The sequence below is a fragment of the Zonotrichia leucophrys genome, chromosome 1, assembly GCF_028769735.1.
Source record: "Zonotrichia leucophrys gambelii isolate GWCS_2022_RI chromosome 1, RI_Zleu_2.0, whole genome shotgun sequence".
Classification (NCBI taxonomy): Eukaryota; Metazoa; Chordata; class Aves; order Passeriformes; family Passerellidae; genus Zonotrichia; species Zonotrichia leucophrys.
The window spans coordinates 45,792,243-45,864,331 of NC_088169.1; the positions used below are offsets into that span (position 1 = coordinate 45,792,243).

The following is a 72,089-nucleotide window of genomic DNA, read 5'->3' on the forward strand; positions in this document are numbered from 1 at the left end:
TATATGCTGAAATACTTCTGTCTTTAGCTGACTGAAAAAAACCCAAACAAACCCAGCATTCCCAGCATTCACATATACTTCATTATTCTGAATGTCAGTTCTTCTGGGTATGGATTATCAAGGTTTAAATAAAATTTTCTGTGTTGTATTGAAATCTTAGTCTTAAAGATTTTTCTTTTACTTCTGTGCTTTTGCAGAAATTCTTGAAATATTGTGCCCAAAACACAAAAAGGAACCTAGGTCCTGAGGATCAATAGAGGTATTTCTGTCCATTTTAACAGCCTTTGAAACCCTCCTAAATTAAAATTTCTACACCGGTACAAAGGTACATAGATGATAAAATCATTGAAAAAAAAACAAAACACAAATTTAAAAAATTAGTTTTTTTTGAAAGAAGATTTCTGGTATTGAAACAATATCAGCAATTCAGTCTCTGATCCTTTTCACCCCAAAAAAATCTTTTGCATGATATGACCTTTGCTACTATTTTATACAAAGAATTTCAGCCTGTATTAGATTTAATAATTGGTTTTGAAAAAATGGTTCATCTAACATATTATGCTTATCTGTGATGACATTCATAGGCCTGGAATCTCTAGCCTCCAGATAAGTATAAGGATTTGAAGCTGATCTGAGACTGTATAAAATGTAAGTATTAAAGAGATAGGGTAAGAGGTAACATGAAGAAATGTGTTTCTGCATATCAAGTCAGTAAAAATACAAAATTATTTTTAAAAATGCCCTTGACATCTTATCTTTCAGGAAGCTAGTGCTTGGGAATTTCTACTTTGCTGCAGAATGACATGTATTTTCAGATTTATCAAAAGAAGAGAAACAACAGGGAACCCAGTTACTGATTATTAGTAAAGATAATGAGATTATTTCATTTGATTTGCTGAGAATGTTAATGATCAGATCAGCAAAATATACTGGCAGCTAGATGCAAGAGCAAGATTTTCTTCTCTGAATATAGAGAGCTATTTTGCCATAGTAATATTCTAACGAATGAGAATCATCATCTAATATATAAAAAATAATCCCCTCTCTAATCAAATGGTACATATTCTAGTAATATTCAGAAACACAAGACTTAGGATCCTCTTCCAAGAGAAGATATATGTATTTGAGTTTCTTCATATATTCTGAAATATTTGAATCATGTTTCTCAAGTTTGCTTGAATAAGAAATTCTTCTAGGAGAAAATAAGTATAAATTTATGCTAATAACAATTCAATGAGTAAATTCTTATGACTTCTGTTATTTAAAAGCTTTGAAAGGCTAGAAGAGAAAAATCATTTTGAATTTCTGCCATTTAATAAGTCTACTTCTAGTAAGCAAGTTACCTACCAAATAGAAACCTTGCAATTTATAGAAGTGTTGTTTTTTTAAACTTAGGCATCACAATGAAATCATAAAATGAAAAAGGAAAATAACTGTTATATTCTGTCTTTTGTATGGCAGAAAATATATTTATTCACTATTTAATGAAATAAAAATTAAAAAATAACATTGCAGCAAATTAAATGTTATGGCTTTTAGGTGAGTCTTTGTAGGCTCAAGAAGTAAAAGGCAACCTGATAGAAATTTGAAAAAAAAAATGTTGTTCTTGTAATAAAATTTTGCTCCTTTCTGTTGGGAATGGTTATATCGAGTGTGAGATTTAAATTAAAACTGCACTGGGGTGTGACTTATATCACAATAAGGTATTGTTAGATTTGTATGTCTCTTGTATGGGTTCTGAGTGGAAGCCAAGAACTGTGCCACTGGCTGTATGACCAGAAAAAGGAACTTGTAGGCCTCATTCCATGATGATGAATAGAGAATGAATTTCAGGGTTTGCCTTGAACCAAGATTGAACAACCTCCTTTCAATGAAAGAAGGGGGAGGGGCAAGACAGACAGACCAGGAAAGTGAAATTAAGTAATTTCTGGCTCTAATGCTGTTGAGTCAATGGAAATTTCCATCTGACTTAGTTAATTCATGGTTCAGCCTTTAACAGGAGACCCAAAGAATTCTCAAGCTCATTCATCCAAGCTGCCTATATATAAACTAATGGTTTTTTGTACGTGTAATCGAACTTGAGTATTTTCTATTGCTCCATTGTTACTGTTTCCACCTAAAGGCACAATGCCAAGGTAGACTGCACTGTCTTTTACTGACCCACAAAAATAAGAATAAAATGTTTTTAATGTAGCAAAATTGGTTTGATTTGTAAAGTCTTTGAGTTTGTTTTTTTCCAAAAATATTTCCTTGAACATATTAGGAAAGGGGGGAAGCTCACAAACGACATCAGGAAACAGATGGGAAGGGAAGAACACAACATATTGCTATTGTTCTGTTATATGAATCGGGCTAGGAGGGATTATGTCAGCTGTTAGTTCATTTAAGGAAATTGTAAAGAATTTAATTCTCGAGTGCTTCTGAGAAAAACAGCAGTTTGGGGAATCAGCCACCTACAGCATGTGCTTAACACAGTGGTAAGCATGGATTATGTACAGCTCCTTTGTACCCAATGGCAGAGGATATGAGTCTTTTCTAGCCCTTAGCTGTAGACCCAGCCCTTTCACTGAAATGGTGGAGAATTATGACATCAGGAGCAGTGGAAGTCCCTAGATCACATTAAGAGAGTAGCTTTGCACATATGCTCACATAAAAAGAAAGAGCAATGCACAACAAAAACAGCTATCCAGTTCCAAAGCAGAAATAATATCAGACATTGGGCTTTGAAAAAATGAAAACAGTAAGAAAAATTCCTTCCTTAGTCCTCAAGCCATTTGCCATGTGTTTTAAACGACCCTAGACAATGAGACAGTATGAAAAATACTGTCAGGTGTGCAGCAAACCTATAAGAACTTTTGACATGTGGGACCACTGCCAGAAAGGTATAGCCTTTTTAAATTGTACAAGGCACGATTTGCAAAATGAAGATATTTCAGTGTGAAAGGCAATTGAAATTAGCTTCCTAAAAGATTAGGTCTGTTATTGAACAAGACATTAACCATCATTCATGTGGAATGTGCAGAATTACCTTGAGAAAAGCAAATCACAGACAACTTGCTGTCAAACTCCAGTTTCTGACTTGAAGCTTCCATGGGAAGGCTCCTGCAACAAGACAGAAGAGAGGAGGGAGCTGGTACTCAGTAATGTCTCACTCTCAGAATGAAAGCAGAGTTCTGAATTCCCACTAAGGTGCTTCAGCTTCCAAACTTCAGAGTCATGTTTCATGCAGTGGTGTTTAACATGCCAGCACTCAGCAAGCTGGTTGTTTTGAATACTAATTTGAGTTCCTGTATTTGGTGCAGAGTTATATCTAGGCACCTAGATCAGCACTGTATATTGAGTTTTGAATACCTACATTTTGGATGTTGCAGCCCTAAACATCACGATGTGGTCTGTTGAATCTCCCACTGAACCATTTTTCTCTAGGGAATAGAGAGAAATAGGAGATTAGGTATTTAAAAGAGTACTAGAGTATGTAAGTCACATATTGGTAAATCTGTGCTTAAGTAATGCCAATCTTTGGTATATATAAAATATATTAGGATCAAACATCAGAATGCCTTATATATATTACAGTTCTTCTACGCATACTTTGATCTTGTTTAAACATTCAGGATCTGCTTCATAAAAAGCCATCTTCAAATTGTGTTACCATGCTTAAAACACCATCAAAAGCAGGCCTGTTATATTTTTACATGGCTTGTTTCACAGCAGAAACACATTTGAAAATATTGCCATTGTCATAACTTATATATAACATATCCTAAAAAAAGCTCCACCAACCCTGTTATTATTATTTCCAGATGAAAAGTAAGCATAAGTACATAATTATCTCTTCCATAGTATTTTAAAGGATTTTAAAGGACAGGTAATTGTAACTCCTGTTAGAGTGTTACAGATACTTCTATTAAGGTCTTTAAATATATATAGTTTTATCCATAAGCATTATTTTGGTCAAAAGAATTTTTGTAGTTTCAAACTACATAACTATATACAATGAGGTATAATGACTATAAAAATATTTTATGATGTTTAGTATTGTATTTGCTAATGAAAATCTTAACTGTAATTTTAGTTATTTTCTGTCTATCACTTAGGTAAAAAACAATCAGCACCAAACATGGTGAGTTACTGTAAGATTAACCTCCCAAGCTCATCTGTACAGTTGCACTTCCTGTTCTCAGCTATGGCAGACTCTAGTGTTTAACTTAGCATTAAAATAAAAACCTACTTCTTTCATCCTACTTGACATATTATCATGATTTAATCTGACAGGTAGCTAAACACCACATTGTTAGTCATTTACTCTCCTCCCCAGTGGGATGGGGGACAGAATTATGGAGAAAAAAGGAAAGATTTGGGGGAAGAGATAAAGGTGTTTTAAAAGGACTGAATCTGAAGGGGAAAGAATAACATTAATATTGATAGATAAAATAAAATATCCAGAACGATGCACAGCGCAATTGCTCACCACACACCTAATGGTGCTCAGTCAGTTCTCAAGCAGCAACCCCTAGTCAGCTTTCTCCCCCGGTTATGTACTAAGCACAACACCTCTTAATATAGAATATCCCTTTGGTCAGTGGGGATCAGCTGTTCTGGCTCTGTCTCCTTCCAGCTTCTGGTAGTCCCAAGGCTGTTCTCTGGTGGAGTGGTGTGCAGAGAAGAAAAGGTCTTGGTTTAATGTAAGCACCACTTAACAAAAACTAAAACATTAGTGTGTTATCAACACTCTACTCATCTTCAGTCTAAAACTCAGCATCTTGCTTTACTAGGAAGAAAACTAACTCTATTCCAGCTTAAACCAGAATACATCTAATTTTCCATAAGAAAAACCTCAAAACTGCACTGTTCCCATATGTTCTCAGTGAACAATATAGATGATGTGACTGCAAAACACTGCAGTGTTAGGGGTAACTCAAAATACTGGTAGTTGAAATCCAGAGTAAGATTTCCATGGGTTTGCTCATGGAAAAATTAGTGCTTGCACTAATTTGGTGATTGTGCATCCTTAAATAGAAAGTTTTTTCTTTTTTTTTTTTTTTTTTTTTATTAAAAGAACAAGTCAGGAGGAGAATCTCAATCTTTTTTTTTTTTTGTATAAACAGCTTAACACATGATCTGGAGCTTACAGAAACACTTTCATGAACTTTTTATACAAAATGGACAAAAACCACTATATCAAGCTATTTCTCCTTGACTTGTTGGTTTTACAATGTTTTCAGTATGACATTGCAAAATACAGTTTTTCAGCTGTCATGTTAGACACTTTTTCCTGCAGAATCTAGGTATATATACATTACTATTGCAGACAGTAACAAGTGCATGCAGAGCAATTGAGCAGGAAACATCTATTATGCAGAGTGTAGGCACTGTATTTTCAGTAGCCAACTGCTGCTTATCTACTTAGCAATAACACTTTGATGCTACTAAATAATAGATTTTCATGCACCAAAGTGTTGCCTGATAAACCAGATTGTTTAATTGTCAGGTCACTCTCTGGCCCTCTTGCGGACAATCTTCAGTTAATTCTTTTCAGGTATTTAAATCCAGGGATGACTCCTATAGATAACAGGCAAAAAATGTTCAAGGATTGGCTCCCTTCACTCCACATATGCCTCTAACTTTCACATAAAGAGCACTGCACCCTGTACTACCACTACTTGTCCTCCTGAAACAAAGAAAATATGAAATGTGCTCTGTTTCACACCAGGAAGGACACAGACTGCTGAGCTTTTCCAGTTTTTAAGCATTTTGACTAGGGAAAAAAAAAAAAAATGAAAAACAGAAATAAAAAACTTTTAGGAAAATAATTCTATCTTAAAATCTTCAATCTGGTGTACAGGGAGCTGGCCCTAATGAGGGGGAGATACCATTCTATTTATCAATACATATAACTATAATGTGCTATAATGAGATTTCCTTTCATCTGATTAGCAATGAAAATTCCTGGTAATCACTCTTACCCATGATGCAACCATAATTTTTGTGCTTTCAGTAGAAAGAAATAAATAGAATACAACTAAAACAGACATCTGTTACTTTTTTTCCCCCTGAAGTTGCACCAAACACACTCCAGTATGCTATGGTGCATATTATACTAACAGAGCTATAATTCTTCATTTTCCTGGAAGTGTATTTTGTTTATTTAGACTTTTTTCCTGGCTGTATATAAAGACAGTATTAGATTGCAAAAAGTACAGTGTAAATGAATTTTCTCTTTAAAAGGATTTTTCTTTTGTTAGCTTTTTAAATGTTAGCCTACTGCTCTTGTAAAGACCATTCCTTGTTGCAATCATATTTAATTATTTTCAGTGTGAAAGGCTGATTTATCTTTCTGTAATGAAGAAGGTAGATGCATTACTCAATTCAACCTTTATGTCTGAAGTAGCCATAGCTTAGTTAGAGATGCAGACACTTCACTATAGAACAATTGTTCATCAATTCAGTTGTCTTGGTGTTTGAACTAAAGACATCTTGTAGGCCTATAAAGTGGAAAAGGAGAAAGACTTGTGATATATGGCTCAAACTTGCTAACCAGTGCAACGCTTACAAGAAAATAATAAATCAGAAGTGGAAAAGCTGTTCTTAGGTACTCAATATTTCCTCCACCACTGGTTTTTCCTGCCGATAGCTCTGTACTTTTACCTCAAGTCTTTCAAAATATGCTAAGGGGAAATAAAAAAAAAAAAAAGGCAGTTTGACTTCTGGGAGAAATAAAAGAAAGGGAAAGATGAAAAAACCAGGAGGGAGGAAGGAAAAAAGACACACATGCCTGTATGTAACTATTCAGTCTTTTTAAAAAAATACACTAAAGTTCTAAGACAAATACTTCCTTGGAAGCTGAAGCTTGTAGCTCCTTTAACAAAGTCATTTTTGCCATTTTTAGTGAAGATTTGAAAACTGGAAAGAAGAGTGCATTTTATATAGAATGATACAGGCATCAACAAATAAACTGAGGAAAACTTAAAATGAATATGAATATACCTCCTGTGAAGTAAATTACATTATACAAATCATAAAATGCAAAGGAAATATTATCGTCAAGACACCATACCAAATCTGTGGGAAAATGTAATTTTTATCAACATTCAAATGACTGCAATAAGTTTAATCTCTAACTATTTTTATATTCTGATAGCAATTAATAACCCTGTAATAGATTGTGATCATTCAGTACTAAGGTACAATTTACTATCCAGATCTAAAATTACCTTAGTAATTAATTCTGTACAGAACTTTATCAATTTCTTTGCCCTGAGTCTTAGAACTGGTGAGGTGGCACAAAGCAGTCAGTCAAGATATGGATTGTCATGTTCAAAATGTATGTACTCTCACTCAGCTCAAGGGAATGAGTGAACCCATGTCAGTGTGAAGAGTACACAGGAGGAAAGAAATGAGCATGTTCTTAAAATTTGGAAATAAAGAACATTTAACTCCTGATTATCAATGCTGATACAAAATACTAACCCTGCAGCAGCTTTGAACTCTCAGGGCACGATGCATGGGAAAAATTGGTGGCTGAACACTCTATATTATAAAATTAAGAAAATACAACCAGTTCCCTACTGTGCCAACCAGACCACAGAAACAAGAGTATATCCTTTTTTTTTTCTTTTTATTCAATTCAATTCAGGCTTCCAACTTATATAAAATAAAGGAAAGTGATTAGATGTAACAGATGAATTCCTTATTTTCAAAAGCTCTTTGTATTTTCCTCTTCTTTAACACATACAATATTCTATGGCTATTTCAGTGGCAGGGACAGCACTCAAAGCCATCTAATTACATACAGATTGCTCCATGATAATTCTGTTGCAATGGATATATATCACTTGCTTTAAAATTGCAGAAATATTCCCTAACTTGCCTTGCATTCCTTACCAGACTCAACTTCACTTTGATTTAGTTACCCGGACTTATTTTTAGGATCTCTGAGAATAGATGCACTCCTGCTGAAGCCCCCAGTCCTAACACAACACACTGGATGAACATAAAATGAAGGGAGGGATGGTTTCCTGAAAGGCAATGTCTTCCATTCCTGCTGAATACACATCACAATTGCCTTTAGTAACTGAGTTAATAAACTTTTGCATTAACTCCTTCCGTCTGGAACTAAGCTGCCTGGCTTCACTTTAGAAATGGCTGTTCAATATTACTTGCAGAGGCTTTTTACTGCCATATTCTTTCTCATTATCTGTCTACCCCTACTTTTTTGCTGTTTTTCATCTGCCTGTCTCTTCACAATAGAATCTGAAAATTCTGGGGTGATCTTTTCTCTGTAGAGTGAGCCTTAAAATCTCTGATTACAAAGAGAAGTGTGTCTCCTAGTCCTGGTTACTGTCATGTAAATCCACTGCAGATCACTGAGAAAACTGAGGGCTTGCTTTTCTCACAAATTCCCTTGACACAAAGTCCTGCTGGGCCAGTAATGCATTTTCTGGTATCTTGCACTGTTCTTAGTATCAGAGAATGGACTTAAAGACAAAAATGTATTTCACATAACAGGGTGCATAAGTGAAGACAGATTTTATGTAAATTAAGTTTAAAAGCCTACAGACTTAATTGCTTGAAGTGATTTCTTACCAAGGAAGTGTAAGAGAATTGGCATTGTTAAGCCTGTAGAAGAGTAGGCTTTGGGGAGACCTAATTTCAGCTTTCCAGCACCTAAAGGGAACCTGCAAAAAAGATGGAGAAATACCTTTTACAAAGACGTGTAGTGATACAAAAAGGCAAAATGGATTCAAACTGAAAGAGAATAGGTTTAGATTAGATGTTAGGAAGAAATTCTTTCCTGTGACAGTGGTGAGGCACTGGCACATGTTGTCCAGAGTAGCTCTGAATGCCCCATCCCTGTGAATGATCACGGCCAGGTTGGATGGGACTTTGAGCTAACTATTCTAGAAGAAGATGCTCCTGCTCAGGACTGGGGAGGTTTGATGATCTCTAAGGTGCCTTCCTAACCAGGCCATTCTATGGTTCTACGACTTTATGATTATGAAAGCTGGTAGAGTGTAATATGCATGAAGACATTTCTCCTGCCTCTTGACAATTGAATTTTGATTAGCTAGGATTACTCTAGTGCTGTGCATGTCAACTAGGAATAAAATGATTGTTAGCACTGGAGAATAATCTGCTACTAAGAAGACTTAATGTGCAATAGCCTGTGTGGCATGGATGCAAATTTTGGATGTTTTAATATGTAAAATGGGCTTAAGGGCTTTGCAGTATGTCTGTATAGACATATTCCTCCAACCAGTATTGGAGCTTAGCATCAGTAATGCAGTACATTCAGCAGTTGAGGATTTTTACCATTTTCTGTGAATGTTCAGTCACACAGTACTATTAATATTTTATGACTCTACATTCATATAATTTTATTCTGTAACTTGACCTTGGGAATGTTTATATTTTGAGTAATGTATTTGAAAGGTACACAATATGTGGAAACCAAATAAATCCAAGGATTTAAAGTTGTTCCCTTTGGCCATGGCACCCAGAAGTATTTGAAACAACTGCCTTGATTAAAGCCAGTATAAAAGAGGAATTCACAAATTAAGTCTGTTGTTGCACAGCTGTTTCTCAAGATGCTGCTATTCACCTTAGTTTAATAAATTTGGAAACCTCTTGTGTCCTGTCACTACCTAAGTACTCTCATTTTTAACTGCAGACAAAAAGTTTCCCATCTGGCCCTCTATACTTTAAAACAAGTGACCATGACAGTATTTTTTTTTAATAAATATCCTAAGAGGGATAAGGCCACTGAATTGGTTTTTACAGTGTAAAAGAAACACTAGGATTACACACACATTCAAAGTCCTTCCATCTCAGGAAGAAGACAGCTTTTTGAGGTAGTATTCAGCTGAAAAAGCTACTAGGAGCACCGACTGCTAAGAGACTGGAATGTAATTGGAATGTTACCTTGATTAGCAGCACTGAAATCAACCAGTAACTTAGACACAAATGTAATTAATTCAAAAATTAATGAAATTAATGAAAAATAAGTTTTGCTTCTTCTCTCTCACATACAGCTGAATTTTGTTCACTGAACTCACATTTTTTACTTATGAAAGTGCTGTAGGTTTTCACGGATTGTTCCCAGTCCAAGGGACAAGTGTGGCCCACAGTTCTTGTTGGACCTTGCAGTCCTCACCTCTGCTGTCTGTAGTGTGGATACAGACAAAGCAGACATCATGTCACCATCCTACTCCTGCACAGGAGCAGCCTGACCAGCAAGGTGACTCAGTGATGACTAAACACCTCAGCAGTTTTTTTCTCACGTCTGCATTTACTCAAACTTTCAGAACTATGAGTACACTATGAGGCAAACATCGTTGAGTTCCAGGAGGCATAAACATTGTTGCTAAACCCACAATGAAATCCCACCACTAAAATAATAAAATTAAATATGTGTTTGAAAACTTAAAGTTCAAAAATACTGTATCAGCAGGTTTCAAAAACCTAGCTCATAACAATTCTAAAATTTTTCTCTCTAAAACAGGAAAACAGTAGATATATACAATTTTAATGAGATATGATTACCTTTTCAGTTTCAGTGGTTAATCTTCTATTGAGCAGAAACCACAGATTTCCACCTCACTCCTTCTTGACATATTTTGTTTCATTTTAACACATTAACTGTCTCAAAGTGTCCTGCTCTGGAAATCTGAAGATTGGTGACTTGTTTTTGTTTTTAATGCCAAATGTACTATAGATTTAGTCTTGCATCCCTTCTCACCTGTGCTAGGACATAAAATAGAATCAAAAATCTTCACCATTCCTTGTGCAGACCTCCTATGGAAGATAGGAACAGTTTTTGTTTCCAATCTACTCTTGATTTGATTTTCACACTCTGTTTTAGAGAACAGCATCATTAGCCTTCCTATTTTTTTTTTTTAATCTCATCTATAGGGGACAATATGTTGAATGTGCAGATAGGTTTCTGCTGACCTCACATAAAACAAAGCCAAAAAGAAGACATCATTCATCTCTGAGTTAAAAAGCATCCATACTGCTTTCTACCTTCTTTTCAGGAATTGGGTTATATGCATTGACTATTGCAGGGTAAGGAAAGAAAAACAAGTAAAGAAAGGCAAGGCAAGACAAAACCATACAAGCTCAAAAGTCTTCATTTGGCTACAAATTATGAAATTTTTGTTTGTTTGTTTGTTTGTTTTGGGGTTTTGGGTTTTTTGTTGTTTTTTTTTTTTTAATTTATTTTGGGTGTTTTTTTCTTTTTTTTTTTTTGGGAGGGGGTGTCCTTCCTTCCTTGTTCCTTCCATTCTCTCTCTCCTATTTTATTTTAGTGGTGTCAAGGCAACTCAGAAGAATTAGAACAATACATGAAGATATAAGAAATCAAACTTCTTTTCTCAAAAAAAAGCAAAGCCTGAGAGGATGGATTTAAATCTTGACTGAGAATGTGATGTACTTGGAGATTGTAGGAACTGTAGGAACAGTGGCATTTCCTTGTAGTGGGCAGGTTCAGTGCAGAATGACTACAGCTATGAGACAAAAATGCAGAAATGTGTCTGTTAAATAAGCAAAAGTTTGGACTCCCTGTACAGTCACCCTTGACATCAAATCATTTTTGGAATAACAAATTCACTATGAGAACTGACTTTTAAATAGATGTAAGATTCTCATTTCTTTGGAGAATAAATATCAGCAAAACAGCAAATGAAGAAAATTTTTCACTATCATCTATTCATCTATCTATCTATCTATCTATCTATCTATCTATCTATCTATCTATCTATCTATCTATCTATCTCTATCTATCCTAATTTGAAAATGTTGGGCTTTGGCTGTGTTTTGTTCTGGTTTTAACAAAAATTTTGTGAAAAAAGTAGCGTTCTGCCTGAGCACAGTCTGCTTTTTGTAATGTAATAGAAGTATTTGGCTTTTATTTATAAATGGTTGGTCCTAAATAATTCAAATAAGTATTTAGGAAAATATTTTCATTTCCAAGCTCAGCTTTTAATTTTTGTTGCTACTGATGAGAGCAATATGCATGGATGAAAATAAAAATTAACTTTTTGTTATGTTAAATCTCATTGTTGATATTTTTATGTGTGAAAAAAAAAATCTTTCATTCTAGAGTTTAATACTCGTAGTGCAAAGAAGATGAGTCAGAAATCTAGCTTGTCTCTCTGAAGGATTAATAGTGTGTATTTGTGTTGTATTCATTAATGCACTCCAAGACACCTCTTCAAAACTAGACCAAATAAAATTCATTTAATTTCACTTGACTAAAAAAGATGCATTTATTTTCCTGAAGCAAAGACTTGTCATACATTCATATGTTCCCTTCCTTCCCCTAGAGAACACATATGTCACCTCCATGCTGCCTCAGCCCTCTGAGGGAATAATAATTTTTAATAAGACTGCTATAAAAAGACAGTTAATTTGCATGTGAAATGCCCTGTTATGAGAGCAATTATAAAGAACAACCATGATTACAGATATCAAAGCAAACAACCCTGAAAACAATTTTATTGTCAAGACAACACCATCAGAACACTACCAGGTAAACATGGTATATCAATTGTTTACTGATGAGACAGAACACAATCAAAACCAATTGCTACAATAGTGGAAACACTGTAGAACCAAATGTCCTTTGAAGAAAATAAAACTGACATATTTGGAGAAAAATAAACCATACTTGTATTGTTATACCTTTCTTCAGACGCTTTAATTCCCTTTTTGTTCCAGAAAATATTGCTGGATCAGATATGGGCAATTATACAATTATATCCCACTTGTGAAATCAAAAGTTTACTATATACATATATATATATATATATATATATATATATTTCGTGTTTAGAACTGGATGATGTGTGTTTATTTCATTATGTTCTTCCCCAAAGGAAAGGGCACAAAGGCAAAATATTGCTTTTACTGGTGGTGGATGAACACAGTTTTATATTTTGGATTATTGGCACTTGTCACCACAGAGTTAAATGTCACAACCTCTGTCTAGAAGGAAATAGTAGAAGATAAAGTAGTACCTCATAAACCATGCTTGCCTGTCAAACACAGATAGCAATACCTGTCAATAGTAAATGAGAGTCTATTAAAAGAATAGTATTATAACTGAATTGTGTGGATTTAGAACACTACTAATTACATATTTTTCCATAAAATATATAATTACAACTTCCTGACATAGTGTCCACTTGAAAAAGCGTTCACTAGATATGATTATACTTATTGGAAAAAATTTAGATAGGAAGATTTTGACTGAGACACTTTCAAAGGCAATGACCTTTTCCCACTGAGGAAATGTAGGCTTATTTCATAATAAACAGCCTACTAAATGCACATAATCTAGGCTCATTAGGAGTCTTTAGTTCATATCTTACAAAGTGCTGCTAATACCTTCCAGAACATTTCCTAAAAAGAAGCAATACGCTGTCTAAATCAAAGTCTCTGTCACCAGGGTACTTCTTTAAATCCTAACACATGTTTTTTATTAACTCAATAGCCGAACTGCATAGGCAGTTACCTTAAGATAGATATGCTAAAGATTTATAATAACACATAATCTTTTAGATTAAATTGCCTCAGTTCTGCAGAATAGCTGTGCAGATACTTCACAAAGAAGCAAGGCACTGTTTGTCAGTCAGATGTGCACTTCTCACACTATAAAACCCACACTGGATATTTGCTGACATGAACCTGTACATCTCCCTGGTAAGATTTTCCTGACATCTTTTTCTTGTAGTCATTTTGAAAACTATTTCTTAAAGACTGTGTAAGACATTGATATTCTCTCATGAAGGAGAATCATTTTTACCTGGAATTAAAATAAGTTTTGCCAATGTAGACTTCCTTCTAGTACGTTGGTTTGTTCCACTTAAAAGTACTATATATATCCTGCACATTCAAGCTTATAAACCAGTCCTTTATTCAGTGCTATAAATACCGCATTTGGGCTAAAAATTTGTAGACGTCTGCTGTGCAAATTCTTCTTGTTTTTCAAATGCTTGGGAACCCCATTGTAACTATTTTCCAAAACACTGAATGTGTTGTTTTGTCGAACATTGCACATGGCCTTTTTTTTGTCTTGCTATTTGTTTGTGTGACTTCAACTTTGAATTCAGTAAACACCTTTCTGATTTCCTTTCCCTTTAGTAATTAGAAATTATCGTTATTACTGCAGGACCTGAGTATCATAAACACTACATGTGCTTCAGTCCAGACTTCATGACTTCTTTGCTTGCCAAATCCAATTTGAAGGGGTAATTCTGGGTCTCTCATCTGACTTTGAGTGTTTCGTTGCATTATAATCTGATCTGCCATTTCAACTCCCAAATTCAATGAGACTCATACTTCAGTCTTATGTCTGGGACAGATTGCTTTATGATTCATTTCTGCATCTTGCTTGAAAAACCATGAATCGATCACAATGATTGCTACAGCTCTGTAGCGCTCAGAATCTAGCAATGTCTCTTGTGCCTGAATTAAATTAAAATTTTGAAGGAAAAAAAACATAAATCAATAACAAACTACAGCAAATATAACATTAACTGGTATGTCTTCCTTCTGGTGCCAGAATAAAATAGTCTGAACTTCCACTGGCTGTTGTCTCTACATTTAAAAGTTATTCAAAAGTTTGTTTGGGGTTTAATTGATTCATTAACTGAGATTTTACTAAAATCAAATGTTAAAATTTTCTAGTGGCTCCTTGAAAATGTGCTTTACACTTAAGAGTTCTTCAGTTTCCAGCGGGTTCCTTAGTTTTCTGGCTGCTTGCATATTTCTTACACATCCCAAGGATTAATATTAACCCAGCTGCTCCCCAGCTCCAAGAATTTTGTCATAGTCATAGAGTTTTCAGTCCCATCACCATTTAAATTCAAACATCTGTGGTCAAACTTTTAGAAGTGCCATGAATTAATGCTGGTGAGAATTCCCCTACTGGTCTTCTTGTCCTTGGCATCCATGGATGTGGTTACAGATAAACTCAAAAGTTGATTAAAGCTGAGTAAGAAATAAAAGCAAATGGTTCTGGTCAGAAGAAGGATTTACACAAGGTAGATAACTGATTACTTTTAGTCTGGCATTGCTTGTGATAACGTGAAACAAAAATGTCATGTGATATTTTTAATCATCTTGCATTCATTGTCACAGCTCTTCAAAATAATTTTCTTACTCCTCTAGCAGGAAAAATTGAATTCCTCTTAAGAAGGAGCATCTACTTGTTAAAAACTGTATATATATTTTTCCTTTAATTCTCAAAAAATAACTTTACTGTGCTAGAAAATCCTGTGATACACAAAGATTTTTAACAAGTATATTGTGTATTAAAGTCTACTTATTATCTGGTTTATGCCTCTAGAACAGAATGGAAAAAGACTGGGTAACAGAAATAAGAAACCCAGGTTTAGAAAATTAAAAGCCTTTGGATTAAATCTGCATGAATTCCACTAGATATCATCAGTTGTGTTAGGATGATAATAAATGTCTCCATTTACCTTCCAGGTCAATTAACAGTTTTGTGAGGACTCTGCAGTGTTGGTGAACACCTGACTAATTTTCTAGTGATTCATATATATCTGCAGGACATGGTCAGGAGGAGCAAAATACAGGAAACTGCTAAACAGATGCTCTAGCTGTGAGAAGTACAAAAACCATGTTGGTGCAAATTGGTTAGCTGCTGCTTTGTTTCTCCTTTTATTGGGTTTGCATGGCAAGGTTTTGATAGCAGGAAGGCAACACGTCTGCCTTCTTTGAGAAACTGCCAGAAGCTTCCCCTATGTCCAAGGGAGCAAATGCAGCTCCAAGACAGACACACAGCTGGCCAAGGACAAGTTCATCAGTGACAGTGGTGACGCATCTCTGACAGTGTATTTTGGAAGGGGAAAGAGTTACTGAAGAACAGCATTTTCAGTTGGAGTAAGGAGTGAAAATATGTGGGATAAACAACTCTGCAGACACCAAGGTCAATGAAGAAGGAGGGAAGCAGGTGCTTCATGTCGCTGGCATTATATACATTCACAAACTGAGACGGGGCGCTCCAAACCAGTGTCATGAGCCATTTCTTCAGCACATCAGTCTCAGTGCATTGCTAGGACAATGGAGACAGATTATGTTAACAGCTCTCTGATCCAAAGGAAATGCCAAGGAGGTGTTACATTACAGCATTGCATAAAGCCATCTCAGCCTAGATTTCACCAATCACACATAGAGCAAAACATATTGACAAGAATTCTATCCAATCATATGAAACACACGTAATGGCAGTTAACACCATGGCTCGTTCATGAGAGACAAAGCACAGAGACTCATTCCTACTAACCTTCTAAAGATATACATTAAGTAACCTTGTTGCAATCTATAAGGTCAGTTTACAGAAGTCTATTGTGCTATTTCTCACGTCTGCTCTACTGCTTAGAAAATTTTTTGCTGTATTTGCAATGTTCACAAATCTGCTTTCAGAGGCCTGTCCTTTTTAACCACTTGTCTAAAAACCCTCTAATTTTATGAATCCCAGCACTTCAGGTGCCAGAGGTTCTACTACATCCCATGGTGCAGACCATGGTGAGGAAGCTGTGCCCCTGCAGCCCGTGGAGGCTCATGGTGGAGCAGAGATCCACCCACAGCCTGTGGAGGACCTGACACTAGAGTAAGGGCATGCCAGAGGAGGCTGTGATCCCTTGGGACACCCAGCCCAGAACAGATCCTTAACACAGCCTGTGGACTTATGGAGAGAGGAGCCCACAGTGGAGCAGGTTTGCTGGCAGGGCTTGTGACCCCACAAGGGAACCAAATGGGAGAAGTCCATTCCTGAAGGACTGCACCCTCTGGAAGGGACCTATATTGGAGCAGTTTGTGAAGAACTGCAGCCCGCGGGAAGCACTGTATTGGAGAAGTTCATGGAGAACTGTCTGCCATGGGAAGGCCCCCTCACTAGAGCTGGGGAAGAGTATGAGGAGTCTTCCAGATGAGGAGCAAGCAATGGCAGACACATGTGATGAAACAACCTCAATTCCCATTCCACATCCCCCTGCACCACTCAGGAGGGAGAATGTAGAGAAAATTGGGAAAGAATTTGAGTCCAGGATTAAGGGACGGGTTAGGAGAAGGTGTTTTTAAGATTTGGGTTTATTTCACATTACCCTACTCTGATCTGATTGGTAATAAATTAAACTAAAGTCAAGTCTGTTTTGCCCATGATAGTTACAGTGGAGTGATGTTTCCCTAGTCCTTTCCTTGTCTTGTGATTCTTTTGTTATATTTTCTTTCCCTTGCCCAGTTTAAGGAAGGGAGTAATGGAGAGTCTTGATGGGCAACTGGCATCCAGGCAGGGTCAACCCTCCATATCACTGCAGCCACCTACAAGCCTCTTCAAGAAACCAGGTCAAGCTTGGATGCCATGAAATTTTAAATGTCCGGGTTTTACAATTTTAAGCAGGTGAGCTACTTAAATGTTCAATTATCACAGTAAAGGAAAAATGCACTAGATGAAAAAAGTGCCATGACTGAATGAACATTAACCTGCTTATCTGATGTTTCAAAAAGTGTCAAATCAACATTATCTCTTAGATGAACAATTTTTAATAGAATTTTCTGATGGTCTTAGAATGCAATTAGGCTCCCGTCTAAAGTGATATTTATAGAGAAATCATAATTTACAATGTGGATTCTATTACTCGAATTTCTGAAAGTATCAAAGAATGCTTGGCTATTATGTATGGTATTGCATACATCTTTTCAGGAGTCAAAATTGCTGAGGTGAGCCTCAAAACTCTGTATAATGAGAGATATTGCAGCAAAAAAAAGGCATTTTATCAGTGCTGGCTTTTTTTTTTTTTAGACTTCTAGTACTGGGGTCTCTGCTAGAGGTGACAAGAAGCTGTTATGAAAAAGCTTGTGGTCCTGAAGCACGGCTGCTACTGGAGTACACAAGCAGATATTGAGAGGATGAATGAGATAAAAACATTTGGCAAACTGAAAAAAAAAAGTCAGGATATAAACTGACCTTGCAAAAAAAAAAGGTTGCACTAGCTTGACATTTACAATTTTTCTTGTAATACACCAGTGACCAAGGAGTAACAAGTGAACTAAATTACCTAATTGTCTGAAAAATTAGTCATAATTCCATGAAATTTGGTGAAACACTTCAAAGAAAAAAAATCTATAATGATGAAGATAATGTAAGAAAGCTCATTTCTGTTTATTTGTTTTATTCCTGTTTTTAATTTATTTAAATTTAATATTTTTATTTTGACAATTGGGGGTGTGAGAAAGAGAAAAAAAAGACTATTAAAAATTAATGGATATCAAGTCAGAAAAGGTTGTTTATTCCTTAAAAAGGCTATAGAATTTATTTTGCCCTGTAGAAAATTTTCAATGAACACAGACCTTGGAAAATAAAGACAGGTTGTTTTTTCTGCTGACCTTGTAGTGTGAAAAGGTGATTTGCTGTGTGATAATACCATTATTTCTCCACACTCTGTTATATCATATCTCTGAGCCTTCCTATCTTATGCCAATGAGATGTGTGATTCTCATGGTTTACAGCTTCTTTACTGGATAACTTGATTAAAGGGCACAATCCCCCATAGTTTATAATTACAAATAAAATAGTGGAATGCAGGGAGAGCTTTGCTGCATTGAGTGACTAGTGTCTGGAATTAATTTTGGTGTTTTTACACTAACTGTAAAGAACAGAAAAGGTATTTTCTTGGAAATTTTGAAAAATTCCACTAAAATATTCAAACTTAAATTCCTGAACAAACACATTAAGTTCTGAGTTCATCTGATGCCAAATTCAGTCTCTGGAGAGATTTACAGTCTCTGTAGATGGGACTTTAGGCCTGAAATCTTCTTTCAACATCGTTCTCTGGTCTTAGGTCTCAGATCAGGCCTAATTTTCCATAACATAAATGTGATGTCCTGATCAGCAAATTATCTTAAACTGAAAAAAGCTCAACCTGATTTCCCTGGTGCAGAATCAAGCCATGAATCTGGCCTGGTAAGAAGTATGTTAATTTAAATCCTTTGATGTAAATGTCTTCAAGACTTTATTATAACTTGTAGTTTTAACAATGACTCAGACCAAAAGAAACTGTTACTTTAGTTTCAACTTATCAAGGAATATATATGTTTTCTAGCACAGAAATGATGTTAAATGTGGGGAAGCTGCAATTTTATATAAGAGCTACTTCAACAGAAACTACTCCAGATTCCACTCAGCATTCTCTTAGGTACTAATCATCACCATATGACTGATACTAACCTGATTTAGGCATTTAGTGTGAAGTATATTCCCATCACACATATCACCAAGTACAAGGGAAACAAACTCCATCTTTATAATTCTAAGCAGAGAAGACAATGGATAGTCTCTGAGGCAGAACATTTTTTTCACAGCAGTGTTCCAGAAAATGGTATCTTATTTTGAAACAATGAAGAACCTCCTAAGAAGCAAGTAATACATAATATGAACATGACTATTTTTTCACGTTTTCATAATGCTCTAATAGTATAATACAGCATAATGCCCACAAAAGAAATCTTTTCTTTATTCTACCCACTACAAGACTAGAAAATATTTACTAGTATTATTTCAGACAAAAATATTAGGATTGGAGGAAAAAAAAAACCATCTGCATTCAGATATACATAAAGGGGCCACAAATACCTACATACTCCATGAGCCAAATGTTGACTCCTTAACAGAGATATAGATTAGAACTTGACTTTTGTGATGCTTTTAACTTGGTCACTGACATGTCATGAATTTTAGAATTTCATTCTTCCATCATGTATTTTTAATTTAATTAAACACATTTAAGATATTTCTGAAAATGACAAAGAGAGGAAAAAAAAAAGGAATGCAATACAAATTGTAATATGAATACTAACAGCATTTAAAAATAGACACCTTTTTGATGACTAACAAAAGGCAATATTTCCTTACTAAAAGGTGTTAAACATATATTTAAAACCAGGCTGCAAAACCAGTTTGAGGTATTCTACCACCAGATAGAATCACTGTGATTCTTAGGGCTTAACTCCATAGAAATAGAGAGTCATAGAATGGCTTGGATTGAAAGAGACATTAAAGATCATCTAGTTCCAATTCCCTTGCCACAAGAAGGGATGCCACTCCTTTTGGATAAATTTGTTCAGGGCCATGCCCAACTCAGCCTTTAACCAGACCCCAAGGATTGGGCATACACAAATTCACTGTTCCAGCGTCTCACTACCCTCTGAATAAAGCATTTTTTCCTAACATCTAACATAAATCTCTTCTGTCTTATTTTAAAACTGTTCCCCCTTGTCCTATCGCTATATCCCCTTATAAAATGTTGCTTTCCCTCTTTTTTTAAAAGCCCTGTTCAGGCACTGGATGGCTAAATGGTCCATGAACGAAATGGTTCATGGACTGTTAGGATATCAAAAGGGCACAGTTTAGGCTTTACTATTACTATTAGAAAGCTAGCATGCTGAAAATATTGATTATCCCTGACAAGTCCTGGAAACCCTGGGATTCTATGAAAAATATAATTTCTTTTTTTTTAACATCTAAGCATAACATTGCATCTTCACAGAACTGCATCAGCATTTAATGCATTAGCATAATGCTGGAAATCAGAAGATCGGAAGGCTGCACAGTGCAGATCTTTTCATTTCATCTGTTTGGGAGCATATGCAGAACAGCTGGTAAATGCTAGTGGGAACACAGAGATCATCTCCTTTGCTGGCTCAGGAAATCAAATTAGGAAATCTGGATTAGCTTCCTCCTGGATTTGATCAAAATCCAGAAATGAACCATTAAGCCTCCTTTCACCCTTCATCACTAGCTGTAGGCTAATCACAATGTGCCTGTCTGCTTCTGTAGAGCAATGAGGATCAAGTGACAAGACCTCATCAGGACATGGTAACACACAATGACAGAATCAGGCTTTATACGTAATGTAGCATTAGTTGACATTTCTTTTAAAAAAGACTGTGAGTACTAACCTCTATTTTGAGGAATAATTTAGGACTTAAAACAATGACTAAGGATACAGACAACAAATTATCAATTTATACTCAGGATGTCTATACTTAGGCAAGATGAATCTGACTCTGGTACCTTTTGTAAAATTTGGATACTCCTCAGGTAACAGGGAACATTTTGCTGCCTTGTTTATCTGGTAAGTCTTGAGGTAATTTCTGCACAGTGGACTTGCTTTAATAGCAGTACTAGAACTTGATCCAGAAGCTAGCCTTAAATGACCAGGCAATACTTGCTTTATGAGTGAGGTAGCAGTAGGTGCTGGATTTTGATTTTCCATGCAGGATGTTTCCTCAACTCCCTAAAAAAGAGTACTTGTCAGTATATTAAAGGCTGAATTTCATTCATTTCTTGAGGAGAAGGGAAGGGGCACTTTTGGCTGGAGTGCAACTCTAGTGTGTGCTCTAAATATCCGGGTCTAGATATGAGAATCCATATCAGTAACGACTTAACTTGGGTTCAAAGGCAACTCATATATTTTCATGTCTTTTCATATCTACTCATCTTTTTTGTTGCGTAGAGATCCTGGGCAACAGTTGTAATTTATCTCCAGACAGCAGCCAAGCCCCATGCAGCTGCTGCACGCTCGCTCCCCTACCAGCAGGATCATGGAGAGAATCAGAATGGTAAAAGCAAAAAAAAAAACTTGTGGGTTGAGATAAAGAGATTCTACTAGGGAAAGCAAAAGTCACTCACAGCAAGCAAGGAATTAAGTCAATGTTTCCGATGGGCAGGCAGGTGTTCAACCATCTCCAGGAGAGCAGGGCCCCACTGAGGATAACGCTGACTTGGGAAGACAAGCACCATCACTCTAAATGTCACCCTCTTTCTTCTTCCTCTTGATATATCCAGCATGACATCACATTGCCTGGAATATCTATCCCCTTGGTCAGATTGGGTCCCCTGTCCTGGCTGTGCCTCCTCCTGCCTCCCATGCACCCCCCAGTTCCTTGCCATCATGGCAGTACAAAACCCAGAAAGGTTTTGGCTCTGTGTGAGCCCTGCTCAGCAGTAACTAAAACATCTCTATGTTATTAACCCTGTGCTCAGCACAAATCCAAAACACAGTTCTATACAGCCACTGTGAAGAAAATAGCTCTACCTCAGCTGAAACCTGCACAGCAACTAATACTCCAGTGTCCTGACTCCTTTTTCAAATAATATTTTGATACCTAATAGCTGGTTAGTTTTTAACATATCAAATACAACCATGTCAACAGCATCTTTCTTAGAGGGCATGGAGCATGCACACAATTACGCAAATGTAATCCTTCAGCAGTGAAACAATATCATTCATATTTTAGTTTTTATTGAAATAGTCAATCAGTTTGAAACCATTTTTAAGGAACCCATCTTAATAATTATAGAAATTTAATAAATTAAATCAAATATCATCAGCTGCATTATTATTCTTGGAATCAATATTGGGTAAATGGTCTATAATTGTTCAGGTTACCTCACTTGCCTTTTACATAGAATTAATTTGGCCCTTGGAAAAGTGTTTTAAAACTTTATTCGAAACTTATTAATATCTGATAATTTTCAGAAGTCTAATTTTGGTAGTCAGTATTTATATCCTTCTGGCTTATGTGAGTATGAAGCATATGCTGTCAACATTAAAAAAATATATATTCTCAAAGGTTTTCCTCCAAATGCAGATTGAAATAACAGAACATTTCCACCCATGCTTGATCATTAGTGTCCACATTTGATTATTAGTGATCATTAGTTCAATAAGTTTCATATTTCTATAAAAAGAAAAGTGGTACAGTTAAAATAAATACATACTTCAGGCAGCAGTAATTTTTCTCCCATCCAGTAGATGAAAAGCCAAATGGAACAGGAAACAGGAGCTAATATATAGCACTGTATTTTAAACCAAAACAAAACAAAATAAAAAAAACTTTTCTTACAGACCACTATTTTATTTTAAAGAAGAAGACAGGATACTATTCCTTTATTCTGCTTAGTGATGTAATGAATCCTAGAAGGCAAAAAAAAACCAAAAAACCCCTCTGTATTTGAGGGTGAACACCTCCCTCTTCTGGGACTTTCTATGAAGTACCGGGCAATTAAGATTCTGGACACTGCAAGAGGCACTGTTCAGTCCTCTTGTACATCTCATATAGGAAAGGTGGCCATTAATTCTTTTAAATCCAGTGTGTAATTAGCTCAAGGAAGTACAGAAACAGGCGTTTTTCTGCTTATTCTCCTTGATATTTTTTTACGACCCAAGGACCTAATTTTTTTTGTTACAGAGCTAATCAAAAATGGTAAAAGCAAGGGAAAAGGAACATATGTTTTTAGGATTCTTCAGCTATTAGTGCTAACATTATTAGCATAAGGCAAAAGTCCTATCCCATTTGGTTTAAATTATTTAATAGTCTAAGATAAAATTAAAAGACACTATCTTCTTATCAGACAGTTACATGGACTATGTTAAATGGTTGGCCAATTTTCATGAATTATTAATAAACACAGCAGTTTAGCCAAAAGAATGTTCATTAATGTCCGAAGAATTCATAATTACAGTCTCACCCTCTCTATGAAGCAAGTATTCCAAAATTGTATCTACTGACAGCAGGCACATTTTTTAAAATATATGCATGTATTTCTAGCAAAGTGCTCATCTAATATAAACTGTTCCCTAAATTTATCAGCAAGTGCCACAGACAGACAATACTATGCTGTTACAGATGTTGCTGCCAACCAAATTATCATAGGTTTATGTAATGGTACCACATTATGAGAAACCAGTTGGGACCCTTGGGACCATGTTAAGAGAAAGTGTTGCTAAAATGAAAATGGGCGCAGACTTTATCTAGACTGTTAGTACAGACAATCATAATTTATGGCAGAAATATTCTCTAGCTTGTAGGATTCTGAAATTTATGAAAAAAGTAATTGTGAACAGTTCTCAAGTATATCTTGTACTCATTTTTATACAAAACTGTAGGGGGATACAATATAAGTAAATAAAGGTAATATAGAAAGTAATTTTACCCCCTAAAGAGTTGCAGCTGGGTTAATCATTAAGGATTAGGAGCAGGCCTGATGTTAACAGGCCACACCTGTAGCCAATAAGAAGAGTGTTATAAAAGAGTGGATTGGTTGGTTAAGGGCAACTGGAGTCAGTTGGCTGCTGTGAGAAGGGTCAGTGCTTAGAGGAGCTGCCTACAAGAAACATCAAGGAGGTATGGAACTCTAGCAATATGGAACCCTTGTAATGTAATGACAACGCAAAACGGTAGAATCTGTCCTGAATACAAGTAATTAAATTATGTCTAATTATAAACATTTGTACTTATACATATGTACACAAATGTTCATATTTATGCACAGAAATGCAAAAAAAGTATCTTTTTTTATACACATAAAACTTATCAATATCATGGCAAAACTTCCTTTGGAAGTTTGATGTATGTGAATACACAACATGTGCACACAGGCTACTTGGTGAGCTCTTGTACGTACTGGATTTATCTTTTGAAGAAAGTAATTTCTGGTCTATGTACCATGTAAGTGCTTATGTTTTTTTGCCTCATTCCCTTAATGGAGGGTAATGAATTTTGTTGTGAAATCATGAATTATATTAGAGATGTTTTAAATATCTTTTTTTTCTCATTAACTATTTTATAAGGGAGATAATGAAGAATTTGGAAAATCTTGACATTTTCAAAAATATTTCTGCTCCTGATTACATATTATTATTTTTAGAAATTAGGGAAATGTTCCCTACAAATTGGAGGTTTGGGCAGTGTTCTTTTCTATGTTATTATCTCACACTTAGAGAAAGGCTAGTATTTCCACAGCCACAGCCAAGTTATCATGATTTATCAGTATACATGTATTAGACCAAATAAATCACAGAATGGTTAAAGTTCAGCAGGATACCTGGAGGTTATCTGGTCCAAGCCTTCTGTTCAAATAGAGTCTCTAGGATCCCAGCAGATTTCTAATACCTCCTCATCCTCCCTGGGCAATCTGTGCCAGTGCTCCTTCACCCTCACAGTAAAGAAGTGTGTCCTGATGTTCAGAGGGAACATCCAGTGTTTCAGTGTGTGTCCCATTGCCTCTGGAGCTGTCACAGCATTTGAGAATGGTCTGGTGATGTCTTCTGTCTTCTTTACAACCTCCTTTCAGTATTTCTACACATTGATGAGGTAGATCCCCCTGAAGTTTTTATTTCCTGGAATGAATTTCTCTCTCACAGGAAAGATGCCTCAGTCCCTCAATCACCTTTGTGGCCTTTTGCTGAATTCTCTCCATTATGTCCATGTTTCTCTTGTACTGAGGAGCTCAGAACTGGCCACAAAACTCCGCTAGTGCTGAGTGGAGGGAAAGGATAACTTTCCTTGATCTATGGTAGCAATCCTCCTGATACAGCCCAAAACACCATTAGCACTTTTTCTTCCAAAGTCACATTTCTGGCTCATGTTCAGATTAGAATCCACAAGAACTCCCAGGTTCTTTTCTGCAAAGCTGCTTATGTTGGGGCCAATAAGCTAGAATACTGATGCACGAGTCCTTCCTCCCTAGTGCAATGGTTTGTGCCATCCACCCTGAAATGAGGATGGTCTCATCACTACTGCCTTGTCATTTCCACTGCAGAAATAGCAATACGACTACAGAAGAGAGTGAAAAAAGAGCCCCTGGTTTCAGCTTGTGTCAGAACTTAAATCTACTTCCTCCAAAACTGTGAGGAAGAAGACTTTTCCTTAGTTTTACTTGAAATAGCATGGAACCCATATTATTATAGTTTATACTAAGGTGAAACATGAAATAATATTTTTGCAGTATGATTTATGACAATTTAGTAAGTGCAAGACATGTTTTTCCAATGTGGTTCAATGTTTTCTGAGTATAAAAAAACCCCCAAAAATTTAGTATTACTTGCATTCACAATAAACAAGCAGCAGTGACTCATCCCCAGGAGTTTAAATAGTTTGCTTATAATGGATCAAGGTGCTGTTTAGAGGTTTGATTATGTTTTTACTCCTAATGTGACCGTTATTCCAGTTTACAGTGATATTTAAGTGGTCTTTGTGCGACCCCTGGTGGAGAAACGTCTCAGTAAAGCATTATTTACATGAAAAAAAAAAAAAAACAATTAGCAATAATAATACCTACCTGTGTTCAGCTGACCCTTTTCTTTTCCTGTTTTTCCCTTATAAATATTAATGTTCAGATAGACGCACATATTGTTATTTATGTACTTTAAGTAAAGAAAATTGACGTAAATGGGTTGGCATGTCTGTGCACCATACATGAATTAAATTCTACTTATAAAAGTCTAGTGGAAATCCCTTTTAAGACTGTAAAATTAAAGGACAAAATAAAATGCACAACAGAGTACAAATTTCAGGTACTGATTTTTCCAACTTTAATTACACTTGCAAAAAATTGGAAGATTTTAGGACTTTTTTCAGGCTGATGGAAAGGACTTTACCAACATATGGGTGCAAGTCCAGCACAGAAAAGCATTTCATCATTATAAAGTAGCAAAATCCTAAACCAAATTTGATGTGAGGGTGTTGGGGCACTGGAAAATGCTACCCAGAGATGCTGTGGAAGTCCCAACCTTAGCAGTGTCCAGGCCAGATTTTATGGGACCTAGATCAGCCTGGTCTGGAAGAAAGTGTTCCTAACTATGGCAAGGGAATAGGAACTGGATATTATTTAAGGTCCCTTCCAATCCAAACCATAATTCTATAGCTCTGTATCTATATTTGTATTTGTTTTTTTCAAAATAATTAAGGCACAGATATTCAAAAGAGATTTTGTAGTACATCATAGGTCAACAAAGAGAGAGGAAGACGAGGCAGAAAGTTTAGGCCAAAGTTCAAAATGTATCTTCCCAAAAATTACTGTTCAACTTAACAGGATCAGAGTTCTTTAACCATTCAGTTTATTAAAAACAGATTCTCTTGTTCCCCACATCAATACTATGATCATTGGGAAGTGAAATTGCAAGTTTGATATTCTTTTTTCTTTATAGATTTTTTCATAAAACCTGAGGATATTTTTTTTTTGAGCTTAATTATCCTTTCCCCCTTACCTTGCTGTCTTTTCCCCAAGGAAAAAGTCAAACAACTTTACAGTACATCCCAATCCATCAGTACCTGAAGCACTTATTAAAGCCTGGGAAAACAAAATCAAGTCATTATTTTTCTTCCATGTAGAATAAAGTCATGAACCCATATGTTCCACTTCCTCACAAATACTCAGAGTGTCTGTACTAGGAATGTACGTGGAGCCAGGAAAAAATATGAAGAGCTGCTACATGACTGCTAGAATGCATCCTGAAATAGTTTTGCCAGTGCCAGGTGGTGCTTGCTAACACAGTGTTGAAACATGAATCCCAGGATGTTACATGACAGAAAGTATTCTTAAAAGAAATAGAGAGCAGGCTGCCCTATTTTTTTGAGAGAAAAAATGTTTTTAGGCAGGAGCACACAAGAGGTACTGTGCTGTTTGTGCTCATAGCCAGGTCTGTTTTTACAGGAACAGACATGCATCTTTTGATGCTTTAAATGTTCTTGATTAAGTCTCCTTTCTTTATGTTATTCTTCTTTTGAATCTGGACATGAATGATCCATTAAAACATGGAATCCCTATTATTATTTCCAAGACATAATGGATATGGAAATAGTATAGGTACATAGCTTCAACTCCATTAATTCAGTATATTCTGAAGAAGTACTGTAATAACTCATGTATAGAGTTCCAGTAGATTATTGTCCTAATAAGTGTCTTTTGCATTCCAGGCATCCAATCTGATTAGTCAAGCAGATGGAAGAGCACTTTGTTCAGTCCAAGTATAGGCTTCAATCTATTTCTGAATTGCTTGACTTAGTTTTGGCATTTTGTGCTGGCTGGTTGTTACAGTTCCCCATCACAGCACAGGTTGAGTCTTCTCAGGCTGTAAATGTTTGACTCAACTGGCTTACCATAACTTTCTGAAGTTGAAAAGCTTAGAGATGAGATCTCCTGTTATCTCTGGGATGATTTTCAAATACTGACAATGGAGTGACAGGACCAGTGAAAAAAAGAATTTTTAATTAATGCAGCCATTGTCTAGGAAAATAAGCACTCTATTTTCACAGGCCTAAGAATTGGTCTGGCTAACAAAGGTTAAAATAAAGCATTTGAGGAAAATGTATGCAATTTAACATTACTTCTTAATTTCATTTTTCTTTGATAGTTAAAAAATACCAGTCTTTTTCCATTCTTTCTGTTCTAAGTAGGCATGGATAAATAGAGGAGAAATCACAATGGTTTATGAATTATGAACAATTAACAAAGCAGGGACTTCTTTTAGCCACCAGAGATTGGAGATAGGCTTTTGTTGGCAAGCAAGCATCCACTTTAAGACTCTCTACTTTGTTGCAGAATGTTTTTTTCCCCTGAGGTGATGTGAAAGGACAAGTAATACACCATAAAAAAAGCTCAATAGAGAAACTCAGATCTGTCTGCTCTATAACAGTAACTAAATGCAATATTGCTCATTTCAAGGAAACCCTAGAGCTTTTAAGACCAATAGTTTTCCAATGCCAAAGTGTGGCTTTTACTGTTAATTATTTCCAAAAGAATTTGCTTTGCCATTATCTGCATAGCTGGTGTCTCAGTGTGTTTTATAATGGTGAATAGCTGCATTTCTCAGACTTCCCTGCTTATCTGTTAACTTGCATGTGCACTGTGATAAATGAACCCTTTAAGTACCTAGATTTTATGTTTTCCTATGTTTCTGAATCATTTTTTTCCACACTCCAATATTTTGTGCAATAAATGGATAAGATACTGGTGAATAGGATTTCAAAGTACTGGAACGTAATTGTTTTTACTCTAAAGCACATTAATGTGTAGGACAAAGGAAGGACTTCACAGCAGTTATTGTTGTCATTTGCAGTAAAGCCTAACCTTTTCTAACACAGTAAGTGCCATTATCTGTAGGACATAACTTGATTTTTCTTAATGCAAGGTTGACATTGTTAATTTTATCAGGAAAATAAAATGAAAGAAAATCAATAGCAGAATGACATTATTGGAGAAGCATAGTGGGGAAAAGATTGCATTTTCTTTCAGAGATATGAAAACTGAGGAGCGCTCTGTGCCACTGTATTCTGACCAGCCATATGCACCTAAACAGTTTCCTTCTACTTTCTAACAGATTTAGTTTAGGAACTGCATGCGTGCACAATTTCACATGACACATATATACACTCAAAATACCTTCCCTTCATCCCTCATTTTCATTCTGTAATTAGAGACTATTCCAGTGCCTTCATGTATAATATGCTTTCAATGTAGATCGGCATCTCCTTTGGAAAGCAGAAGCTGCCCATGCTCCGAGCTAAAGACAAGTTAGTACCACTACATTGGCATGATACTCACTTGAACCATCAATCAGAAGGATTTATTAGTTTGGACTTGGTGCTCTGCTATTGCTAAAAGCTAAGTCAGCTTCATCATAGGCAGAAGCCACTTGCAACTTTCTGCAAAATGTTAAGCAGACACACCCCTTCATTTTTATACTACTGCTAAATTGCATTCAGTTGCATTGCATTTTGAATTATATATTCATACTTATAATTTATTCATGTAACCAGAATCTCAGCTGACCTTCTGAATCATGTTGGAATTGCATTTAAATTGCCATGATCTGTTAATTCTAGGTTTTCCTTTCAGAGAAGCTGGGTAATGCCAAATTATAAGAAGCTGGTTTGCACCTTGTTCTTCCTGAGATGGAGCTCTGGTTCAGGCTGGGACAAATACTATACTTAGCAACTCACAAACTCTCAGAGGTTTATTAACATAAACATAGACAGGGTGACAATATCTCTTTCATTATTGGATGAATGAGGGGGTTTTAATAACTTATACACTGATGAAATCATAATAATACTTAAATTCTGTTTGAATACCATTTAATCATGTCTTTACTTTCCAATCCTTTGGTGGGTGAGTTAAAATTTGGAAATAACACTTATTTCTTTGACTAATAGGATAGATCTATATCCTTACATGTGCAAATGTTTGAATCAGCAAATATTTCTTTACTTATACTTCTTATTGCCTGTACATTTAATTATATGAAAAATAAAGATTAATTGTTTAATTTCAGAACGTCCTATGAACACATAACTATATATTTTTTATATTAATTAAATAATAAATAAAACATGACATTTCTTCTAGTTCACGCATATCTTTTCTAAGAGGATGAGACATGGGGACTTTGTATTGTAGACAAATGCAAATAGACTAGAATTTTTGTTCTAGTTGTTTTATATCAAAAATTAGTATTGCTAGAACCAGAAATCCTGACAACATTAATACTAACAGAACTATTCCCAGCTGCTGCCACATGCAAATTTAAAAACTTCAGTATGTCTCTTTCTTGGATGCAGTTCCTATAGGTCTCTAGCTTTTGTTTTGAAACCTGAATAATTCATGAGCAACAAGTCCAGGTCCTCGGGAGAAAACTATGTTTAGAATACTAAGACAGTAAGGATTTTCTTTAACAATTTTGTTGTAAGAAAATATGAAGGGTTGCAATATATTGAATTTAGTTCTATTCTGTGCATTAACCTGTAGCTATTAAATTCACTTCATCTCTTCCTTTGCTTACTATACAAAAAGATAAAAATGTTGTATGTTCATGTCCTCATCAGGAGAGTTATTTAAGAAATAAGAAAGCAAATAAAATGCAGATAATTATGTATTCTGAGGAATGCATTTTTGAAATTAGCAGCATGGGTGGTATTATGAGATTAGAGTCCTATAAAATATGGGGGGTTTAGCATTTATGCACCCTTTTTTGTTCTTTTCTGAGGGCCATTAAAGATTTTCAAACTTTTCATTTCCCCAGTAATATTAAATTATAGAAAAAAACAAAACCAAAACTGGTCCAAAAGGAGAAAGTTGCTTTAAACTCAACAGAGTTTAAAGCAGCTATAGTTGCTGCTATAAAGCTATAGTTTTGGTAGAGGATATGGAAAACACAGTACAGCATCTCTTGTAACTTATAGGACCAAGAGGTCCCCAAGCTTTGGTGAGCGCTCTAAAAGAGACATCTGTAGAAATTCATGGATGTCACATTCTCTTTAGGTCTGTATAGATATGAGATTGATGGTATATTTTCCAGAATATAAACTTGAATGGGAAAAAAACCCCAACGACTTGTACCGCATTCAGAATATTTCTCTAAGGGACAGAATTTCTTAAGGAAAAGTTATACCTGATTTTTGCTAAAAATATAATGTTTTGACTGAAAAATATTCCATCTGAAAATTTCTAGGGAATGGGAAAAATATGTTTATTTGAGAAGGTTGAGTCTGATCAAAGTGACATTTTCTAATGGAATACACACTGGCAAAATATTCGATAAATTCTATTCTAAGTGAAATACAGAAAAATAATTATTTGAGTTATCTATGGACATTCTTCTGTGAATTCAGCTATGATTTAATATTTCTGGTGCTTATATGCACACATATGTGCACTCGTATTTTTTGAAGATTCTTTCAGAGCTAAGATTTAATATCATGTATTGGTTGAATGCTGCATTTCAAATAGCTTGAGTTCACAGGGTGAAAAAACAGGTCAAATGCAATTTCTGAAGTTCAGTGTGAGCCAATTAAAAAAATAGATAAGGGATAAATGAAATTGTCAAATTATAGGCTTCATAATTATTAACTCGGATAAGTGGTCATTTAGATCAGTTTTTTAATACACATTCTCAACTAACAAAGTGATAAGACATTTAAAGGACATTTTGCTGTATTGTAATTCCATATAAAGATTGTATTAAGAGAAAGTTAAATATACAAAGTTCAGTGTCAGGAAATAAGCAGTTCTAAGTTACATGTGGTGAACCATGCTTTTGTTTACAAGTGCAATGTTGTTTCTCAGTGGGAATAAAGGACAATGCCACACTTATTGAAATACAAGATAAATCACTTCCAAAAATTGTTCTACCTTTTAGAAGAAGCAAAAAATGAAAGGCAAATTTGCCATTACACTTGCTGACCACGTCTTTAGCCAGTCATAACTACTGCTTCCACTCAGAGACACTTTCTAAAAGTCAATTAGCTACTTTGGTAATAAATGTTTTAACATAAATGATTCTTTTTAAATGAATATTAAATGAAATAAATTTTATTTTTCCTGGCGTGTGTTTTTCAACTGCAGTAACAGATTTGTTTTTCAATACCTAAAAGCCTGTCTGGTGTTTAAAATAGTCATAAAATAATGAAACACATAATATGTTTTGGTTAATAGTTCTTTGGAAATGTAGGTCCTACTCATCATGAATGACTATAAACAAACCAAATCTTCAGAAGAAAAGGACAGTGATATTGACTTTCTGTCCTCTGAAACTAAGGTGAGCAATTTACTTGAAGAGCCTTTCTGGCACTTTGTCTGCATTATTTCCAATTTCACACAGTATTTAATGATACAGCTGGAAAGGAGCTGTGATTATCCTGTAACATCAACAAAGAATTTCAGAAAATACTAAGGAAATTCTGACATGTATGTGTCAGAATAGTGGCTATAATTGATTGTTTCCAGTTCCCTAAGGCATTACATCTTCAAAATATCCCCTGATGTTATCTTACAAATAGTCTACACTACTCAGGTAGAAAATTGCCTAAATTGCTGGATTGATCACTTAGTAGCAATAGTAGTGAACTGAATATTTTGAGAACTGTATTTCTGAATGATGAAAATACGAGTTTACAGCACCATCACTGGGAACAAAAAACCCTGAAACCTGTTCTGGCCAATGGGATATATTTTCCATTAAAAAGGATGTGACTTTAAATTTGCATGTCCTCTATTTTTTATTTATGTAAGGAAATTAAAAACAATATAGTTCAAACTTGGAATCTTTTTATTGTATCTGGTTAGACTCTTAAAATATCTATGGATACTGACAGATCTAGAGAAATAAAGACAGCACAAAGGATTTTCCTGCATTAAATTGGATTCTGTTTTGCGCAAATTAGATGAGCTTAAATGTGTCATTTCTTTAAAGTTTTCAGTAATACTTAGGTTCTTAAAGAAACATTCTGAAACTCAGAAATAAACAGAGGTGTTTTGTTTGTCTTTTGTCTGGTTTAAGGGGTTTTGTGTTTCCATGGAACTCGGAAGTCGTCTTCTTACAAAAAACAATAATGGAGAAAGGTTTTTTTTGTATCATCCCAATTTGTGCAACTTTTTTTAGGCAATATTGTTCAGTTTTAGAGCACATATCATTAGGTTAATTTCTTTTGAATGCTGATACCATATTACTTATGGTAATTAGTATTTATGTGGTACTTCTCACTAAAACAAGCTCAGAGACAAAGGTCATCTCATCTTTCTTGTATGGTAAAAGGATGAAAAGAAATGACTGAAAGCTGTGCTGGAGAAAGTCCAGACTGGATTTTAGGAAAAAATTCTTCATTAAGAGCGTGGACAAGCAATGCAAAAAGCTCCCTAGGGAAGTGATCATAGTCTCAAACCTGCTGGTATTTCAAGAAGCATTTCAACAATGCGCTTGCATGTATTTGGTTTCGGTTTTAGACTGCCCTTGTGGGGTAAGGATGTGCGCTGGATACTCCTGTAGGTTCCTTTCAACTCAGGATATTTAATGATTCTAAGGGAGAATGATTCACTCATAGATCTCATGTTAGAGTCATCAAAAAGCTCAAGAATTTTGAGTCTTCAGCTGTAAAATCAAAATGCCAGCGGAAAATTCTAAAAGTTCCTTAATGTCTGGTTTCAAAGCTGGCTGCTCAAAGTATCATTATGATTCATTGCTCATGATAAGTGAAAACAGAGAAAAATTGCTAAGCTTTTTTAAAAAAACATAAGATACAGTGTCCCAAAACAAACCAACAGTTCTGTGAAATAGTTTGTTTTGAAGGTCTGAATATGCTGTTTCTTGAAACAAGCTTTCAAGGAATAACATTAGAAAGGACTTTACGAAATCATCTAATCCTTTAGGGCCCTAATGCTGAGATAATAAAGCACATTTTTAATACTCCTAGCACTTTTTCCTCTTCAAGACTCTTGGCCTCTGATCAAACATCTTCATTTGATCCTACTGTTTTAAAGTTATTAATACATTCTAACATGAGTATGCTTTGCTTTAATTTAAATTTGTTCCTTTTCTTTTGCATTGTCCAACAGGGATATGGAAAATAAAATGCTCCTTTCCTTTTTGCAGCAGCACTTTACAGTTCTGGAAGTTGCTTTAATGTTTATCCCAGAATGAATAACAGGGATTCACTCAATCTCATTTCATTCAAATTTCACAAAATCTTTTCTAATCCCTTTCAATTCACCTGTATCTGTCCTGAAGTGCAAATTTAGACATAATAATCCAGCTTAGACCCACTGAAGCCAGGTTGGGGAGAGGGTTACTTCATATTCTTTATGCATCATACGTATAATTTACTTTTTTTTCAGCAAAGATAATGTAATTAATTTCAATTGATAGCACAGAGTAGCCCCAGATCTTTTTTTTTTTTCCCGGAAGCATTCACAACATATTCTGTACTTACATAACAGAAATGCAAAATATTGTCAAGTCATAGTAATATACAATACCAAACAATCAACCAACCATCTTATGAAGCAATTTGATATTTGTAGTTTTTCTATTATCTTGTAGTTGAATGATGTATGCTAATATTTTTTAATATACATAATGAATTATCAATAATGAAATCAATGGGTTTAGGTTGCTCTTCTTTCTTTTTTTTCAGTTATTTGAATCCCTTTTCAGAGCTTGATGTTAGCAATGTAAAATTCGCCTAGAGTTTGAAAGACCTGATAACAAGGATAACACAGCTCGAACATGAAAGTTTTTCAATTTCTAAATAATTACTAGGAAATTATATTTTAAAATTTAATATTTCTATGGTTTTTGTGGGAAATTTTTGTTAGTTTGGTTTGGTTTTTCCTATATTTGAATTTGGGTTTGTTTTTTTTTTTTTGTTAGGATGTTTTGTTATTTGGGAGTGTATTTTTTTCTAAATAAACTGGAAAAGCAAGGCAAATAATTTCATCTCTTGGTAACCAAATGTCCTAGATTTGGCTGGGACAGAGTCAATTTTTTTGCTAGTGGCTGTTACAGGCTTTGTTTATTATTCAGTATGAGAATAATGTTAACAGACTCATACTGTAGTTTTTGCTGAGTCTTTACCCTACATCAAGAACATTTTGATTTTTGTTACTCTGTCAGTGAGCAGGTGCACAAGACAGGAGGGAGCATGGCCAGGACATGACCCAAACAGGCCAAAGGGATACTCCATACCAGAGAATTTCATGCCCCATATATAAACTGGGGAAGTTGGCCAAACGATGCCTGTCACCGCTTGGGGACAAGCAGGGCATGAAAAGCAAGGTAAGTGGATAGTGAGTATTGCTCAGCGGTTGTTTCTCTTGCATGGCTTTCTCCCCTTTAGATGGCTGTTATTGTTGATGCTACAATTATAATAAGTTCAATTAGTATTACTATTTTTTTCCAATTATTTTACTATTCTTATCTCAACCATAATATTATTTTTCTTCTTTGATTTTCTTCCAGACTGAGCGTGGGGAGTGAGAGACAAGCATGTTACTTAACTGCTTTCATACAATAGCATGAAAGAAAACAGGAATTATTAATTCTCTGGATGATGATTATTTCTTCCCTGTTGGATCAAGTCCATCTCTATACATGCTGACTTTTATATAGAAAATATGGAAATCAAATAAAAAGTGTGAGATTCAGTTTTAGATTAAAATATTTCACTTTAAACCCCTCTAATATAATTATTTTTAAGGGAATCATATTTTCAATCCCTTAGTATTGAAAGGGATTCTTCATAAAGATGAAGTTTCTTGTGAATAATTTGTGTGGTCACATATAGATTTCTACCTTACTGTGACGGGATGAGTGAATAAAAAAAGAAAATACATAGAGAATGAAAACTCACTTGCAGAAAAGGGAAAAATGATAGAAAGGGAGAAAGTTCAACCATATTGTGTCTATTAGTTCTTGTAAGGGATCTCTGAGATCATGTAATTACAGAGAACTGGGTGCAGAAAGATTAAAAAATAAAGGATGAGAAAAGGTAACAGGCACTTTATGAGTGACCTAAAGAAGTGTACAAGGCAAGCAATGACAGTGAAGGGATTAAAAAATAGTTATGCAGTTTTGGCTCTATCTTCAAGGATAAAATGCTCATAAACCATGATTGGTCAATTCTAAAAGATAAAATTACAGACAAGTGTAGGAGAACTGGAATTGAGGAGCAGAGGAATTGAGTTAACCTAGACACAGAAAGGAAGTACAGGAGAGGCTGTACAGGAGATTAGCTGCTCAGGATGTCTATAAAAACAGAATTTGGGCATGAAAGATGGGGATTAGAAAACTGGCTGAATTGCCAAGATTAAAGGTTTATCAAGAGCAGTATGGAGTCAAGATAACCACAAGTTATTGGTCACATTCCTCAAAGCTTGAAAGGATGCTTTTAATGTCTAATCTCTTTATTGCTCATCTGGGTGACAGAAAATGATGAACTATCAACAAGTTTGCAAACAATGCAAAATTGGTGGAAGTGATTCACAGGCTGATGGACCGAGCTGCTATTCAGGAGGATTGACACAGGGTGGAAAAGGAACAATGTACTTGAGTCCTAGGTGGCACAAGAAAAGCTGAGATACTGGGATTTATTCAGTCTAAGGTAGAGAAAACAAGGGGGAGTGGGATCTTATTGCTTTCTACAACTGCTGGATGGAAAGGTATAGTGAGGAGTCACACCCAGGCACAACTTAGAAGAAGGGAGGTGTTTCTAATATGCTGTGATATACAGGGTTTGCACTCTGCTGAAATTTAATTAAAAACCAATAAAGTTCCCTTTTTCGTTTGCATTAAGGACAAATGCCTACTTTTTAGTATCCTGGTTAGTATAGTATACAGAAATTAAATGTCCCTGCTTAGCCTTCACAGGCCATACAGACAACACTGTGAAATCATTGTTTCACAGTGCTACTTTAATGTTAAATTCAGCAGCCATGGAAAAATTCCACTAATACCAGAAGCCTCAAATAAAGAAAACAGACTAAGGAGGACTGAACAACTGCATTGTACTAGTGATTGTGGGTTACACACATGTGTAGATTGCTCAGATAATACAAATTGCTTTATATTTTGTAGGTACATGGAAAAAAATGTGTGATAATATGATTGTATTTGCAGCATATCTGTATGTACACATAACCTTACAAACATAAATCGACCTATAGATATAGTATAAACATAAATTTACCTATAGGCATATAATCTTTCTGACTTATATCAATATCTGATACTGTGGAATCAGCATGAAAATATCAAGGAAGCATGAAAATAATCAGATGAAGACATTACTTTCCAAATGATGCCAATGCTAATAGGATTTTCAGGAGATAGATTCTGTGATTTTCAAATATAGAAAATGAGGGGAGTTCTTAAAGTCTGACTTTAGCCTAATGAGATTTTTTTCTTCTTGGTAAACTCAGCATTTGATAGGCAAATATGTGTTTGTTCAAAAATCAATTCATAGAAAGGTATTCTGCACATCTCCCTCTTCAGCTCTGGATAAGTTCATATAATATTAATTACTATGTACTGGAGAAAATGTAGGATGGTGTCTTCACCACACACATCAGCTGTAATATCTGTAAGTCAGAATTTATAAGAAAATGTACACATATTTGTGGAGAAGCAGTTATAAAAATATATGTGGAAATGGAGATGAGATATAAGCTGTGTTAGAACAAAAGGAGGGATAAAGGATGACAGAGTATTTTCTTTTGAAGAAAAATATTTTCGACAAATATCTCTAAACAGTTAGCATCTGTTTACTGCAATAAAATAAAATGTGCAATTTTAATTTTGAGTTATATCTTTGAATCAAAATCTACGAATAAAAATACTGAGAAATATTCTAATCCTCTCAAGGTAACTTTAGATAAACGTTTTGCAGCATATTTAAAAATCAAGATCTCAGCAAAGGGAATTTTGGTGTCGATCACAGAGTCAGGATTGCATATTTTTAACATCCTGACATCAATCAAACTGGCTAAGTTGCAAAAAATAACATATTTTAATGAAATTTTGATTAGCACTGAACTTTAATATTTAAAAAAACCAAACATATTGTCTTAGGTGACAATATAAGATGCAACCAACAGTATGTATTCTATCACCATCTTCATAAGCTGTTAAGAACAGGTGGGCCAGTGTTCTTTATCTCTTCCATGGCCCGTGCCTTGTTACTTCCTGCTGGGGGCATCTTCTGCTACTGGGCCATCAAGTCTCCCTACATGACTCATAAAATTACATCATCCCATTGTGAGATGCTTTGCCCAGGGGGAGGAACCAAACATTCCCACCTGGATATAATCTGAGGCTTGGAATCCCTACTGGATTCCCAGAGGACGAGGGCTACATAACCACCACTGGACCATCAGAGGAAGACCAGGCTCTTCTACAGGATCACTGCTTCAATGGAACCACATCAACCACTTCAACAGGACTGCAGCCACCATTTAATCAGACTGCTACCACCACCCTGACCAACAGGGTATCAGGTTGTATCTGACTCTGTCAGGTTAAGCCAGTGTTTTCTGCCTGTTTTTTAAATTTTCCTATTAAATTGTAGTTCTGACCTGGAATCTCTCACTGCTTTGCTTTCAAACCAGCACACACACACACGCATATAAATATAAACATCCAAAAAATATTAGTGGAAAAGTTCACTTATATATAACTAAATGAGAGCCCTAAACTGTCTAGGGATAGATTAAATACATGAATAATTCTTTTTGAAGTGGAATAGAATTCAACACTAAATGGATGAGTGCATATGACAATGTGTTTAAAAGCAATATCATATATCTGCTAGCAAGTATTCCTATTCATGCAAATACTCATTGTAAGTGCCAAAAAATTAAAGATTGAATGTGGATCTTTAAAAAGACTATCTACTTTAAAATGTGAGAAGAAACATCCCTATTTCCAGAAAGCAATTAAGAAGCAATTATTTATAACACTTTACATATAAAAGTTACTCTGTTGAAGTCAATGGTAATTTTGAAAGGCAACCAATTTCATTAAAGATTCTTCATAAGATGAGAATGTACAAAGTTTTAAAACATATTGAAACAAGGAAAAATCTGTCACCATCTTCCTTGATTTTAGTTACATTTAAACAAATGGAACTACCAGAAATAAATCCAAGAGAACTATTATGGTAAACTCAATTAATATCCAGAATAAACTTTTTAAAGCACTAGTGGAAGTTGCAATACCACTCTAAACACCACATTTTACATCTGCTTGCAGTTTCTGAATTTGGATATTCTATAATCCAGTGGAGATATATCTGGTCATTTACAGAACTGAAAACCACTGTAAATATGGTACAAGATGACCAAGATTCCATTCTTAGATACACAACGTTTACCCGGAATTCTATGGAAGGCAAGTTTATATACAGGAAGCTTTATATATTTTTTTTCTTCTATTTCTTAATATTATAAGGAACTCTGAGGGTTTTCAATAAGTATTGTTTTATTGCAGAGTTGTCATTCTTTTTCCAGATCGTTTATTGTACAGTGTAATCACTTTGTAGTGTTGTAGATGAGTTTTTTGTTTTGCTTGCTTGATTTTTTTTCTAGAAGAAAATCTACTCCTCTCAATTCTTTTCATTATTGAGAATTTTTATGAAGATCTATATTTTTATTTCTTATTTCCAAATCACCATCTTTTTTCAAGCAACTATAATCTAGGAGTAACTTCAAATTTTCATTTCTATATTATGTAGAATATGTTTATAGATTTTATAGAATATGTTTATGCTCTTGTGGGCATATTTGCTGTGTATAAACACAGTCATTCCTTTTTCAAAGATTCTTATTACATAGATGAACATTAATGGCTAAATCAAGGAGCTGGATTCTACTCTATGAAATTCAATTATGCTATTAAATGAGAAGTCTAGGGAAAATCTTGCTTAACATTTCCACTTGGCCTTGGCACAGAAAGCAAAATGTGCTGATAAAAAAATGCTAATGACACAAAGTTCTAGAAAGAGTTAGTCAATAAAAAGGGCAGTTGGGGAAAAATACACAAAACCATTGCTTTGAAGGTCAAAACAACTAAGGTAGGAACAAATTTAATAATGCAAAATTCAAGGTCAACACCTATAATTAAACAATCCTGTGGTACAAATGGACATGGATACACGCCCCAGCTGAAGGATGGCTTTTAAATGCCCCTATGACACAGCCATGAAGAAAGCAAAACAAACTGAACAAACAACAAATCAAACAAGTTAGGTATTTCAGAGACAGGAAAATATTCTTAATGGTGTGCAAAGTCACTTGAAGCATGACACAGTGTAATCATACATGCTTAAAGTAATTGTGGACCTGATGCCAAGAAAGGCAATTTGTACAATCAGAAATATGGAAAACCTGTCCTACTGATGAATCAGAGAGCTTCAGCAGTTGAGTTTATCATTTAAATGCTGAGAAAATGGCTGCTGTTCATAAATATGTTGGAAAATCCAATGAAAAACATTTTAGAGGAAAAGTAAAAAATTACACTAAAATACTTTTCTACTCTCAGTTACAGATCCATTTAGACTGTGAAATAGGTGCATGTTCCTAGTGCCAGAACAATGTTGTTTCATATCTGTTTTCCAATAAGAGCAAAAGGAACAAAAATCCCTGAAAGGGATGTGAGATGTGGTGAAGTATTCCGATTTTCTGCTGTAGTTGTCATCATTATATGTCAGAAGATGCAAGATGTGGCATCATTAGGTACTAGATAATTTGATCTGTCCATCATTTTCTTGACACTAGACATGAAAGTTAATACTGAAATTCATCTTAGTCACTTCAGCAGACAGCTAGCAGAAACAGCTTTATCTATTTTCATATGTTTATGTAAAGGAATTTTCTGGTGCTTTTTGCCATTTCCATGAAATTGGATGTAATGATCTATCTGGTTTATGCATGGGCTGCATATATACTTATTTATTTTTCATCTTCAAGTTTTTCACAAGGGTTCTATACATAAATTCCAAACTTAGATAGCTGTAGGGTTTTTAGGTGTCACTCAGCTACACAGATTTGTTTAATTTTTGTTTTCACATACACTGAATTTTATGCTGTATCTCTGTAAGACCTTTAATTAATCTGTATTATTCTCTAGAATAGTTATTTTCCCATAACTGGCTTTTAAATTTGTTTAAAAAAAAAGAATAATATCTGCTATAATTGTGGTTTGTTATTTGTTGAGGGTTTTTTTGGTTTATCTATAAAGCTGGGGGAAGGACATTAACAGTGATGGCATTTGTCTTCCCTAGACATTGTTATGTGTGATAGAGCCCTGCTTTCCTAAAGATGGCTGAACACCTGCCCACTGATAGGAAGTGGTGAAAAAAATCCTTGCTTTGCTTTGCTTTGCTTGTGTGCACAGCTTTTGCTTTACCTGTTAAACTGCATTTATCTCAGCCAATGAATCTGCTCACTTTTACTCTTGGGCAGAGTGAGTGATTGGCAATGTGATGCTTAGCTGCTGGTCTGGGGTTAAATAATATTTTTCAGATGCAGATACAGATGTTTATTATAGCTATAGAAAATCACATCTACGTATGCATTGAAAGAAACTTCTCTAGAAGAGGATGATCTGATTTCTTCATCTTCTGAACAAAACCCTATGCTCTGCTATTTACTATATTACTAGAGAGAAAATTACCTCAGTTCTAATTAATCTACATAATATAGGAAGTTAAAGATAGGTACTGTAAACTAAAGCAATTCTAAAAGAAAAGTATACCTTGGGAAGAAACCTATGCTATCAACATTTATATTTATTTTCATTGTGTTCGTATGTTTTTATTGTCAAAATTACACATTTACTATCTTTTAAAGCTATATTGGAAAATTAAAAGAAAAACAAACGAAGTTTTAACAGGATAAAATTTCATTGAGCTGAGAAGATTATTTTTCATTTTGTCAGGTTAACATATATCTACATATGGAGTAACGATTACTAATTTTATACTAAGATAACAGGGGCTTTATAGGAAACTGCTAGATAGTCTGTATGATCAATAAGGGAGAATAAGCAATATACTTTCTTTTCTGAACATTATGGTTTTCATTTCCTTCTTATAATTTCCAGAAATTAAAAGACAAGTATTTAATATATTAATAAGCAGATGGAAGCAAATGACAGACATTCAAAAGGAAAATAAATGTAAAATAACTAATAGAACCGTTGCTTATTTTTGGTATATTACTACAAGTACCAAATGTTCTACATTCATAAATACAGCAGAAATGGCTCCAGCAAGTAGTAAAATGCAGACATTTTCAGTGAAACTATCTGTCATTCCAGATCAGTGTTCACAGGTGTACAGGACTTAAATTGGACAGAGATAAATATCTTATGTAATGCTGACAGAATGTCAGATTTGGGCAAGAAATGAAGGGTACATAGAAAAGAACACAGAAAAAATGTATATAGGAAAGAAATTCTCACAGGGAGAATAACAATGAAAACAAAGAAAAATGTTGTTCCAACTGTGAAGTGGGAAACTGGAAAGAGAACTGGGGAAGAGAAGTATTGTGACATGGTTGGTTCTATGCACTGCAATTTAACACACTGGAAATACTTTAAAGTATCAGCAGTTGATATTAGCTCTATGATATAGAAAGACCATGTAAAAAGGAAGCACAGGAGTGATTCAAAGTTCATCAAGGTCAATGAAAAGATTGTATTTTCTTTAGGTGGGTTATCATCTGTATTTTCATAGTCTAAGACTCTGACAAGGCTGTGATCTATAGAACAACCTACAATGGGCAGCGGAGCAGAAGGTATCAGATTCCATGCTTCATTTTATTATAATGAACTTTTGTTTTATAAATTTTTTTACTAATCTCAAAATGGCTCATGACAACTGATTTCAGTTCAGATCTTTCAAGAAAGCACACAATAGCATGAGGAAATCTCAACACAAGTCTTTTAAAGGATCGGGGACTTGTAGAATAAAGTGTGAGGATAACTTCGCCTTGACCAAATATTTAATAGTAGAAAGAAAAGTTTGAAATTGTAAAACTAGATTTGAAATGCAATAAAAGCATTGCAACCTCAGATTCATTATTTGAAATCTTCTAGGTCTTTCAGCTGAAGAAATAAAAAGTACAAGAAATATCTAACATACAACTGTAGTTATGCATCTTAGCAGCTGCTGCCATTTTTAGAATGAATAGGGCTTTGATTCTTTTAGAGTTAAGTAGAATTTAATGTGATAATGTAACAAGACAATATAAAAATTAATTAATGTAGTAGAGATTTAGATGAAATGAAAATTCCATCTTATGGTTAAGTGTAAATGATAACCAATTATGAGAAGTGCCATAGTGCCACAATATATACTTGTGTACGAGATATTTGTGTTCTAGGCAAGCATATATGCAACTTGCACTGCTATATTGGCAGGCTGTATGACTGCAGCAGTCAAGTGCCTATAAAAGTTGGTCCTTTTAGTCACCACAAACATGCTAATGTCCCGGTGGATAAGGTAACCATGAGCCAGCAATGCTTCCTTGTGGCCAAGAAGGTCAATGGTATCCTGGGGTGCATCAAAGGAGGAGCATGGCCAGCAGGTCATGGAAGGTGATCCTGCCCCTCTTCTCAGTCCTGGTGAGGCCCCATCTGGAGTGTTGTGTCCTGCTTGGGGCTCCTCAGTACAAGAGAGACAAGGAGCTACAGGAGAAAGTCCAGTGAGTGTCTGGAGCATCTCTCTTTTGAGGTAATGCTGAGGGAGCTGGGCCTGCTTAGCCTGGAGAAGAGAAAGCTGAGAGGGGGATTTTATCAATGCATACAGGAGAGGGTGTGAAGAACATGGTGCCAGACTATTTTCAGTGGTACCCAGTGATATGAAGAGGGCCAACAGGCACAAAGTAAATCACAGAAATTTCCACTTGGAGTAAACAGCAGGAGCAGGGTTGCTCTACAGCTCCACACAGCCCTTCCTGGCCAGACTGGAGCCCCCCTGAGCTGGACCTACTGATGGGTGTCTGAGAAGGAAACAGAACTTTGGAACAATGAAAAGAGGCTGTTTGGAAGTTTATTTGTGTTTAATGGTGTTAAAAATATGTGTGATTTATCTGTTGCATTGCTTATATTGATCTTGAATATATAGCTAATTGATTGTTTTTAAGTCATGTTCTCAATAAACAATTTCAGTTCTGATCTGACTTGGATCACGGGAACTAGCCTGCTCTGCCTCATGACTAAAGAAGATTCTTTAACTCAGAAATGTTGACAGAGGATTTTTTGAATCAGGTAACCAATGTTATAATTTTCTTTAGACATCCATTTACCCAACTGTACTTCCACAAAAAGTAAACTTTCCCCATGCCATTTCCATATTCCTTTCTCTATTTCTCTTGTCTTTGAATCCTACTTCATTATTCACATTTATGAAATTATTTGTCTTGTATCATTTTTCAGATCTTTTCCATTAGCAAGGTCATCAGCAGAATACAGGACTTTGGGCACTTACTAGCAACTTCTGCTATGTCTTATTTCTGCTCCTGCTGTTGTTGATGTGGTTATCATGGTGTTTTATGCAGATTTTTTGTTTTCCATAGAAGCAAATATATGTTTTTCAGAACAGTTAATTGCTTCCCAGTGAAAGTTTCAAGATGGTGATTGACAGCACAAAGCTTAAATTTCACATTCCATATTTCTGGGGAGAGAAAGATTCCTATATTCCTATATACAATCTGCTCTGGTACTCTAAAAATGTTTGTAATCAGTATTCCATTTTGCCACAAAAAAAAAAAAAGGAATTTCAGGTGAGAGAAAAATTTAAGTTTTATTTATATTTCCTTTCCCACTCATTTCTCTTTTCCATAGTTCTTTCTATTTTCATTATTGAAATTATATATTACATATGTACTCAACCCAGACTAGTTTAATATTTTTCACGTTCAATTCATGTGATTAAATTTGAGTCCCTGGTTTCCTCAACAGTAAGCGGAAGTGATATTTGCCACTGAAGAAATTAAAATTTTTCTCAAAAATACAATGTGTGAATTATATAATGATATACATATTAATTTTACATTTTTTCGTTGGTATCCCTATTTGGTTATATAAATATTTATTTGATAGCTTGAAAGCATTTTGGCTTTCTAAAAACTGGAAGTTTTGATCAAAGATAAAGAAAATATATCTATATCTCTAACTTATAATGCAGGTTAATTTTGCCCAGACCAAATTTGGGCCCTGTTAATGTGTATTTTGATGTTACTTTTACAATCAGAAATTGTTACAAAATTTGCAGTTTATTTGAGTTATCTTGTTCATAGTAGTTTCCTACTGTCCAAAAATTGAAACATAACAAATATTTTGGGGCATATTTGCAAAGAAAATTTGCCAAGAAAGGGACATTTTTCTTTTGCCAAGAAAAAAACATTACCCTTTCTAGTCAGGCAGATCTGTGGTTGTCACTGTAGAAAGGTCCCTAATAATCCAGCAGGTAATAATCCATCTTTTTTTTCTAATAAGAATTATTGTAAGAAAATCCACTTTTTTCTGTTAAGTTATAACTGAATCTACAATCAGGATATAAAATCTACGTAACAATAACAGGAAAAAAAGTAACTTCATTAAATACTAATAATTTGCACAAAGACTAGTCCAAAGTACTTTATAATGTATAATTTTCAAGACTTATAATGCACAAGTATTATTCCTGAATTAATTAAGCAACCTGACCTTGCTATTTGTTACTTAGCAAGGAAAAGTTTATTCTTTCAAGAACTTCTAATGCCAGCTCAAGATTAAAATTCCCTTCTAGTTAGCGTCAGTAGTTTTGTAGTCTCCAAATAATTATAAGACATTAGATTTGCTAAATAATAATAAGACATTACATTTTTGTTTCTCTGCCTAGGTAATGAATAACAAATGCTACCTATCAGTAATACATTGTTCAGCTTCTCCAAAGTATAAGTTTTTTAGGAAGCATTAAAAATGCCACAATGCCAAACATGAATGTGCTGTGGGTGTTTCTATAAAAATCATGACATCTGTAAAAATGCAAAGATGTTTGAGAGAGCTGAAGTAGTATCTGTAAAAATTGTGGTGAAGGATTTTTAAGTTATTCTTCATTCAATGAAAATATGCTACAGAAATAGATGCAATCCAGGCTATTGCCATTAATATAGCCATGTGCATTTTTTTGTTCATTATTCCTCTGCATTTTCCATCTTTCTATTTTCCTTATTTTAGCAACAGTATTTCCAGAATGAGATGGCTTGGAAATTGATATAATGACTTCATTTTTAGTAGATGCATAAATGCAATGTGGGGACAATACCTTCATTCAGTTTAGGTCTAAAGGTACAAACCATCCCATTTTGTATTTTTTTGACTTCCTATGGGCTCATGCTGTTAATATATTGTCAATATATTCAATATTTAGAGAAATAGCCCAAAACTTTACAGTAGACATATCACCTTCACACTATGGCACAAATGCTGAAGTATTTCCATAGCAAATAAATTTGGTACCTTGCCTAAATAAAAGTACAGGAGAAAGCTCGCTGTACTTTGTAGGAAAATAAAATGACCAGATTTTTCATCCTTTTGGGTTATACCCTAACTGTTCTTTTTTGCATTTTTACTTTGCCAAGTGTGAAAGTTTCATCTAAAATGGAGGAAAATGTTCTTTTTTAATGTTGTGCTGCACATATTCAATCTAATTGGTACTTATTGGAAAGATCTACTATTTCCCTCATCATCTTTTCTGTTTCCTTAAGCAAAAGCAAAGGTGTCTGCTTCTCTTTCTTTAGTTTTGAAGTTGCACACCAGGCATTTCTGATAAAATTATGCAGAAATTAAAAAAAGCCAATGTCCAAAACAGCCAAACTTTATTTAGACTATATCTCTAACCATAAAGAAGATAAATTTAGCACTCTCCAACTTTACCTGTATAGTAAAATCAGGGCCCCCCGATGCAGGGAAGGATTGGCATCTGACTGCATTGATTCACAATGATGAACAGCTGCTTTATTAAAGTGTATTATATTACATCATACTCTACTATAACTGTACTAGAAAGAATACTAAAGAATACTGAAGAAAAGTCGTGACTGTCTCCTGACAATCAGGACACAGCTTTTTCCAATTGGCAAAGGAAACAAAACAATCCTCAGCAGAATCCAATTGACAAATCATTTCAGGTAAACATTCCATGTGTGCAAAACAACAGGAGCAATAAGTAGAGGTAAGAATTGTTTTTCTCTATTTCTCTCTGTGCTTCTCCAGGAAAAAAACCCTAAGAGAGAGAATTATGTCTCTCTGTTCAGAGAATGTGAATGCCACATACCTGTAATTAAACTCAATGTCTAAAAGATGTCAAAGGTAATAATGTAATTGCTATCTAGATTCTCAGAATAGTTTAAAACTATGCTCTTTGAAAAATATTTTAAGGATATATAATGTAATACTGCTTCCTCTGTTTTTTTTTTTTTTTTACAAGATGACAAATGAGATTGCCTATCATTTGATTTTTGAATTGATGCTACAGGCTTGGCATTTTTTCTTTTCTGTTAATATTTCTGAAATATGCCTTTAATTACCTCATTAAAAGGAAACAAGGTAATGCAGAATTGATACCTCCAAACCATTCATTTCAGTTTACTCTCACTTATTCTAATTCTAAAATTCTGTTCTGAACCACTTTATAATGATTTTTATTATTACTGTGAAATGCAATTAATATTAATTGTTAAGAATATTGTGTGTCAATTTATATCAAAATTTATTAATGCTTCTATATTTTAATATTAATTAATGCTTATATATTAATAAATGCTTCTATATTTTCACAAGTTAAGATCATGCCTTGTTATTTTCTTTTGAATTTTTGTGTGGTAAGCATCATTATAGTTGGGTAATAATGGTGATAGTATGTGATAATCATCTGATGAAGAGTTTTTTTCAGAGAAATTTTGAGCAAAAAGAGAAACATAATTCTTGCAGACCATGAAAAAAAATAAAAATTGAGAAATAAATTTTTTTCCAGGGTGAAGATTGCACAGAGTTAAGTTTTTGCAGGTGGCTGGAAAAAATCCTGTGCTGAAGGTACATTTTCCCACTACTGCAGGACACTGCGTATTCATCAGCAGCACATGAGAACACAACTAACTTCTACCAGTCAAGTAGAAGTAGAACACTACTAACTTCTACCAGTTTCCCTGATGCAGATCGCTTATTTACAAACGTCTAGTTTCATTTCAAACTTCTGGCCTCCAATTCCAGCCTCCATTCTAGGAATGCTGTTGGACCAATATTTTTAATACTTGAGTATATATTGGATATGGCCCAGGCTTTGAAAGATATGACAAAAGTGGAAATAAATGGGCAAATAATTTCCACTGCTAAGTCAGTGGAAATTAATTTTCCTTTTGAGCAAACTAACCTGAGTGATGGAGTTAGCAATAAATGTAGGGCCCAAAACCTTGGTGTATTAAATTTTGTATCCACGTGACTGATATCTTTAGAACATTCAGGGGAAAATTTTGTCAGTTGCAAGTTTTGGAATAAAGCTAGTGACCAAGTTTATACCTAACACAGGTTCTTATATCATAGAGAGAGAAGTTGAACTAGATTGGCTTTTATTCTTTTTAATTTTACAATTTGCACAGATCTTTGGAAAATTTTTATGTCATTGCTTCTGGCTTAACTCAGAAAACCATTAATATATTCTTGTCAGGGAGATTTATGCATCAAGATGAAAAAAATTCCTCCCAGTGATTCAGTATATCTGCACAAAATCACATTAAAAGGGGTTTTGCCACACCCCCCAAATAATTCCAGATCCTAGAATGATTAAAATTTTAAGTAGTGCAGTATTTTTGCACTAGACAATTGAGAAGCCTGTTACTTTGGTTGCTGATTTTAATTATTTATTGAGAAAAAAAAATAAAAGAATACTTGTTTCACTCAGGTGAGTTTTTTTTTTTTACTGTCATGACCTCAAGCGCTCCTTTTTAACTGTCCCATTAAAATAGAGAACTACTGACCTGTGGAGATGTGTTAGACCCTTATTCTTAATTGTTGGCCATTTTCTCCATGATTATTGTTACCATAAGGATTTGTTAAAACATTAGATATTTTTGAGGAAACAGAAAAATAACTGATTTAAATTTGAATCCCTGGAATTTATTCTGATATTATGAATTCTTTTGGCAGTTTTTGCAGAGAAATAAGAAGAAAAAAAAGTAAGCATATTTTATTCAGAAATATGTTTTGGAAGACATTTGGAGGAATACAGAACTATGACCTGAAGAATGCAGTAAATTTGGATGTAGAAATAATGCTTGTAGACTGGGTAGGATATAAAATTTAAATAGAAATATGTAACAATCAATTTGAGAGATTGTATAGAAGAAATAGCAGGAAAACACAATTTAATAGAGTATTAGTTTTGAGGAATTGAAAGTAAAAAAATATTGAAAATAATTTTCAGGAATGTAAAAAAAGCTTCATTTTAGCAACAGCTGGAAAAATGTGTTGTTATATTAACTGATTGATTATATTTTTAAATTGTTATGATGAATTTTAAAAATATCTCTGATTTATTTTATATTAAAATTGTGTTGAAATTAATAATATTGTCTTGGAAATTTTAAATAAACTCATCAGTTGAAGTGGTAAATTTGTTATATAAAATAATAACTGTTTCTACTTTTATCATCCATGCTGTATTTTATTATGTGCAGGTTTATAGCTGGGAATTCCCCATCATTGTTTCCCTTATTACTGTTTGACAATGTTTCATAAAGGCACATACTGGATTTAGTTCTATTTATTTTTATAAACTGTCATAATAGTTATGATATTCATTGATATTCTCATTTTGATTAGGAATATTCTTCATAGTAGGTATCAATCATAATCTGTGTCCAAATACGAGACTCAAAATGGCCACTCTCATCTTCAATATTATAAAATCAGGATTTTGAGAAAAAAAAATATTTTGCTGCATAGGCATTAAAAAAAGCTGTTCATAAACTACATTGAGAAAAAGAGGAAAGAGTGGTGAGAGCACATGCTAATAGGTAAATGCATATGTTCTAGATGCAGCAATTTAGTCGTGACAACACAACATTTTTCATTAGTCTGGGATCAGTGTTTTCATCTTAAATAAAGAAGATCTTTTTCAGTGACTCCAAGGGAAGCAAAGGTCTGTGATAAATGAGCCAGTAAATGGCTACAAATATCTGACAACAGTAATCCATCTCTTTATTTCCTCAGGGAAAGACAGTAGTTCAAGTATATGCTACTAACCAACAAAGTGTATTTTTTTTTAACAGGTGATTCTAACTTTATTCTTTCAAAGCACATTGCCAGTTGCTTTACTCTAGAGAAGACTTCAGTTTCTGTATCCTAACTGGATGAAATTAATTAACTAACTTAGACTTCAAGTAGATCGCTAGATCAGCTATATCTCTGTGGTTAATGTGGTTTTTTTTAACATAAACATGGTGACTTTGGAGGGTCCACCTGCAATGTTAAACAAGAGAGACCAGAAGGTGAACTCTAGCACTACAGCCTCATCACTTATACAGTTACTTATTAATTCAATTTCAGGCTTTGTTCAAAAGAAATTTTACAGTATTGAGATATCTACTGACTCAAATGAGAGCTCACACAGCTCAGACGGATGCAAACAGCTGTCAGAAATGAGTGTAATCGCCCAGGCGTACTTAGGTATTGAGCATAATTTGATTTTTCTCTACTCTATCCTGCAGGGCCGATGGTATCCTACCAGCTAAAGGGCGCACATGTCCTGTAGTTTCTGCACTGGACACACTACAGGTGATTCTGGTTCTGTAGGGTATCTAAAGCATCACTTAGATCACCATTTCTAAGTCTTGATTTCTGTCCAGATAAGTTCACCCCAGATCTGAAACCCCATGCAATCATTGCTGCTCCACATTTCAGAATCAACCAGTAACTACCCAAAATAGTGTACACCAGTGTGACTGCTTTCCTTGCATAAAAATGCTGTCATTTCAATGTCATGATTATATTTATTTTCTGAGTAAAGATATACTGAGAATTCTAAGACTCCTTTTCTTTCCATTTTGTTCTTTGAAAAGACTCCACAAATGGGCTAAATAATAAATTTCTGAAGTACGTAACAAAATATTCCTCTTAACAACAATATTAATGCATTTCTTATTCTGAAAGTTGTGATAAAGAGGCATGATAAACAAGATCAGCAATGAACTGACTTACCAGAAATATATACAGAAGTTCTAAAAATAGTTTTATCATTCTTTTTACTATAAGCTGACAATTCAGCAACTTGAATTATTAGAAATTTCATATTTTAGCAGTTTGTTTTTTAAATAAGCAACAGAGCAACAAAATATAACTAAGGAAAAATGAAATGTTACAAAAATCACAATCACCACTAAAAAACCTGTGTTGAACAGGACATAACTGAATCAAAAAAGCTTAATTACAGCAACAGTTGAACATAATTTTGCTTCCTTGTCCTCTTGCTACGGGATTCAGTTCTTTTGTGAGTGAACCTATGTTGAAAGCAAAGCACCACTGTTCACTTACTCCCTGCACCATCCGAAAAGGGACAGTGAAAAGAACAGAAAGAGAAAAAGCCAGAAAATTCATGAGTTGAGATAAGGATATCTTAATCAGAGAAGAAGAAAGAAAAAGACATTAAAGAAGAAAGAAGATCATCATCACTGGTTATAAAACAAAACCCAGCTCAGCCTAATCACTGCTAGCAGCAAAGCGGGGAAAAGAAAAAGCCATGACATTGTGCAAACACTGCTCAATCATATTCAGAACAGCAGCAGGTTTTCAACATTTAGGCACAGACCCTAAACACAACACTGTATGGACTGCTACAAGGAAAACAATAACCAGAATAAGTTTTAAGGGCCATTTTTCAGAAACCAATTTTTATGTGACAGAAGTATATGGTTTCGTGTATCGGCGGCAGTGGCACAGCCAATTATGTGGTTTGTTACTACCTAGCACCAGGATCAGGAGTAGTTGTTATTTGGCAGAAACTACATGATTTACATCATCTAAACCAACCTGTCAACCTGAAAATGACCTAACCATGATTTATGATTGCGTTTTTCTAGATTATTAAAAAGAAAAAGGGAAAAAAAGAAAAAAAAAACAGAAAAAAAAAAGAAAAGGAAGGCTGAATTTCCCCCTAGAGTATACTAAAGCCACCTGACATAAATGTTTACTGGTTTGCTCTAGTGACTATTGCTTCTGTGTTGAATTCAGTACAGCACTCAAGCAGCACATAAAAACTCTGAGTATTGCTCCAAAACTGCAAAAATTAGCAGCCATTTTTTAAAAGAAGAGATCTTACATTCCAGAAATTACTTTTTGGTCAAATTAAGATTATATCAGAAGAGTGATTGAAAATCGATATAATGATTTCTGAGTTGCTAACATATGCGGAAAAAGTCAAACCCAAGAAAACAATACCTCAGTTCTTTAGAATTGCATGTCTGAGAAATAAAAAAATGTCAGCTTTCTGCTGAGGTACCCTGTCATAATTTGAAAATATTTATTCCCTATGTTGTTTTTCCATAATCTGTAGGAGGTCCTCCCAAAAGGAGAAGACATTTTGTTTCCTACTTTCAGAAGAAAGCAAATATTCTACAAGAAAATGTTTCTGCATCTTGATGGGATTCTTAACCAACAACAACTAGTTGTATGAGGAGATGCCCATTTTTTCATGTTTTTACTAATTTCTTTCTATAATCTAATAGATAAGTGCAGCGATTGAAATATGTCCTTTCTTTCAACCTGTCTGTCCATACATAGATTTTAGATTACTGCAAATATAAGTACTGTGCTGGTATGGCAAGATTCAGGACATTTCAAATGTGAGAGAAATAGAAGTTATTCTGCAGACTCGCTTGTCTAATCTAATTTTAGCCACCTAAAAGTTAAGTATGTGAATCGAGCTGCTCCCCTTGATGCTCAGTATAGTTAATGGAAGGAGACACTGTGAATGACTGTTAGACAGATAGAGTGACTGTTCCTCAGTTGTAAAATAACCACCCAAGACAAGTGGAAGAGACTTTACATAATTTAAAGACAGATATAGATGACAAAATTGTGGTGCCTTAAACTTTATAAAAAGAATCCCAATTGCAAAATTCATTTGATAAGCCAGAAGTAAATAAAAGTTTAAAAATTCAGATAGAATTTGTAAACATCATCTGTTTTTACCTGGAGTAAGTGGTTCCAGGTGCACTTCCTAGAATGTGATTGATTGTGAACAGTAGTAAAACAAGTCCCCAGTAAACCAGCTCAGAGTAGATGGACTTCAGCACAGAAGTTCCAAATTGTCCAGGAAAGATCTTTACACTCAGTAGTCTCATAAGTTTGAATAGAAATCCTATGACTAAATCTTTGATTAGGGCTAATCAGTATATAAACCAATAATAAGATACCTTGGTATCTACATTTCTAGAAGTATGCAGGACATGGGAGCTTTGAAAAAATTATGATCTAGAAATAGTTTTCTCCTCTATTGTGTCAAGTACATCACTAATGCATGCATAATTTTAAAGTATATATTTATCAGATAAAAAGAAGAAAGCACAAATTTTCCATCTAAAACAGAAATTAGGGAGTTTGTGTTTAACTCATTCTATTTCCATCAACAGTAACATAATCATCTGAAAATACAAAATTTCCTTCAGTCATATATTCTATGAATCCTTAGTGGATGATTTCCTTCCTTCGGTACACTCTCTTTAATAGAATGCTTAAGGCACAGATTTTAAAAATCTCTTGAAGGATACTACTATGTGTGCTTACACTTTTGAGAAAGATGGCAAATGCCGTAGTGGCCAAAACAGAGACAAAAACAACAGTGGTGTCTCCCACAATTTTCTGTTGAAAATCTCCTTTAGTGAAACTTCAACCATATATACCTTTATTATTAAAGCACCATTCCAGAGACGGCTATCCTGAAGAGGTAGATCCTTGTAATTTTTCCTATTCTCTTCACTTTATTCCTGGTGCAGAAATTGGCTGTATAGCCTCTGCTGATGCTGTTCTAACTGGTGCTACCAAAAATGCAGTCAAATCTTTTTGCCTTTTTCACTTCATTTTTGATTTATTCATGGTCATAGTCATTGATTCACAACCTCCTGATATTTTAAAAATAGAACTTTTTCAGTTATTGAAAAAGAGATTGACAATGTGATTGAAAAGAAAATAAAATTTGAAGCTTCATCCCACTAGCATCTTCCAATGAAAGTAGCTGCTGGTGTAAACAGTACAAAGGCAAGTGGCTCTTTCCCTCTATTCCAAAACCTCCCTGCCCACCTCACCACCACATATAAAGTTACAGTCAGTTACTGATCTCCAGTAAAATCACAGAAGCTGGTCATATTTGGAAGTGGAAAGCACTAAAACTTTAACAATTTAAGATAGAAAAACAAGCTTTTAAAAACCTTAGAATCACACTTTGGTTTAAGTGCAGAAATGGCTAAGAATAGATAATTACTGAAACTGAGCTATTAAGTAATTTATTTCTGGTGGTTTGTGATATCTCTCTATATTTTGAGTCTAAGACAGTTGCATTGTGTGCTATGAGTCTGAATTATCTCTTCAGGTAACATTTAACTGCAGCTAACTGCAATTTAACCAATACAAAGTCTTCAATTGTTTAGAATTTTTTTTTAAAGAGCCCCCCTAAAGTCTTAACTATACAATAAGTATGTTTTGTTGCAAGAGCAATCTGTATAAAAGGAATCTCCCAGAATAGACTCCCACCTCACTCTTCAGATACTGTCTTCGTGGAGCTAGGGAAAAAAAATCCATTTATTGAACCTTACTTAATTATGTTAATGGTACTTTACTGATATTTGAGACAGGCTAGTTTATTTAGTGCCTTCCTTTGGGGCTGGCATAGATGACAGAAGATCTGCATGAGGTCTGTGTCTTCCTGAACTTGCAGAGTTGGGCCAACCATCTTAACCAAAGCTTCTCAAGTGGCTTTCAGTTCCTACACTCAAGCAACTGAATTAAGCCACTGCTTCTTTGAGCACCAGTTTCATCTGACTTTACAAGTTGTAGCAGGGCACTTGGAAAATCTGTCACTCAATGGCAGCTTGGCAAGTTGAATATGAACTCGTAGTGTGCCCTTGTGGCCAGCAGTACCTTGGGGTGATCAGGAAGAGCGTGGCCAGCGGGGCAAGGAAGGTGATCCTGCCCCTCTGCTCAGCTCTAGTGAGGCCACATCTGCGGTGTTGTGTCCTGTTCTGGGCTCCTCATGATTTATGATTACAATTACAATTTGTGATAATGTTTGCATTGAAAACATGCAAGATGAAAAAGTTACAGTGATAGAGGTAAAGCATGAGAAAGTTGTGCTGATGATTCAAATATCATCTTGTGTTTCAAGTGCATCTAACAAACCTGTCACAAGACATTTGCAGAAATTTTTCAGCAATAATTTTGAAATAAGTTAAAGCAGGACACATTCATACAAAACTCTCTACTAAATATTCTAAGTTCCAAAGACTTGTTAGAAATGGGAAAACTCAATTTCTCTGAATACTGTATTATTTGATAAAGGCACGATGTTACCTTTTCTATGTAAATTCATTAGAGTTTTACAAAATACAACTTTCTTTCAGTATTCTTGTCTTCCTCCTAAAGTGAATAGTCATTGAACAACTTCTTTTAATAAATTTACTGAGATGACAGTAGTTTCACATATAAATTTCTCAGGATGACAGTATCTGGTTGATGTACTTATAATCCAAACATACAATTTTCCTTAACTAAATGTAAGCAAGGATGAAAGACCCTTCCCACAAGCATTTTTAAACTGGCTTAAATGTTATCATATTGCCTGATTACTATTCTGTTTTCCTTGATAGCTCTCAGTTTTAATGCTTGAAGAGTACAGACTTAAGAAAGTCTTCTGTCTGGATAACTTCCACTCAGATTTATTTGAAAATATTCTGAATTCTTTGGAATAAGATCTATTTGTGCCAACCTTTGGGTTCTGTCTTATGTAATTGTGACACAAATTCCAAGCCCAGCCTCTCAGAAGAAAAGAATCTCAAAGTGAGAAAATCTGGGATTTTTCCAAGCTTGTTTTGTGGATTTTGACTACATGTGTTAGATCCACAGTGGAACCAAGTGATTCCTGTGCTGGTGTGGTTTACTGTCTGTACTGGATTGACCTGGGCGGGCTGCCAGGTGCCCACCAAGCCATTCCCTTCCTCTCACTCTATCAGTAGGAAAGGCAGAGAAAATCTGATGAAAATCTTGTGGGTCAAGATAAGGACAGGGAGATAGCTTATGTATTCCTATCACAGGCAAATGAGACAGAACTTAGGGAAATTAATTTAATTTATTGCAAATTAAACACAGTAGGATAATGAGATTTAAGAAAAAACCTGAGCCCATCTTCTCCCAGTTTCCACTTATCCAAGAGATAAGAGGGATAACAGAGAGGGGGTCCTCTCCAGGGTCAGCAGTTCCTGCTAGGACCCTGCTCTAGCATGGGCTCTCCACAGACTTCAGCTGTCATCAGGACATATCTACATGCTCTGGCATTTGATTATCTACAGGCTGCAGGGTGGATCTCTGCTGCACCGTGGTGCTCCTGGGGCTTCATTGGGACAACCAGCCTCACCATGGCCTGCTTCATGGCTTGCAGGTGAATCTGCACCTGGAGCAAACCCTCCCTCTCCTTCTTCACTGACCTTGGTGTCTGTAGGTCTATTTCGCATTTTTTCACTCCTCTCTTGCAGCTGTTGTGCAGCCATCTTTTCCCATTTCTTATGTAAGCTATTACAGAGGTGCTACTACCTTTTCTGATTGCCTCAGCTTTGGCCAGTGGAAGGTCATTCTTGGGACCAGGAGGAACTAGATTTTGGTGCTTGGCCCAACAGCCATCCCTGCATATTTCCACCCTGGAAAAACAACAGGTGTTTTGTTCCATACAGATGTTTATGCATCTGTGTCTGCAGGAGTCTGTATTCTTTCCAGATCTTCTTGGGTTTTGTTCCCTTTTCCCTATTTATTATATAGAAAACAAAACAAAAGGAAAAGTCTTGCCTCAGGTGAGCCTTCTGGGCTCAGCTACTCAGCCTTTTGCCATAGCCATTTTTCTATTATAAATTCAAAGGCAGACCTTATTAGAAAGAGAGGGAAATAACCAAAGAGCTGACAGCACTCACATATAAAAAGTTGACAGCATCAATTGTAGCAAAAATATTTTGCATATAGATTATAAATTCCACAGAAAAAATAAATAAGCCGTAAAGCAGAGTAAATCTCATTCACTTTTGAAACGTGGTCAGGATAGTAGCTGCACAGAAACATTTCTTCATTTACTGCAGAATCAGATTTCAGCTGAGGACTGCATTGCTGTTTTTGCTGTAGAAAAACCTTCTACAGATCAGTAATCCATAAATATACATCAGAGCTAGGACTTAAAGCCTAATGTGACTAATCAGTTTAAGTTTTGAATGTAGAACTGAGGAGGCAATACCTGACTGCAAATACAGCCTTACTACATAGTAAAGGCTATAACAGGGGGCTATATTAATCTTAGGGATGGATGAAACTTGGAATTTCTGCCTGCAAAGCAAACTCACCAGCCTATCTGATGTGCTTGCAAAGACTGCAAGCGCAGCAGGGTGAGGTATTTGATTTGTGAATGTTTTTTGTTCAGCAAGAGAGAGCATGAAAAATAGTCTTTATTTCCAACCAGCTTGTGGCTTCATGTTTTGTTTACAAAAGTACATCTCTACTTCCTGTATTTTTTGTAATACAACTTAAAGACTGCTATTCCATGTTGAATAACAAAACAATGGAATCCTGATCTCAGTCACCTGAATTTTTAAATCTTCTTCATTACACTTCTTTTTTTTTTTTTTTTACCTGGAATTTATCTTTCTACCTTAGCTTTGGGGTAGAAATTATTGGCCTTTTCCAACACTGTAATTATTTAAGGAAAGCAGCCCATGGAGACTTTAATTTTTGAATTTGTGAAAACAAGAAAGGTAACATTATGAGAAAAAAAGCATCCTTGCTGATGCAGTATTCTTGTGATCCTAATACTGATACTGCATTGTAGAGCATTGAACAATGCTTCCCTCTAGCATTTCTGATGCTTCAAATAAACATTGTATTTATAAGGACATAACATATTGTTTGTAAGCAAAATTGTTTTCATTAAGTATACTTAGAATTTCTTAATTATTTACTGCTGATAATTTTGCAGAGTAGTGAAAACAAGAAGCCTTCCTATAATCTTGTTATCTAGTAAAATGGTATTTTATCCCCTTTTGTCCATAAATATTAAAAGGGACCTTCCTTCCAAGTCCTCTGGAAGAACCTGTGCTTTTTGGTGGGGTTGAAAAAAATGCCCACTCTAGATGCTTAATCTCAGGGAAGCTACAACTCAGAATAGGTAAGAATTTTCATTCCCATGGGAAAAAAAGGCAGGAATATGGACATAAAAGAAGTTGTGGAATCACTTAACTATCTGCATCTATTAATTTTCTCTTGCTGAAAAGGTTACCGTTTAAATGACACAGAATTAACAAAGCTAACGTACATTTTAATGTAAGAACACATTTATTTGTTTCCTTATGTTATTTTTGAGAGTGAGAAAAGCCATAGTACATTTCAAAGGAATATTGCTGTCTAGTTTCATTTTTCATAGATAATACCTTTCCCGAGTGATATCATAAGTATTATGAAGCTGAGTGTAAATGTCCTTTATTGGTTCCTGTTAAGTTCAAATAATTCTCATGCTACATTTTCATCCAAATTTTTCTTTTCAATATTATAGTACTATTAATTTTTACTTTCCCCCCTTCACTTTCAGTCTTCCCATTTTCTTATTTTTCTAGTTATCTTCATTTTTAGCAGATGCCTTCACTGTATTACCCCACTCCTTGGCACAGATAATATTCAAAAAGAATCAATAGATATGCCATTTTTGTTTATTTTCACCATTCTTATTTCACTGCAATTTTATTAAAATCAGCCCATTCCAGGTCTCATGGTTTGTTTTTCTTTACCCTCCTCATATTTCCATGCTCTGCAGTGTTGACATACTTAAATCAGTTCAAACTGCAGTTTGCTCTTTAATTCTGTGAAGATCTCTTCTTTTAATCAGTAATAAAAAAAAAATATTTGTACAAATGACTCATGTAACATTCTTATATGGATCTTGACATAAATTCAGACTCTGTTAGCAAAAAATACATGAAAAAGAATTTTATATCCTTACTAGCAACAATGTGCAGCCTTTGCTTGTGTTACCAGGCACAGGAGTGATGCAGTTTGTTAGTTGAGTGGAAATGTATTTTCCTACCATTCTCTTACCATTTCCTTTTTTTTTTTTCTCCCCCTAGCTTTGTTTACTTCTGATTTTGCGAAGTGAATTAGTCCAAAAAATGTCCAAGAAATACTGTAAAGACCACAAGAGGACTGGTAAAATCAAAAAGCAGAGCCTTTCAGTGAACTGCCAGCTCAACAGTGAAACAATATTAGACTACCTACCATATGTTCAGATGAAGTATATTTATAGATGTATATATCTATAAGTATAGATGAAGCTTCTAAAGCATATTACTTACTATTCCATATACTAAAAATAAAGTTCAATGTAGTTGGAAACATTGTAGATCAATGTTACCAAAGTCTGGCAACTCCCATTTCTATTTTAGAAAAACGGCAGTTCTACTGATCTGAAGTTTAAAGTTGTATGAATTGAATTATGTATGGCCCTTCTGCACTTGGCTAGATAAATAAATCAGTTTCAAGCATCTGAGGTGTCTGCTAGTGAGTAAACCTATAACCTACTGTAACTGTAGAGTTTGGGTAAAGATAATTAACTCAATTATTTATTTAATAATATTTGAGACAAAAAATAGACTACTGTATATTTAAAGTCTGAACTTTATATAAGCTTTCATCTGATTGATAATATCTTTGATTCAGAAGTTGTTTGACTTAAATAAAATAATAAAAAAATGGCTAGGAATAAATTAATTTGGTTTTCTTTTTCCAATATGACAAGTTGACAAAAATTGTGCTTCTCATTGTTCAGTTACAGTTACATTTGATGTTATAAAATTTTGTGTTTTAATCTTTGTGTTTAATCTTGTGTTTTAAATCTTTGATGTTATAAAATCTTGTGTCTCTTTGTGTTCTAATTGAAGAGGCAAAGTAATATTTTGAATTTTGAAATTTCCAAGTATTGAAAGTAGTTTTGCATTACCAGGTTGCTAGTTTTTAGGGATTCTTTTTTGTTTGTTTGGTTTGCTTTAGTTTGGTTTCAGTTTGTTGGAGTTTCCTTTGGTTTTGTTTTTTTCTGGTTTTTTGTTTATTTTTCTTTAAATAACAGAACACTTCAGATTAATATTAGTTTAATAAAGTTTTCTTTTATGTCTCTGACACAATTCTCATTTCTATTAAGCTGTTTTGCATTGCTTCAAAGTGCTGTTGATCTATGAATTGTAAATATGCAAAGGGTTAATTTTTTATGTCTGTAGCATGCCTCAACTTTCTGGTTTTGTGTTTATTATTATGTTTGTATTTGTTTGAACATCACTTCATTGCAAGAAAATATTCTGAAGCTAAAAGTACTTTAAACTATTTTGAATCTAAGAACACTCTGTCTTCATCTTAGAATCATTGCTGACTTGGCTTTGTTCATTAATAAGGTTTCTGTTATTTTTCTAGCTTTTTTGTACCCATTCCCATAGTGACAAAACCATAATAATATTACCTATATTAATATTTTAATAATACTCATTATTTAATTTTCTTTGGGTTTCCTTTGTGTGCAAATAATAATTTCCTAATTAGTAATGCATCATGGCTATTAAAAAGAATAATTATTCTACATATTCTAACCATCCTTATGCTTGTGGTGATAACTCTTAAAAATAAAGTAAATATAGTTCTCATATGGCATTGTGAATCAGCCCTTCCTAACAATGGAAAAGAAATTAAGACACCAAAATTAAGACAAAGAAATATATTTAGAAATGTGGATTAAGAATTAGAGGCCAGCTCATGGTGGAAACTTCAAAAGCTTTTACCTTCTGTATCACATGGGGATAACGTAGATACAGGAAGCAGTGTAGCACTCTAGATATTGTAGGTTAATGCAGAAATGTAAGCCTATGACCATTCAGCACTGCCTGCACACTTTGAAGGGGTGAAGTGGATTTACTGGTTCTGCCATCCCAGCTAGGCCACTGTTGGATGTAAGGAGAGTGTGTGTTAAACATGGATATTTGCATGGCATTGCTTTGGAAGCAAAGCCTAAATGCCTTTGGTAGGGCAGTGGAGGTAGAGGAAAGTCCCACATCTTTTGCAGTTTCAGCTTCAGTGAAGATTTCTTCAGCAATTCTCAGAGAAAAAAAGTATTTAAAGACGTGTACTCTTAAATGTTTTCAGTGGCTTGAAGGAACTTTGCTCCCATTTGGTTAATATAATCTACATACAAGACTAAAATCACAGAAAATATCTCTCTAGCTGTCTTTTCAAAAGTCAGTTGAATGTGATGGTAGCAAGTAAAGTTAATTGACTTAAACTTGATAGCTGTGAAAGCCTAAAACTGAAATTCTGCCATGATTTTGTCAATGCATAGAGGTAAGGATGCTCCTTTACTACACAGGGCACCACAGTTTCATTCTGGCAGCATGCAGGAATAATAGTCTTGTGAATTTCTTTGTTGGATACAGGGCTGTGACTACAATTAAACCGTGAAGTTTATAGAAGAATAGAACATCTGAATTTGCATTCAGTAATATATGCCAGCAGGCTCTTTAGTTCGTATCATTACATGCCAGCTTGCTGACATGCAACCAAACCAATTAAGGAAAGTCACTCGAGCAAATGTATCTACCCCAGGCCATGAAACTGAGCTGAAAAATATTTCACATCATTGAAGGCAAAGTAGCTATGATTTGCCCTGTAGTAAATGCCTATTGTTTGGCAGATACAGGTAGTGCTCTTCATTCTCTTTTGGAGGGCAGCCTGGAGATTTTACTGGACAGAGCATTATGGAGCAATTATGGGAAGGACTGAAAGACCAAGACCCGTAGCATCTAACAATGAGACAAATGGTTACCACTCCTGTGAGAGATAATAGATGATGCCTGCACTTAGTAGTAGTAGGTCCTGGACTGCTTACACCTTAAGCAGTGCAAAAGACCATGGGAAGAAACCACTTCAAGGTCAGCTGCACTCCAAGCCTGCATGAACTCTAAATGCAGAAGGAAAAACACAGAGAACCTTCATATCCATCTAATACCAGGGAAGGTTCTGAACAACGTTGATACTGTTGATACTGTTGTAGACAAGGACTAATGGACACAGCTACATAAAATGTTCTATATTTTACATTATATACTACATATAGAATGATTGGGGTTTGTTTGGTTTCTTTCATTTTTAAAGGAGGCATTTAACTCTATGGAGATAATAAAATATCAAATTTAACTCTATATGCTTCTTAATTATAGCTTTTAATATAACATGTTTGAAACAGGTCTCTCTCTTAGTACACTCAGTATTTGAGTGATGAAAACAACCCCCAATTAAAAAAAAAAAAAAAAAACAACTAAACAAAATAACAAAAAAAGAAGCAAAAAATATGCAATTTACATACTGTCATAAATTTAGCCATATGAGATGAAATCTGGGCCAAAGAACACAGAAATCTGGGCCAAAGAACACAGAGGATGCCATAAGGTTCTGAGTAATAGATCTCCTCATGTGAAAGCAATGAAATTATGAAGACATTGATCTAAAGACTGAAAAGGTCTCATTGGTATATGACTTGCAATGTATTCACAGAGAGATGATCTGTACAGGAAGTCATTACAACACCCGAATAATCTAAATTCTGGTTAAGACTCGGACGCCATGTATTTTGAGATACAAAGTGCAACTTCAGGTCATGGATGAACATAAATGGAAAATACATTCTAACCTCTAGGCCTGTAGATTACATAAATATATAACATATATGTTCCAAATGGTTGACTTAGTAGTAAGGACATTGGAAATCCAACTAATAACAATGTCTATGGATTAGGAATAAGCTCATGCTAATACCGAATCATGAATCTTGAATGTTGTAGCAGCATGGGTGCTAGAAGAAAAAGCAAAACGTCAGGGTCCTGACACTCTAGTCTATTTTGATGTATGACAGAACTTGACATTTAGTCATCTTTAAGTTATGTGCATGATAATACTACAATCCCATAATAATAAGAGTCACTTTAAATTCCCACTATCATAGCCTGGGCAGAAAATAAAATTTTGGGATTTATGCTATGCAGAGAAAATGCCATATCAAGTAACTAAATATCATCCTAACACCTTCCTGAAACTGAAGATTAAAATTCATAAACAGAGACACTTAGACACCTAGTCCAAAGAGTAGGAGACTTTTATCTCAGTATTGAGTAGATCTGTACATGGCCTGGAAACAACCCAGGAAAACATGGATGATAATTGAGACTCAGAAAAAACAATATTTGATAATATAACATAGCTATTCTACCATCATCTCTACAAGGAAGCTTCATGTTATGCTTAGGACTGAGTTTCCCTTGTTTTGCATTGGCTTTTGTTAATGCCCACATACAGAAGAAATTACCCATTTGCTCTACATAAAGGAGGTCTCTTCAAGATATCAAGTGCTCTAACATCTATTTCTTCTCTACAGGTGAAAGAAAAAAAAAATAGAGTCAAAAACTTCCAAACTTTCAGTCTCCAGACAATTTTTCCCTGCACTGATGTGGAAACAATTTGGATGGGTGGATGGATCTGCATTTCCTATATATAAATGACGCTACATAGGATTCAAATGAACTAGAAATGCTACATGGACTGTAAGAATATGTGTTATTTACAGTCAGTCTTGTTGCTACTTATTCTATCTGAATTTTGTCAATCTTTCACACAAATAAGAAAAATGTAATTGTACATGCACGTGTAAAATCCGAATACAAGTTCATGCAAGATGAATATCAAATTTGTGAGTTAAGGTCTTCCAGCCTATGCTTCAAAAGTGCTGTAAAGTGCATCAGGAAAATGCACTTATCCATTTATTTACATCTCCTGTACTGTCTTCTACCATTACCATTGAAATGTGATTCCTTCTAGTCTTACACAAAATAGATTATCTCCTGTAAAACTTCTAAGTCCTACCTTTATATGTCATGTCAATGGAGTTTCCCCCCCCCCCAATTCTTTTACTGAGAATACTAAACTGTTTTGTTTAGTTTTTTAATGAATTTGCTGAGAACAAACAGACAATAGAGCCAAGTAGAAGAAAATTTATCTCACCAAAAGGATGAGGTATGTATCTAGAGCACTCTGAGAAAAATCCATGGGTCAGTTCTGCTAGGCATTATTACACTGGAAATGGTGAGAATGGAGGACTCTGAATGGACTCTGCTCAAACATGCAGCATGATGCCTCTATTAATAATCTTGACTGTACCAAGTTCTGACTAAAAATTTGTGTCACGCCTTCCATATGAAAAAATGCCTCATAATTGATGTTTTTCCTCACTTTGAAATGTGTTTATATAGAGCTTATTTCTTTCTGAGACAGCTCGTATCTGTAATCAACTGCATCATGGCAAGGGCAACTAACGGGAAGAGATGGAAGCCATAATGCTGCTGGAAAATGTGACAAGGCTACAACTTACTTGCCATCACTGAAACTTGGTGGCATGAAATACAGAGCTGGAGTGTGGCTATTGATGACCACAAGCTGTTCAGAAGGGGCAGGAGAGGAAGAGGAGATGAAGGGCTTGCTGTGAAGACACAACCCTCGTTGTGTAGGGATGGGGTCAGGAAAGCCAAAGCATGGCTGAAATAGAACTTGACAAGTTCTATTCATTCAAATAATGATTATGTTTGCATGACTTTGTGTTCTGTAAATATAATTCAACATGAGAATGTACAAAGGGTGACAAGAAGGGCTTCTACAGGTGTATGAGGCAGAAGAGGAGCACAAATGACAGCATATGCTCCTGTTGAGCACAACTGACAACCATAAGAGCTGAGGAGTAGAAAGGCGGGATACGTGGCATCTTTTGCCTCAGTTTCACCGGCAGTCTCTCTTCCCACATCCCTTGAGTGGATGGATCACGAGAGGGGGACTGGAGGAACGAACTGTAAGAGATCAGATTCATGACCTGCTTGCAGGCAAGACCACACTGATCTTTGCTAGTGCTCACACATTCATTCACACACCTACACTTGCTCTAGTTCCTGGTACCACTGATGCTGATCTATCAAGATAGCGTACTGCCTCAAAAAGACCTAGACATTCAGCTGAAAAAATAAAATAAAATAAAATATAGGTGTTCAGAGAATATAGAAAGTCATGTTCATGGCTACCTGAGGAACCTGAACATACATAAGTCTGTGGGACCTGATGCCATGCATTCCAGAGCCCTGGGAGAACTGGCTGATGCAGCTCCCAACTCATTCATCGCCATATTTAAAAAGTCGTGTCGGATAAAGTCTCAGGTAATTAGAAAAAGGTAGACATTGTACCCACCTTTAAAAAGGGTATGAAGAAGGACCCTGGGAAGTACTGACCTTTCAGCCTCACCTCTGTGCCTGAGATCATGGAACAGATCTTCTTAGCAGCTCTGCTAAGGCACACGGAGGACAGGGAAGTGCTTAGGCTTCACCAAAGTCCTGCCTGACCAATCTGGTGGCCTGTGAGGGAGTGGCTACATCAGTGAACAAGGTAAGAGTTCAACTCAGTGAACAAGGTAAGAGTCCTAGCTGTCAGCTAGTCAGGCTTTTGTAGTGCCTTTGACCCAGTCCTCGACAACATCCTTCTCTCTACATTGGAGAGTGATGGGTTTGATGGATGAACTATTCGATGGATAAGGAGTTAAATGGGTGTTTGCATGCAGAGGGTAGAGGCCAATGACTCAATGCCCAGACAGAGACTGGTGACTGGTGATGTCCCTCAGCAGTCTGTATTGGGACCAATGCTCTTTAGTATCTGCATTAATGATACAGACAGCAGGATCGAGCACATCCTCCACTGTTTATTTTGAAGACATAGGAACACAGGATTGAATAGACATCTTGAAGCACTAATTCCTGTTTCTTGGCATTCATGAATTTAGCAAACTCAGTTTGAAAGACCAACAGACAGGTTTATGATGTTTTTTTCCCCTTAAGTCCATTGACATCACAGTTAATAAAGATTATTTTAATATCCAGTGCCATTTATTCAATTAAGCATTTACTTTCTCAGCAGGCTGCATGCTGTACAATACATGTCCTTAGGCAGCAGATAAAGAAATCATGAAAGTCTAGACAGTTCCTGACTTCAATCTCTAACTTTTATCTGAGAAAGTTTTTCTATATCTGAGACTTTAAAATGAAAGATCAAATACCAGGATTAAAGTTCAGAGGTGGCAGTGATGGTTTAAGATGAAACAGAAAAAAAGAAAGAAAAATAATAAAACCAATCCTCTGCAAATAGAGTATCTTGTTGCATTAACTATTACTACCAGTTTAAGGATCAGAAATGCAGTTTCAGCTCCATGAAGTGAAAACATTAAAGACTTAAATCCCATTGATTCTGATGGTATTTCTCCGCACAGAAAAATAAAGTATGGTGTTTTGAGTAAAACACCATGAAATGAAAGAAACATCTTGCAAGATTGTTATTTAGCTGGATGTCACAGAGATGATTTTTATATAGACCTCTTTTTCTTGCTCCAGGTAACCTCAGAGTGAACCACATATATAATTAAATATAATGATTAGTATCATACAAACACTTGAAGACAAACATAGCCATGCTTGCTTCTTTCATACTTGTGACAAACTTCCAAGATAAACTGGGTATATATATATATATATATTTTATTTAAATAGACATAGCAATGCAAATGCAGGAAGATCTTAATACTACATGTTTCTTTAACACCTGTCTTGTATTTCATCTTCCTTACATCCCTTTTGCAATCATTTATGGGCTCATGGTTCATCAGAATGAGGAGGAAAAGGGCAATGAAACAACTCTCTTATACCCATGAAAATATATGAAAACTTTCTGCGTGTGTTAGACCCTGCTAAAGCCCTGTCAAAATCACTTGGTCAAGACTGCAAATGTCTGCTATGGTACCAAATCACTGGTTAATTTTCTGCTCACCGAAGTGAATGAAGTGACCCTAATTAATGTCAACGAGTCAAGAATGCCTCCATTCAGTTTCCAGCACTCCCTCCACCAAATAATGATGTTGTTTACATGGTTTTGAATTCTATAAATTTAATTCAAGATGAGAATGTACAAATTGCTGCTGACCTTTCTGTTAGTTTTTCTGTGTTGATCCACAATCCCAAGGAAAAAGGGAACTGACCATATGAAACTGAAAATCCAAGGATTTATTGTTGCCTAAGTATAATCTTAAACTTTTTATGAAAACACAACAACTACTGAGATTAGTTGAGCTGCAATATTATTAATATATTCCAAATGACTACAGAAAACTTTGTTTATAATCACTTTGAAATGTGTCAACAAACATGTTAATATTCATGTGTAACAAGTACAATAACAAATTCAATTATTTGTCTTTTCCATTATCTCACATTCTTGTGATGTTAGATATTGCTGCCTAATTAGAACAACTGCAGAGATAAGACTTTCCACTTGCTACTCATTTCCACAAGCTAGTAAAGTTAATTCATGTCAAGGGATAAATTCCTTTTATCCAATTTTAATACCATGTGTTTGTGAAGGCTCATTATCAGTGGTTTAATATGCTTAATCAATTCTGAAAAAATTCAAATGTCAAAGAAATTTTTAAGAAACAACATGTATGGAGATAAACTGCAAAGGGTCTTTTATCCATGTTTATCAATACAAACAGCTGTCTGATTATTATCTGAAGATAGTTCATTCACTGTAGCATAAATAGAAATTATATGATGTCAAAGTATGACTTTCAAACTGGGAAACTTCCATATTTCATAAGTTTTCTTCATGATGTGTGTTTTTACCCCCACTACAAATTAACTTAAATCTACTTTTTATTGTCTAGTAGTGGTAAAATCCTCTAAGGGAGTGTCAAAATCCTCCAAAATCTTTCAAAGATTTTATCTAAAATTTTTAGAGGTTTTTTTGTTTACTAAATAAAAAACTGCAGTTGCATAACAAGGTTTAATTGTCTTGACCAAAAGTTTTAGGGGTTTTTCCTCCTCAAGAACTGTAAATGCCACCAGGGACCATTTACAAACACACATACCCATACACACACACAGAGGCACACAGATTAGGAAAAAAAAAAAGATAGAAAAAAAGATAGAAAAAAGATAGAAAAAAAATAAAGACAGATTATAGACTGATGAGATCAAGGGGATAGTTGTATAAACACATTCAGTTGCTGACTATGTTTAATTATTGAATTAATAGTATTCTGTTTAATTTTGTCCACACAAACACAATGGCCTCTTAATAGTGATTAAAAAAAGCATTGCAGTGTTTCTGAGACACTTTGAGATAAAGTGATTTTCAGAATTTATTTCTCTCTAAGCTGAAGTCCTATGTACTTTTGAAAGAATGGTGGATGTTACCAGTTGTCATTTTTCCACATATTTTTGTTCTAGTTATAACATTGTCATCCTTAATTCAGGATTTGGAAATATCAGTGATCTCAGAATATTTGTGTATATTTTTCCACCACAGACTAAAGAGATCTATGATTTTGATAAATCTAAACAGATCTGGCATCTATTCTTTTTGTCAGTACAGTGAAGAACACATTAAACAGAAAGGTGCCATCAGGTAGTTATAGGAAACAATTTAATAAAACCTCTAAAAATCCTCTTGTATCAATTTTTAAAGCAGGTGGTAAAATCAAGTAAAATAATATTTTAAGGAATATGTTTGATTGTGGGGGTCTATGAAATATTTTAGCGTAAGTTTATAATTTATTTATTGTAGGGTAAGTTTATAATTTATCTGTGTAATGTAAATTACCAAATAGCAATATATTCCTTCCAGTTTTATATATCTCATCAGGGAAAAATAAAATCTTGCTGGAATTAAAGACTGAACAGGAAAAGCAAAGAGTACTTGATTCTTCCTCCTGCACTGTTCCAAAATTCGGGATTTTCAAAACTGTGCAGATATGTCTGCCTTTTACTGAAGAGAGAAGTTATTTTTATTCCTGTTATTTCTGTCCACTCTTTCTGTGTGTATCCTCCACCCACACAAACAGGTATGTGTGCAAACACACACACACAGAGATAATTACATTTTGGGAGGCACACTCATTGTAACTAAATTAAATTGTAGTTCCAAAGAAATGAACTGGGCTAATGATTACTACAGCAGTTCGTTTGGAGAGTGACAACTGAATATGAAGTTACACAAGTACTTCTAATCTAAATATGCCATAATTTAAGATAAATAACATGGTGTTTAAAATTCTGGCATCCTCTGAATCATTGTATAGATTAATCTATGTGTTCATGTTACTTTTGCCAAAGTTGAAGCTGTAACTAAAGTTGTTTTTTTTTCCTGTCAAAAAAGACAGCAGTGAATCACCTTAAATATATTTTTCTGTTTGTAAGGACTTTTCTTTAAATCATTCTGTATTTTTGAAATGCTGTCAAAATAGACCTTTTTTATCTGTTCACAGAAAGAAATTTAATAGGAATGTTGACAGTATCTGTCATTTTAAAATAAAAACCAGACAACATGCTACATGGTTAAACTCAGGGAATAAAATTATTTACTTGATGATAATAGATTTTGGGATATTTTTCTACATTGCAGACTTATTATACATATCTTTATTTTTAATACCCATGAATTAAGTGGAAACCATAATTATACTTTACTGCATTATAGCCCAACCATTGCCAGAAAATAATCATGGCAAGAGGTTAATCAGTAAAACCTTTTTTTTTTCAGTTAAAATTTAGGAAATAAAGGTTGTTCCTAACTCAGAGACATTTCCATGTTCTTGTTTTTCAGCAAGACAAAATTAGTTTTTAACCTCATTGAAATTCTCAACCATAAGAAGTTTTATTAGAAAAAGTAAAGAATAAGGTCATTCTGTCCTCTCCATGAAGAAGATTAAACAGCTACTATATAAAAGCATTAGAGATGAGATTACCTTGAGATTCTCTAAGGAACTTCAGACATCCCATAACAAATTTGCTCCAAAACTATGTAGATAATAAACAAACAAACAGGACTGCTGTGGTCTTCTGAATAAAAGAGCAGCAAGATGTATCACTGAATGTGAATTTAATTCACAAGGACATTTTCTTTTTCAAATGCTGTTGAAATTGAGCATGCAATTTAAAAACCCTCATCCTAGTAATGAAAAGTGAGCTGCTTAGTCACAATAACTATGACAACCGAAATACACTTTTGGCAATATTGAAATAATTCTGTACATAAATATATTTAAAAACTGGTTTGTATGTAAAACACATCAGAGCAAAGAAAAGAAAAGGGTTATTTTTACTTTAAGTGCTGAGGATAAATAAAGCTTCAGGTATATATAGCATTCTGCAGCTGGGAATCTAACATAACATTCATGATTAGTGCTCACCATCTCTTAGCTTTCATCCTGCTTTTGCAGGTAAACAACCAACTTATTGGATCATCACTGGCAAGATCATAAATTCAGAGCATTATTTATATGTTTGGTAGCTATACTGAGTTCCAGTTAGTATGTGGATGAACAGCAGAGGTGGTTTTTTTTTTTGGAAAACATTATTTATTCAGTAATATATTATGAATAAATACAGTAGTTTGATTTTGCAGGTGTGGAAAGTAAAATGCAAACATATTTTTTCACACACTTACCTGTTTGTGCCCTGCTAAAGTGCCTGTGTTAGGAGAGAGGTTTCTCTGTTTCACTGAGGGAGCACAATGCACTGCACAAAGGAGTAGCAGCATGGAGTGCCACTGTATATCCAGAAACTCAGTCTCCCAGTTGCCTTTCCTAGTCCTTAAGCAAGTGCCCTGCCGTCACAAAGGGAATCATATCTACATTTCATCATTTGTAAATCTGCCTTTCCTCTCTGCATGATGGCAGCACACAGGTGAAATCAGGAGCCCACTGTTTGAAACACACAAGCACGATATCCCTCCTCTTCTGGCTTTTTTTTCTTTTTGCACTCTCTTCAAGATACAGAGAGGTAAAGTAGGCTCTCATTTAGACTTATCACTTAGGTGCCTGGGCTACATGGGAACAATCCTGTCAGAAGTGACTTGGGAAGAATATGCACAGAACTAAGTTTGTGCTGCTGCTGACTTCAGGAGAGATCTTGGGCTCTCTCAGTGATGCTGGAACTGCTTATGACTCAGCTCTGGGTCAGAGTCAAGTACTCATCCACAATGCTCCAGTTTCCAGGGAAATGAAAGATGAACTCAGAGGCTAACTCTTTGAATTTATGAAGACACATCATCTAAAATAAAACTGAAGACAACTATAGTGAATCACTGCAGAGCTATATATCCTGACTTCTGGCTGTTTTCTTTCCCCTTGAACAAATTGTATCTATTTAAAGAGCAGTAAAGATGAAAAAATGTAAATAGTTCCTAAAGAGAAAGAAGGCTTGAAATATTTCATATTTCTAATAGAGACAATATAAATGAATATGCTTAAGGTGTGGTTTTAAGTAGCTCAATATTTAAAGTCCCTTATTAAAAAAAAAAAAAAAAACAAAACCAAAAATCAACCAGTCTTAGGTCTTAGATCATGTTCCTGATGAATACATGAATACATATAATTTTTGTTTTATGAGATATTTTTTCCATATTTCAAGATCTGAGTTTATGTAAAATAATTGTTAAATATTAAAAAAGGAATACAGCAAGACAATGCAGCTTAAACTTGACGTATCATTATCCAGATCAAATTCCAGACAT

The 72,089-nt window shown here is 34.8% G+C and overlaps 2 long non-coding RNA genes across 2 annotated transcripts; both read left to right on the forward strand.

The window, feature by feature from the left end:
• Window positions 1-24,153: 24,153 nt before the first annotated feature.
• Window positions 24,154-35,813, forward strand: LOC135451271 (uncharacterized). The gene is made up of 3 exons (XR_010441267.1): window positions 24,154-24,213; window positions 35,256-35,417; window positions 35,601-35,813. It is a non-coding gene; the product is annotated as an uncharacterized LOC135451271 (long non-coding RNA).
• An 11,584-nt stretch (window positions 35,814-47,397) lies between these two features.
• Window positions 47,398-49,517, forward strand: LOC135451316 (uncharacterized). Its single transcript, XR_010441281.1, has 3 exons — window positions 47,398-47,492; window positions 48,157-48,215; window positions 49,326-49,517. It is a non-coding gene; the product is annotated as an uncharacterized LOC135451316 (long non-coding RNA).
• The last annotated feature ends 22,572 nt before the right edge of the window (window positions 49,518-72,089 follow it).